General features: G+C 45.2%; 2 pseudogenes; one reads left to right on the forward strand and one right to left on the reverse strand.

Annotated features, from left to right (window-relative positions):
- Window positions 1-18,548: 18,548 nt before the first annotated feature.
- LOC113566959 lies at window positions 18,549-20,244 on the forward strand (annotated as a pseudogene).
- Window positions 20,245-20,413: 169 nt separating this feature from the next.
- On the reverse strand, window positions 20,414-21,713 carry LOC6604159 (annotated as a pseudogene).
- Between the last annotated feature and the right edge of the window lie 50,376 nt (window positions 21,714-72,089).

Consider the following 72,089-nt stretch of genomic DNA (forward strand, 5'->3'; position numbering starts at 1 on the left):
GTGGGAGTTTGGTGTGGGGGGCAGAACTTTGTGAGAGCTGGGTACCGAGCTGGATACCAAATTGGTTTTTGGAATTGTAGCGCCACTTGGCGTATAATAATTGTTATTAGGATCGTATTTTATGAAGTCTAGTGTAAGTTAGGCTAGGGCAAAGCAGGAGCGCAATATAAGCTCGCTCTCTCGCTCTTGGCGAATTCGCCCCGCTTTGCAACCGTAGGTAAGATAGGCGCAGAAGAAATTGTTTGAATATATGAAAAGAAGTCGAGAAAAATCTATGAAAACGAACGCACGCACTCCTTTTTTTTCGTCGTCGTAAAATACAAGTTTGCAGTCACACAAGTTTTTCGGTCTCTTTATTTTAGAAAAAATATTCTAAATTTTCATGGCGCCCCCGGGTGGACGTGCAAATTAAACGTATTAATTAAAAGTGGAAGACAAAAGTGACAGTGACACAGTGGAGAATAGATCAATAACCAAAATCTATTATACCTACATGTATGTACATGCATATGTGCTGCAGCTAAATTGCCAAATTGACCGCGACGTGTGTGCAAAGAATTCAACAAACAAAACTAAACGAGGGAGAACGTTGTGAGTTGCTGCGGACACCGCAACTCTACAGTTATACCCGATACTAAGTCAGTATGGCTCTCCTCCGGCAGACGCCGCTAATATTAAACGACACGACAAAGAATGCGTGCGAGAGAGACAGAAAATCAATCTGAGCGTGACGTCGGGCGCTGCGTAGCCACTGCAAATTGATTTGTTCCTTTTGGCTATAAAAATAATCTGATCTGATCCAGATTCAGCAACCGGATAGATATAGTCATTCTCTATGATTCTGCGTTTTTAGTTTTCTCGAATCTGCAATATTTTGGATGCAACAGATTTTCGTCCTTTGTGGGGGCGGATGGGGGTGAGGCGAAATTCTGAGATATACGTTTTATAGTGACATCTTAAAGGAGTGTGTGTACCAAATTTGGTTACTCTAGCCTTAATAGTCTCTGAGATTTGTGGTTGCCTCAGATTTTCATCCTTTGCCGTGGCGGAAGGGGGTGTGGCGAAATTTTGACACAAAACGGTCAAGGTCCGATATCACAGGAGTGTGGATACCAAATTTGGTTGCTCTAGCTCTTATGGGTTCTGAGATCCTTGAACTCATATTTTGCAATTAACAAAACCGACTATGAAACCTGTGTGTTAGAGTGAGACAGAGCGAGAAAGAGTGAAATTGTTTTCGTGATTCTGGCTGTAATAATTATACGATCTGGTTCAGATTTTGCACTCTAGAACATATAGTCATCTTCTACGATTCTGCGTTTTTAGTTTTCTCGTATCGTCGAAATTGTGGATGCCACAGATTTTCGCCCTTTGTGGGGGCGGAAGTGGGCGGGGCGAAGTTTTGAAATAATTTTGGAGCAGTGACATATCACAGAAGTCTGGATCCAAAACATCGTTGCTCTAGCTCTTATAGTCTTTGAGCATTAGGCGCTGAAGGGGACGGACAGACGGACAGACGGACGGACGGACAGACGGACAAACGGACGGACGGACAGACAGACATGGCTCAATCGACTCGGCTATTGATGCTGATCAAGAATATATATACCTTATGGGGTCGGAAACGATTCCTTCTGGACGTTACACACATACACTTTTACCACAAATCTAATATACCCCAATACTCATTTTGAGTATCGGGTATAACAATCTCCCGTCAAGGGTGGGAGTTTGGTGTGGGGGGCAGAACTTTGTGAGAGCTGGGTACCGAGCTGGATACCAAATTGGTTTTTGGAATTGTAGCGCCATTTGGCGTATAATAATTGTTATTAGGATCGTATTTTATGAAGTGTAAGTTAGGCTAGGGCAAAGCGGGAGCGCAATATAAGCTCGCTCTCTCGCTCTTGGCGAATTCGCCCCGCTTTGCAACCGTAGGTAAGATAGGCGCAGAAGAAATTGTTTGAATATATGAAAAGAAGTCGAGAAAAATCTATGAAAACGAACGCACGCACTCCTTTTTTTTCGTCGTCGTAAAATACAAGTTTGCAGTCACACAAGTTTTTCGGTCTCTTTATTTTAGAAAAAATATTCTAAATTTTCATGGCGCCCCCGGGTGGACGTGCAAATTAAACGTATTAATTAAAAGTGGAAGACAAAAGTGACAGTGACACAGTGGAGAATAGATCAATAACCAAAATCTATTATACCTACATGTATGTACATGCATATGTGCTGCAGCTAAATTGCCAAATTGACCGCGACGTGTGTGCAAAGAATTCAACAAACAAAACTAAACGAGGGAGAACGTTGTGAGTTGCTGCGGACACCGCAACTCTACAGTTATACCCGATACTAAGTCAGTATGGCTCTCCTCCGGCAGACGCCGCTAATATTAAACGACACGACAAAGAATGCGTGCGAGAGAGACAGAAAATCAATCTGAGCGTGACGTCGGGCGCTGCGTAGCCACTGCAAATTGATTTGTTCCTTTTGGCTATAAAAATAATCTGATCTGATCCAGATTCAGCAACCGGATAGATATAGTCATTCTCTATGATTCTGCGTTTTTAGTTTTCTCGAATCTGCAATATTTTGGATGCAACAGATTTTCGTCCTTTGTGGGGGCGGATGGGGGTGAGGCGAAATTCTGAGATATACGTTTTATAGTGACATCTTAAAGGAGTGTGTGTACCAAATTTGGTTACTCTAGCCTTAATAGTCTCTGAGATTTGTGGTTGCCTCAGATTTTCATCCTTTGCCGTGGCGGAAGGGGGTGTGGCGAAATTTTGACACAAAACGGTCAAGGTCCGATATCACAGGAGTGTGGATACCAAATTTGGTTGCTCTAGCTCTTATGGGTTCTGAGATCCTTGAACTCATATTTTGCAATTAACAAAACCGACTATGAAACCTGTGTGTTAGAGTGAGACAGAGCGAGAAAGAGTGAAATTGTTTTCGTGATTCTGGCTGTAATAATTATACGATCTGGTTCAGATTTTGCACTCTAGAACATATAGTCATCTTCTACGATTCTGCGTTTTTAGTTTTCTCGTATCGTCGAAATTGTGGATGCCACAGATTTTCGCCCTTTGTGGGGGCGGAAGTGGGCGGGGCGAAGTTTTGAAATAATTTTGGAGCAGTGACATATCACAGAAGTCTGGATCCAAAACATCGTTGCTCTAGCTCTTATAGTCTTTGAGCATTAGGCGCTGAAGGGGACGGACAGACGGACAGACGGACGGACGGACAGACGGACAAACGGACGGACGGACAGACAGACATGGCTCAATCGACTCGGCTATTGATGCTGATCAAGAATATATATACCTTATGGGGTCGGAAACGATTCCTTCTGGACGTTACACACATACACTTTTACCACAAATCTAATATACCCCAATACTCATTTTGAGTATCGGGTATAACAATCTCCCGTCAAGGGTGGGAGTTTGGTGTGGGGGGCAGAACTTTGTGAGAGCTGGGTACCGAGCTGGATACCAAATTGGTTTTTGGAATTGTAGCGCCATTTGGCGTATAATAATTGTTATTAGGATCGTATTTTATGAAGTCTAGTGTAAGTTAGGCTAGGGCAAAGCGGGAGCGCAATATAAGCTCGCTCTCTCGCTCTTGGCGAATTCGCCCCGCTTTGCAACCGTAGGTAAGATAGGCGCAGAAGAAATTGTTTGAATATATGAAAAGAAGTCGAGAAAAATCTATGAAAACGAACGCACGCACTCCTTTTTTTTCGTCGTCGTAAAATACAAGTTTTGCAGTCACACAAGTTTTTCGGTCTCTTTATTTTAGAAAAAATATTCTAAATTTTCATGGCGCCCCCGGGTGGACGTGCAAATTAAACGTATTAATTAAAAGTGGAAGACAAAAGTGACAGTGACACAGTGGAGAATAGATCAATAACCAAAATCTATTATACCTACATGTATGTACATGCATATGTGCTGCAGCTAAATTTCCAAATTGACCGCGACGTGTGTGCAAAGAATTCAACAAAATAAACTAAACGAGGGAGAACGTTGTGAGTTGCTGCGGACACCGCAACTCTACAGTTATACCCGATACTAAGTCAGTATGGCTCTCCTCCGGCAGACGCCGCTAATATTTAACGACACGACAAAGAGTGCGTGCGAGAGAGACAGAAAATCAATCTGAGCGTGACGTCGGGCGCTGCGTAGCCACTGCAAATTGATTTGTTCCTTTTGGCTATAAAAATAATCTGATCTGATCCAGATTCAGCAACCGGATAGATATAGTCAGATAGATAGAGCTCAGGGACTTGGCAGCCCCCTGTTCTAAGTATGCCTTATCCGGGCAACGTGGATCTCTGCCCGGACGGACCGTACCCCTTCTCTGCAGCTCGTGGGAATAAGAATGGAAGAATTGAAAAACAAACAAAATGAGTCTGGCACTCCCCAAATGCCAACAGGGAGCAATCCCAAACAGGGGAAGGCAGCGGCCCAAAGGCCTGGCCCGACCCGCAAATCAGCAGGGAAAACCTGCGCGGCGGAAGATGCTAGGGAGAGCCCAAAGGGGTCCCATCCCGGTGTCGGGGTGGGTGGTGAATTGGCTCCCAAAACCGATACCTTGGCAGAGTGGCTATGCAATCCTGCGGCTGCTCTGCCTGCTGGTAAAGTGGAGGGGGATGAGTCACCATCTACTAGTGTCAAAGCCAAATCCTTTACATATGCCGACAGAAGGAGTGCTGGCAACATACTCCGTCGGCAGAACGCAAGCCAGATGTCCAGCCCGACGGACAAATGGATTAAGAAGGTCGAGTGGGCCTCGAAGGTGCTGCCGAACTTTGGCAAGGAAGCACCGAAGAAGGAAGCCCCTCAGCAAAAAAGGCAGCGCTCGCAGGAGACTCCGGGGCCGACACCGAAGCGCTCCAGAGTGCTGCCTAACGCATCGTTCGCGCAGATTGCCAGAGAAAGGACGCTGATTGGCGTCCTGGACAAAGGCAGCGTGGACTCCCGGATCCCTCGGAACCAGTGGAAGTGGGTGGAAGCGGCACTGGCCGACCGCTGCTTCGAGCTGCTGGAAAAGCAGCCTGGACCCCCCCCCCGTCTGCAGAGACATGGGCTGGTACCAGGGCTGCATAAAAATCGTAGCCTGTGAAGATGAGCGCTCCGTACAGCTGTACAAAGCAGCGGTAGCGCAAGTCGGGGAAGTCTACCCAGGGGCGAAGCTCGTCGCTGTAGACTGGAGCGAAGTGCCCAGTAGACCAAGGGCGAGAGTCTGGGTGCCCGCCTCCATGAAGGAGCCGGAGCGCATCCTAAAAATGCTGCAAAGATGCAACCCCCACCTCCCAACAGCGGATTGGAAGGTGGTCAAAGTTGAGGCGACACAGGGCCCCACAAACCAGGCGGTGGTCGTCCTCAACAAAGAGTCGCTGGCCCCGATTGAGGCTGCCAAAGGCGAGCTCAATTTTGGGTTCAGCTCTGTGACCATAAAGGTCTACAAGTCGGATGCGGCGGCCGAGGCACGTCCTGTCGACAAGCCAGTCGAGCAGGACGCTGCCTCGGAGATCGAAGCACCCGACGATCACACAGAGATAGACCCAGAGGGCTACTCCACAGATGGCACGCTGAGATGCGACTTCGAGGCGATGTGTTGCCACGAGGAAGTCGAGGACGATCCGGATGCCGACATTACAGTGGTGGAGAACACTAAGGATGTCCCTGAGGCTCCTTCAGATCAATCTCCACCACTGTAAAGCAGCATCCGCTGCTCTTATACTCCGCCTCGAAGAGAGCGGAGCAGACGTAGCCCTGATCCAGGAACCTTGGATAGTGGGAGACAAGGTTTGTGGATTAGGGTCGAAGGAGTACAAGATAATTGTAGCTCAACATGAAGGTAAAACTCGCACCTGCATTCTCGCCAGAAAGCACCTTAATATCTTTCTGCTCCATAATTATAGCGATAGCGACAACACGGCGGTAAGCCTAGAGCTGGAAGGGACACATCTAAGGCTGATGTCGTCCTACATGGCCCATGAGGGAAACGATCCCCCCAACGACCTTGTTCGCAAACTAGCCAGCGACAGCGAGAGGTCGGACATAGACCTATTAATAGGTTGCGATGCCAACGCTCACCACACTCAATGGGGGAGCTCGAACACAAATGCAAGGGGTGAGTCACTTTTCAGCTTCATCCTTAACTCAAATCTATTTATTTGTAATCGGGGCAACGACCCCACTTTTATAATTAAAAATCGACAGGAGGTTATTGACATCACCCTAGTGTCTTCCAACCTGTTAGACATAGTCAAGAGTTGGCAAGTCCTTGATGACCACTCCTTCTCTGACCACAGATACATCGAGACCACACTATCCCTCGAGTGTCCGAAACCTAAGGACTATATTAATCCCAGGAAAGCCAACTGGGAAAAATATAGCTCAGCCCTGGAGGACTTACTCCCCTCCAAAGCACCATCATGCCCTGACACAAAAGACGACCTAGATCGCCTAGTGAACAGGTTCACAGAGGCATGCAACAAAGCCTTCGCGGCAGCATGCCCCTCTAGCAAACCTAGGGGGAAAAAGAAACCCCCCTGGTGGTCAAAGCAAATAGACATCCTACCTAAAAGCTGCAGGACCCTTTTCAACAGGGCCAAAAGCGCGAACGAGGAGAGCCACTGGGCAGACTATAAAATCAGTCTGTCACTATATAAAAAGGAAACAAGGAAAGCAAAAAGGGCCTCTTGGCAAAAATTTTGCTCGGAAATTGAGGAAACATCAGAGGCCGCAAGGCTTCGCAAGATTCTCTCAAAAACTAACCCCTCGGTGGGGTATCTTAAAAGGAATGACGGTACGTGGACTAACTCCAGTGAGGAGTCCCTGCACATTCTACTAGACACACATTTTCCAGGGTGCACAACCATCGAGACGGCACATCTTCCAGGAGAGGGACCGGTAACCTCGATGGATCACATCCTCACTAAACGTAACATAAGCTGGGCAATAAACAGCTTCAACCCGTTCAAATCGCCAGGCCCAGACCAGGTAATCCCGGCCCAACTTCAGAAGGCCGGGGATACGGCCATAAACTGGCTACAAGGTATCTTCAGGAAGATACTGGCTGTGGGTACAATGCCGCGAACATGGCTTAAGGCAAAGATAGTCTTCATTCCCAAAGCTGGGAAAGCCTCGCACTCAGCTGCAAAAGACTTTAGACCAATCAGCCTATCGTCCTTCCTCCTCAAAACCTTTGAGAGACTCGTCGGGCTGCAACTGAGGACAACTATACACCCTCAGTTGCTGTCAGACGCACAGCATGCCTACCGGAAAGGAAAATCCACGGAAACGGCTCTTCATGAAGTGATCTCTGCGGTAGAGAAATCTCTGCATCACAAAGAGTACTCACTCATAGCATTTCTCGACATTGAGGGAGCTTTTAACAACGTTGTACCGGGTGCCATTACAGAAGCCCTGACTGACCTGGGGGTGGACCGTCACTTGGTGATGCTCATTGATCAATTGCTCACATGCAGGACGGTGACATCATCGATGGGATCGTCCGCCCAGTCAAGGTATGTCAACAGAGGCACCCCGCAAGGTGGTGTCCTGTCTCCTCTTCTGTGGAACATAGCAGTCAACAAGATTCTATGGGACCTGGAGGGGGGGGGCTGCAAAGTCGTGGCCTATGCGGATGACGTTGCGATTATTTTCTCGGGGAAATACCCCCAAACACTGTGCGACTTAATGTCCACAAAGCTAGCGCAACTGTCGGACTGGACGAAATCGCGCGGTCTGGGAGTAAATCCCTCAAAAACGGAACTCGTGTTATTCACAAATAAATACAAGGTCCCGCCCCTCAACCCTCCAATACTACAAGGATGCAGGCTCTCCTTTAGCGACAGTGCCAGTTACTTAGGGTTGGTAATTGACAAGAAGCTTAACTGGAACCTGAATGTCAAAGACAGAGTGAAAAAGGCAATGACTGCACTCTATACATGCAAAAAAGCTATTGGGCTAAGATGGGGTATGATCCCAAGCATAGTCCAATGGATATATCAAGCTATAGTTAGACCAATACTACTCTACGGAGTTACGGTGTGGTGGCCAGCCCTATCAAAAAGGGCGATCACCAAGCAACTGGGCAAAGTCCAGCGGACTGCCGCCCTATGCATCAGCGGAGCTCTCCGCACCACCCCAAATGATGCGCTAAATGCCATCCTATGCCTACAGAGCCTTGAACTCGCAGGAAAGGAACGGGCAGAAGCAGCAGCAATACGTCTAAGAGACTCAGATCAATGGGTGACACAGTGCATAGGTCACTCAGCCATATTAAATAGCAGTACTGTCCCCTCAAAAACAGACTACCAAGTTCCAAGAGAGTATACAGACACTCCCTTCGACACAATCATCCCTCATAGAGACGAATGGCTCGAGGGACTCCCAGGCCCTGAAGGGGCCATAAGCATCTTCACAGATGGATCAAAGCTGGACGACAGAGTCGGAGGGGGAATCTACTCTGAACAGCTAAACATAAGGCATTCCTTCAGACTCCCAGATCATTGCAGTGTCTTTCAAGCGGAAGTCATAGCAATCAGGGAGGCACTAGACTGCCTACAAGCGGCTGCCGTCACGGCAACCAAGCTAAACATTTATAGCGACAGCCAAGCTGCGATCAAATCGCTAAGCGCGATTTCCTCGAACTCGGCCACCGTGGCAGACTGCCGCAAATCTCTACACGAGATGGCTCAGCAATTTGCTATTAGCCTAATTTGGGTCCCGGGCCACCGGGACATCGAGGGCAACTGTATAGCGGACGAGCTGGCCAGATCTGGCACTACAATCCCCCTTCTCCAAGACAAGGAGGATATCTGTATGCCAATGGCCACCTGTAAGCTCATCATAAGGGAGCAATACAAGCGACTAAAAAACGATATGTGGCAAACAGTGCCACGATGTCGCACAACTCGGCAAACATGGCCGACCATGGACATGAAGCGCACCTCCGAGCTCCTCAAGTTAAGCAGGAAAAGGTGCAGCGTAGTCACTCGTTCCCTCACGGGACACTGGCTAATAGGCACTCACGCTAACAGGCTGGGGGCCCCACATAACGATTTTTGTCGCAGCTGTAGAGACGAGGAAGAGGAGGAGACAGTGGAACATCTGTTCTGCTCCTACCCGGCTCTCAGCAGAAGAAGGCTACAACACCTGGGCTCAGCCTTTCTACACGACATCTCAGAGATGTCCAAACTATGTCCCAGAAGGATAGCGAACTTTGTGAGAGCATCTGGATGGGATAATTGCTGACAGGAAGTCTCACAACGCAGGAAGGAAATGATCCTATGCGGTATCACAACGGGCCGAAACCGGCCTAAGTGTGACGGGCTCCGAGCGAGCCCGGCAGCCGCCTCAACCTAACCTAACCTAACCTAGATATAGTCATTCTCTATGATTCTGCGTTTTTAGTTTTCTCGAATCTGCAATATTTTGGATGCAACAGATTTTCGTCCTTTGTGGGGGCGGATGGGGGTGAGGCGAAATTCTGAGATATACGTTTTATAGTGACATCTTAAAGGAGTGTGTGTACCAAATTTGGTTACTCTAGCCTTAATAGTCTCTGAGATTTGTGGTTGCCTCAGATTTTCGTCCTTTGCGGGGGCGGAAGTGGGCGGGGCAAAGTTTTGAAATATTTTTGGAGCAGTGACATATCACAGAAATCTGGATCCAAAACATCGTTGCTCCAGCTCTTATAGTCTTTTAGCATTGGGCGCTGAAGGGGACGGACAGACGGACGGACGGACAGACGGACAGACAGACATGGCTCAATCGACTCGGCTATTGATGCTGATCAAGAATATATACATATACTTTATGGGGTCGGAAACGTACCTTCTGGACGTTACACACATCCACTTTTACCACAAATCTAATACACCCCAATACTCATTTTGAGTATCGGGTATAACAATCTCCCGTCAAGGGTGGGAGTTTGGTGTGGGGGGCAGAACTTTGTGAGAGCTGGGTACCGAGCTGGATACCAAATTGGTTTTTGGAATTGTAGCGCCACTTGGCGTATAATAATTGTTATTAGGATCGTATTTTATGAAGTCTAGTGTAAGTTAGGCTAGGGCAAAGCAGGAGCGCAATATAAGCTCGCTCTCTCGCTCTTGGTGAATTCGCCCCGCTTTGCAACCGTAGGTAAGATAGGCGCAGAAGAAATTGTTTGAATATATGAGGAGAAGTCGAGAAAAATCTATGAAAACGAACGCACGCACTCCTTTTTTTTCGTCGTCGTAAAATACAAGTTTGCAGTCACACAAGTTTTTCGGTCTCTTTATTTTAGAAAAAATATTCTAAATTTTCATGGCGCCCCCGGGTGGACGTGCAAATTAAACGTATTAATTAAAAGTGGAAGACAAAAGTGACAGTGACACAGTGGAGAATAGATCAATAACCAAAATCTATTATACCTACATGTATGTACATGCATATGTGCTGCAGCTAAATTTCCAAATTGACCGGGACGTGTGTGCAAAGAATTCAACAAAATAAACTAAACGAGGGAGAACGTTGTGAGTTGCTGCGGACACCGCAACTCTACAGTTATACCCGAAACTAAGTCAATATGGCTCTCCTCCGGCAGACGCCGCTAATATTTAACGACACGACAAAGAGTGCGTGCGAGAGAGACAGAAAATCAATCTGAGCGTGACGTCGGGCGCTGCGTAGCCACTGCAAATTGATTTGTTCCTTTTGGCTATAAAAATAATCTGATCTGATCCAGATTCAGCAACCGGATAGATATAGTCATTCTCTATGATTCTGCGTTTTTAGTTTTCTCGAATCTGCAATATTTTGGATGCAACAGATTTTCGTCCTTTGTGGGGGCGGATGGGGGTGAGGCGAAATTCTGAGATATACGTTTTATAGTGACATCTTAAAGGAGTGTGTGCACCAAATTTGGTTACTCTAGCCTTAATAGTCTCTGAGACGGACAGACGGACGGACGGACAGACAGACATGGCTCAATCGACTCGGCTATTGATGCTGATCAAGAATATATATACCTTATGGGGTCGGAAACGATTCCTTCTGGACGTTACACACATACACTTTTACCACAAATCTAATATACCCCAATACTCATTTTGAGTATCGGGTATAACAATCTCCCGTCAAGGGTGGGAGTTTGGTGTGGGGGGCAGAACTTTGTGAGAGCTGGGTACCGAGCTGGATACCAAATTGGTTTTTGGAATTGTAGCGCCATTTGGCGTATAATAATTGTTATTAGGATCGTATTTTATGAAGTCTAGTGTAAGTTAGGCTAGGGCAAAGCGGGAGCGCAATATAAGCTCGCTCTCTCGCTCTTGGCGAATTCGCCCCGCTTTGCAACCGTAGGTAAGATAGGCGCAGAAGAAATTGTTTGAATATATGAAAAGGAGTCGAGAAAAATCCCTGAAATCGAACGCGAAGAAAAACTATTCTAAAATTTCATGGCGCCCCCGGGTGGACTCGCAATTTAAACGTATATATTAATTCAAGTGGAAAGGCAAAAAGTGACAGTGACACAGTGAAGATACATAAATAGCCAAAATCTATTGTACATACATACATACATGTACATGCATATGTGCTGCAGCTAAATTGCCAAAGTGACCGCGACGTGTGTGCAAATAACTAAACAAACCAAACTAAAAAAAAATCACCGCGTCGGTCGTGCAATACCCTGTCTGCAGCTACATATACAAGAGGAGAGTACAGCACCTGGAATTTCCTATCTTCCCAAGAGGTATTTGTGCAAAAAATTGAAAGCTCGAGTGAAGACGAAAGATTAAAAAACTCGCAATTATTGTCTTGTGCTGAAACAATTGCACATACGTACATCTAACCCTATTGGACGCAATAACTACACATATAACTCATTTGAACTGCAATCGCTGTCACCCCTTTCCCCTTACTCGTTTTCGTTGTGTCAAATATATGTAAAGTTGGGTCGTTGGCCAAGCACGCATACCAATACGCAGCTGCAGCGGTGAATTTTGTCGTCTCGCTTTCGCTCCTCACCGTTGCTTATCGTTGTTCTTTTGTTTGGCGCGCTTGATCCAAACCAAACACCAAGTGACGCGCTACCCTGTTTTCGTCGGGTATATTCGTTTGGTGTCAGTAGGATCCAACTATCAATTAAGACAAAGTCGTGCATCGCAAATCAATTTAGCGTCGATCGTTGTCGGTGCATACGTATACACAACATCCATTCTTCAGAACTACAGCGGTGAAATTTTTCGTTTTCGCTTGTCACCATTGCTGTTCGTTGCTATTCTTGTGTGGTTTTCGTGTACGCGCCAGCCAAGCGACGCTATACCCTAAATTTGTCGGGTATATTGGTTTTTCACCTCGTTTGGGTACAATTACCCATTATTTCATTGAGTGTCTCGGCATTTAATACGATTATTAGAAACGATCTTTCGCCTTCAGTTGCTTGTATTGAGAATCAATATGACCTCAAAAGCCAACAATATCGCCCTTGAAGAGCTGAAGAAAAAGCGCAGTTGCCGTGTCAAAGGCATTCGTTTATTAGCGGACCGTTTAGAAGCGGGGGATATTCCGCTGGTATTGACGGAGCTCGATTGCAGACTCGAAACGCTCATGCGTAGCATTGACACGGCACGCGAACTTCAAGAGAAGATTGAAGATATAGACATTGACGATGAATTTGGAGTCGAGTTGGAAGAACTCTCAATTGTCACAAAGGCAAAATTAATGTCTCTCATTTGCGCATTAAAGACAGCTGATGAGACAATACCGGCAGTACCAGCTTATGGTGGCCCATCTCGTGCTCGCCTTCCGAAGTTAGCTCTGCCGCAGTTCAGCGGCAACTTTTCGGACTTTAAAAACTTCATAGGTTTATTTGAGACTCTAGTTCACAATGACCAAAGCATTCCAATTATCGAAAAGTTCAACCATTTGCTTTCGTGTCTCTCCGGTGAAGCGTTGGGAACAGTTAGGGCTTTCCAAGTAACCGAGACCAACTACGAGAAAGCAATGGCTAGCTTAAAACGGGTCTACGATAATGATTGTCTGATCTTTAAAAATCACATTGATGCCCTATTTAGTCTTTCCAAAATGACCCAGCAATCAGCATCGTCCTTAAGGAACCTTATCGATACCGCCTCATCCATATATGGTTCGTTGTTGTCGATAGGCGATGATAAAAAGATCTCGAATGCGATGATTATTCATCTCATCTTGAGCAGAGTCGATCCGGTGACCAAAGAGAAATGGGAAGAACAGCTCGATTATGACAAACTGTCACTTTGGAAGGACTGTGAAAAGTTGCTTAATCGCAGACATCAGCATCTTTCGGCCGAAAATTCGGACAAACCAAAGCAGGAGCAGAAAGCTGTGCCAAGCAAGCTGCATAATCGGAGCTCATTCGCGTGTTCCACCGCGAATACCAAAAACCAACAATGCAGCTACTGCAAAGCGAAAGGCCATTTGTTGACAGAATGCAGTCCATTTGGTCGGCTAGCAGTAATGCAAAGGTTCGAATTCGCAAAAACTGCATCCTTGTGCATCAATTGTCTGCAGCCAGGCCACTCTGATGCAAAGCTAAGAAGTGTCGACTGTGTGGCTGCTCACACCATACCTTATTGCATAGGTACACAGTGGCGAATAAAAGTCTAGCGTTACCATCACCCCCAGAGAATTCTTCTCCTCCTCCTAATCAGAATCAACCTTCCACTTCGCATGCTCTCCATGCGACAGCTATGGATAGAGTTATTCTGGCTACGTCGATCGTAAGCGTCCGAACAAATAATGGTGAATATGTTTTGGCCCGAGCTCTGCTTGACTCGGGGTCTCAAACCAATTTTATAACTGAAGACTTAGCACAGCGCTTACAGATCCGTAGGGAAGGAGTCGTGTATCAACTTGCTTGGTATTGGTGAATCCAATTCACAAGTCAAGAAAAAGATACACACGGTGGTGAAGTCGCGAATTACTGGTAGTGAGTTTTCGGTTGATTTCTGGATTTTAAGGTCCATTTCGGGGTATCACCCTGATCAAACACTTAACGTGAGTGACTGGAAAATCCCGAAGAACTTACCACTTGCAGACCTATATTTCTTCAAGCCACAGAAGATAGATATGTTGATAGGTGCAGTAACATTTTTCGAACTTTTATCTGTTGGTCAGATTCGACAAGGTCCTGACTATCCAACTCTGCAGGAAACGCTTCTCGGCTGGATTGTGTTCGGCAGATACACTCCAAAGGTGACTGCCACCCAAGAAGCGAGGAATTGTTTGAGTTGTCGAGAAGAGTCAGTGATACACATCGAAAACACATTACAAAAGTTTTGGTCACTGGAAGAATTGCCGTCTTCTAAAAAGTCTTTATCTCCTGAACACAAGTTATGTGAAAAGCATTATAGAAGGACTATTCAGGTCGTGCCTTCACGTCGGTTTGAAGTAAGACTGCCGTTCAAATCAGATCCAAGTATCTTAGGCAACTCCTACGCCTAAACGGCGGTTTTTATCGCTTGAAAAAAGATTGTCTCGTGACCCCGAGTTACAGAAAATGTACTTGGAGTTCATGGAAGAGTACCTCTCCTTGGGTCACATGTCTACCACAGACAACACAATCCCGAAAACTCCACATTATTTGATTCCACATCAGTGTGTGTTGAGGCCCCAAAGCACGTCGACCAAGCTCCGCGTCGTTTTCGATGCGTCTTGTAAAACGTCCTCTCAGGTGGCCTTGAACGACATATTGATGGTCGGTCCTACGATAAAGGATGAGCTGTATTCGACATTGCTCCGATTCAGACTACAATCGTACCTCCGATTCAGAGGTACGCCTGGACAGCCGATGTCAAGAAGATGTATCGCCAAGTCTGGGTCGCTGATGCGGATAGACAATTCCAGCTCATAGTGTGAGAAGAGACCCATCTGAGTCCTTGAGAATATACCAGCTCAACACCGTAACATATGGGACTGGACCAGCCCCATTTTTGGCTATTCGGTGTTTGAAGAGGTTGAGTGAGTCTGCAAAACTCTCATTCCCTAAAGCTGCTGAAGTTATTGACTCCGACTTCTATGTCGATGACATGTTGACTGGTGCTGGTTGCGTAGAGGAGTTAAAGACAATTAAGTCTGATCTGGCTCAGGTTCTTCAAACCGCTGGGTTTGAATTGACTAAATGGTTTTCGAACTCACTTGAGGTCACCGCATCCGAGAGCACAGTTAAACCGATAACGATCTCGGACTCAGAGTCAACTAAGGCGTTAGGAATATCGTGGCTGCCACACGAAGACGTCTTTAAGTTCCAAATTGACACGTCAGTTATGGGTCTCCGAGCGACAAAACGGAACATATTATCGGTGACATCAAAGCTGTTTGACCCCCTTGGCTTGTTAAGTCCTTTAGTAATTAAGGGAAAGATCCTACTGCAGGAGCTTTGGCTTAACAAGCTAGGTTGGGATGAGTCAATTCCAATGAACTTGGAAACAGCATGGAACTTATTAAAAGAATCCTTGGGTCAGTTGGAGAAGATTACCATACCTCGATTTGTGCATACTGATCTCATGTCACCGATTCAAGTACATGCCTTTGCCGACGCATCCATGAGAGCTTATGGAGCCTGCGTCTATATCCGTAGAAAGACTGCAGAAGGTTTCGAGGTCTCCTTATTGACTGCAAAGTCGAAAGTAGCGCCACCCAAGACGAAAACGCTCCCAAGGCTTGAGTTATGTGCCGCTCACTTTCTAGCAGACCTTTGTCACCGAATCAAATCACTGCTCAAGGTTCCAATTGAGAACGTGATATTCTGGTCAGATTCAGAAGTTACTCTTCATTGGATCAGATCCCACCCTTCGTCGTTGTCAACATTCGTTGCGAACCGAGTAGCGGAGATTCAAGAGTGGTCAAGTGAAGCTACGTGGCGGCATGTGCCAACAAAACAGAACCCAGCAGACATAGTTTCGAGAGGTTGTGACGTAGAGGAAATCGTGCAGTCGATCTGGTTTGGTGGACCAGAGTTCTTAAAGTTTGAAGAAGAGAGCTGGCCCAGAAATCCACACTTCGAGCTTTCCGAAGAAGAGATACAGATGAAAGTCGGAAGAAATCGGTCACACTGACCGGCGCGGCCAAGTCAAATTACTTAGTGGATGTAATCGAGGGATACTCGTCACACCTCAAACTGCTAAGAGTGTTCGTTTTCGTGTTCCGCTTCATCCGAAAATGCAAAGACAAAAGTCTCAACTTTGGAAAAATTCCGTCATCCGTAGAATACGACGAGGCGTTTCTAAAAATAGTCGAAATAACACAGAAAAATGAGTCTCAAGAAGATATTGAAAGGGTTCGTAAAGGCACCAAGTTAGGCCCCAGTCTTCAGCGCTTGAATCCCTTCATCCATGAAGAGGCTGGGACATGGTGCTCTTTTTCGTTGTTGCGAGTTGGAAGGCGACTAGTTAACGCTCCTATGTCATATAATGCCAAGTTTCCCTTTTTATTGACAAAACGCTCGCAGTTTGTGCGACATACGTTCGCTATCTGCATCAAACGAGTTTTCATGCCGGCCCACGAGCACTCGTGAGTATCCTTAGACAACGCATTTGGATAGTGAATGCTCAGGCGGTCTGTAGGGCGACAGTTAGGTCATGTATTCGTTGCTTTAAATGCAAGCCGCTACTCCAGACCCAAATGATGGGCAACTTACCCGCAGACCGGCTCCGTGCTCTCCGCCCATTTTCAGTATGTGGCGTTGATTTTTGTGAACCAGTCTATACGACTCTGAAAATTCGTGGAAGGCCCCCTTATAAGTCCTACATAGCGTTATTTGTCTGTTTTGCGTCCAAGGCGGTTCATTTAGAAATTGTCTCCGATTTGACGACTAATTCCTTCTTGTTGGCATTCCAAAGGTTCGTCGGTCGTCGAGGATGTCCGCAACGCGTGAACTGCGACAACGCGACAAATTTCGTCGGAGCAAGTCGCCACTTCAGCGAACTGCGGAGGAAGATAGAGGCGGAAGCGGACGCGATACGCGAATTTGCGTCAAGAAGCGGGTGCGAGATTGCCTTCATACCGCCTCGAGCACCGCACATGGGCGGACTTTGGCAGGCCGGTGTGAAGTCTGCCAAGGGCCTACTCCTACGGGCAGTCGGAAGCGCTCTCCTCACCGCAGATTAGCTGGAGACCGTGCTGGTCGGGATCGAGGCGGTACTCAACTCGCGCCCGCTAGGACCCCTAAGTCCAGACCCAAGCGACTGAGACATGCTGACTCCTGGGCACCTGCTGGCAGGCGGGCCGCTCATCGCACCCCCAGCACCCAGGACCCCGGACCAGGAGGGTCTGAGCTGCTTAAAGCGATGGCGGCCAGGCAAATGTTCTGGCAGCGATGGTCCCGGGAGTATGTGCTGGGATTGCAAATAAGATTCAAGTGGCACCAGGAGGAACCAAACATCAAGGAAGGCGACCTCGTAATCGTCGCCGAGGACAACCTGCCCCCTCAACAGGGGCTCCTCGGAAGGGTGGTCGTTACAACCGCCGGGCAGGACCGAAGGGTCAGAGTGGTCGACCTAAGGACGAGCAGCGGAGCCACGTTCAGGAGGCCAATCCACAAGTTGGCTCTTCTGCCACTGGTTTGAAGCCTTCCAGGCCTTCAACGGGGCCGGTGTATAATACTTGTTATTAGGATCGCATTTTATGAAGTCTAGTGTAAGTTAGGCTAGGGCAAAGCGGGAGCGCAATAAAAGCTCGCTCTCTCGCTCTTGTCGAATTCGCCCCGCTTTGCCACCGTAGGTAAGATAGGCGCAGAAGAAATTGTTTGAATATATGAAGAGAAGTCGAGAAAAATCTATGAAAACGAACGCACGCACTCCTTTTTTTTTCGTCGTCGTAAAATACAAATTTGCAGTCACCCAAGTTTTTCGGTCTCTTTATTTTAGAAAAACTATTCTAAATTTTCAGGAATTAATGATGCAGTATCGAAACTTTAAAGGAATCATTTAGTCACGGCACTTTGTAACGGCGATGCCTTATTGTAAAATTAAACTTATTTTTCGCTGAAATATTTTAAAAGTTAGGCGTATGCCAAATAAATTGTATTCTCTAACGTTTTGATTTTAAAAACCTTTCTTTTTTATCACCCACTTATACAAAAAAGATTCTTTAACGAGCGGGAACGAAATTAACTCTGAATTATGCTCGCACTTGTCATGAGATAGGAGAGTGGAACTTTTCTCCCTCTCTCTCTTTCTTACACACAAGCCCGCCGTTCTGTCTCGCTTCCCTCCGCCAGAGCGAACACATTGCACGAGAAAGAGTGTGTGAGATGGATAGAGAGATCGAGAGAGAATGAGTAAGCGCGTGGAAGGCGATTTGGTCGTTATAATAACGATCCGATCTCATCCACATTTGACAGTCTAGTAAATATGGCGTTCTCTACGATTCTGCGTTAATTGTGAATGCCACAGATTTTTCGTCTTTGTGGGGGCGGACGGGTCCAGGTGTCTGGATATACAATTTGGTTGCTCTAGCTTTCATGGTCTCTGATATCTAGGTGCTCATCAAGGACGCTCATAGGACGAAAAGGCTTTACTGGCGTCCGCACCGCGGCCGGTTGGCGGTACAATGTCCAGAAGACTGCCGGCCGATTGCTAGAGGTCCTCCGCATGTCCGGACCCATGCCCAAGCGGGGCGAGGCTCGCCTTTTCTTCGCGATCGAGCCAGAGCGCATCCCCTATTACTCTGTGGCGGCTGTGGATGGCCTCGGCAAGGAGTGCCTCGGTTGCAATCCCTACGAGGTGCTCGACGAACAGAAGGAGGCGATCCGTCGCTCCGTGTCCGCCGCCTGCCGTATCCTGGCCGAGCTGGACACCGACAGAATCGAAGTTGAAAACTGCGGCCACGCCGAGTCCGCCGCCGAGGGGGCCGCATTGGGCATCTGGCTCTACCAGGAGCTGCGTAACCCACAGAACAGGATTCCAGTGCCGTCGCTGGACTTATACGCAAGAAAAGACGAGGTCTGCGACCTCGAAGGATGGCGCATTGGTCTGCAGAAGGCAGCCGCCCAGAACCTGACGAGACAGCTGCAGGAGATGCCCTCCAACCTCCTCACACCCACAGCTTTTGCGCAGAATGTCGTCGAGGTGCTGTGCAAATCCGGTGTCAATGTGGAGGTCAAGGTCGAGGGCTGGGCCGAGAGCCAGTCAATGCACGCCTTCCTGGCTGTGGGCAAGGCCTCGTGCGAGCCACCCATCTTCCTGGAGCTGAGTTACTACGGCACCTGTGCCGAGGAGCGCCCCATTGTGCTGGTGGGCCAAGGCGTGACTTACGATGCTGGAGGATTGTGCCTGAAAGAGAAACATGAGCTCTTCAATATGCGTGGCGACATGACCGGGGCCGCCGTTGTGGTGGCCTGTTGTCGAGCTGTGGCTGGCCTGCGTTTACCGGTAAGTACTCAGGACAGAAATGATATCTCCTTGAATAATAATGCTGTTCTTAGGTCAACATTCGCGGCCTGATACCTCTTTGTGAAAACGTAGTGGGCTGCAATTCGGTCCGTACTGGGGACATGGTCAAGTCCATGAACGGCAAGACCATCGACATCCAGTGCACCGATCACGAGGATGTACTGGTCCTGGCAGACGCCCTGCTGTATGCGCAAAACTTCTGTCCCAAGTGCATCATTGACGTCGACACCTGCTCGGGCTACATGCGCCAGGCCCTGGATGAGTCGGCTGCGGGGGTCTTTACCAACTCGGAGATCCTGTGGCAGCAGATCAAGCACGCCAGCATGCATACCGGAGATCGTGTGTGGCGCTTCCCATTGTGGGAATATTACAGCAAGGCCGTGCGTGCCGGGGGACGCAGCGATGTGCAGAACTATGGCATTGACGGAGGTGGACGTCCCTGCAAGGCCGCTGCCTTTCTCCGTGAGTTTGTGCCCTGTGGCCAGTGGATGTATATTGTGAGTATTGTGGGGCGCTTTGTTGGGGCGCAAATCTTATGGACTTTCTCCCTCAAAGGATGCCACAAATGTTATGGTGACAAAGGGCTTCGAATACGAGTATCTGCGCAAGGGAATGGCCGGCCGCCCGACCCGAACACTGGTGGAGTTTATTGCTCAGACGATTTGCAAGGATACGGCCCCACGTTTGGCCAAGTAATCAATCTCTAACGGGAATCCAATGTTATATATATTTTTTACTGTGTTTTTTGACGATGCCACACACGAACACAAAATTACACTTGAGCTATGATCACTCTATTTTACATATGTTTTCGCATATAAAACAGAGAAACAGCGCTAGTGTTCGATCTTTTGTTGGGTCCTGGGCTTCCAACTATTGAACATGATAACTAGACACTGTGGATTATTGCTTTGTCAGACTCTACCCGGAATCGGGTATTATATGTAATATCTGTGGTATCACTAAAAGTGAGTGCTACGCCAGGGAGACTGCATGAGTAATCACAACGTTTATGTCAATGGGTGGATAGTTTTGCAGCAGCTTCACATTCGAGGCAAAGTCGTTCTCTAAAATTGCTTCCCTTTGGATTCTATAAATCAGTAAATACATCAGTAAATGCAAATGAATCAGTTCAAAGTCAGCGCATGCTTACTATATCATGGTTCAGCAGATTTTGATGAGAAAATTAAAGCGCTGCTCGTCCGAGAATACCTAATCCCAAATTCGCAGCACATCGGGCAGTGGAAACTCCTGCGAGAGCAGGAGGGTGAGCCACCTGAAGCTGTAGTACTGCGGAGGCAGCTCTTGGCTCTTCAGATGCTATATCTTTAGTCTTCAGCATGTTAGATAGCAGGCCCATCATGAACTTTATACCACCCTCCGCATCGTCCAGAGTCTTGAAGAAGAAGTCGCGTATCTCGCTCATTAGAGCCGTGAAGCAGAAGAAACAGTCTGCCTCCGCGTGGGCGCGGTACGAGAGATCCGGATCCGAGGCCATCACATAGTAGATGGGTCCGACAATCTCATTCATGCCCTGTACGTAACCCAGGCCAGGACGTTCGCCGAGCTGAGCACCGTGGGCACTACCCGTTTGTGAAGCCGGCGCCCGTGCTCGCCTTTACTGTGCACCACAATGTCACAGGGATACTCTGTGGGCTGCTGAAAGAACGAGATGTCGGGACACAGGCGCCTCACATCTTTGCCGATCTGCAGCAGAAATTTGTTGTCATTGAAGAATGTGTTCCAGGCGCTTTCTGGCCCCTCGCTAAGCGGATGATCTTGTAGGCCAACGCCCCTTGAATCAACAGCGACGTCCCCGTCCCCGTCGCCTTCTCCAGCTCCATTGCAGCTGTGTCCCGGGGGGAGTACCAATTCCTCAATGAACTGCTGGTACAGGGCTCGCTTCTGGGCCAGCGTGGTCGTCCAACTGCTGCGTCTTGGTCCCAAGTAGCCCAACAGCAGTTTCCAGCTGAGTGCACGGAAGCTTTGTACATCGGGCACACCTGTGGATTGGATTGGATTCATGTCCATGAATTACTACGCCTATCAGAAGTGTGATATCCCACCATTAAACGTCAGTCTGCGCAGCTCCTTTAGGTCAACCACATCCTGGGCCAGCGCATCATCGAACTCTTTTACACTGAAAGATACAGGGGGGGATAACAATCTTTTGTTCTTAATTCCCGAAAACACGTCACATTTTTGTGTCGTCCATACCGCGCCTTGAAAATGGACATGCTTTGGCTGTATGCGGGCGAGGATCTCGGTATGCTCCATGCAGGGACAGTCGCTTTGCAATGATGTGGACTGGACTTATATTATTGCTTTGTTGTCATCCAGCCAGCTGCATTATTTGCTTTTTCCAATACAGTTTGAAGCAGAAACAATTTTGATATTCCGTCGAATATTTTTAGATATCTAGATCTCTCAGCCCTGCCCACATAATTTTATCCGATTAATGAATCAATTTTCTACTTAACTGTCTTGTTTTAAATACTTGACTTTAATTGTTTTTGCGTCAATTTTGGTTCCTCAACAACAATATATGTATGTAGCTGAAAACCCGAACTTAGCCCTCTTAAGCCCCCTCTATTTAAATAGTTCAAATACTGGAGGTAAATGACGGAAAATATTAACGATTGTCAATTCTTCTTGTAGACTCATGCCATCTTTCCTCTGAACTTAAAAAAAAAAACACTATATCTGTTCAGCCACAGACATGTAAATCGGAGTCGAGCATTACTACTCGCTGCTGCTACCAGATCAACAGCTAAGCTGGGATGGATTGTGGCAGGAAAAGTCAAATCTGCCCACAATTCCTCACCCATTTGTGCAACGGGAGTAAACGAGCTCATGGAAAGATTCTGCACTCTGGACAATCTAGAGACGGAAGACAAACCACGCACTCCAGTGGAAGCACGGTGTGAAGCTCATTTTATAGAAAATCTTCAGACAGCTTCAGACGGCCGTTTTATTGTAAAGCTCCTATTTTCCGAACACCCTTCAGCCCTGGGGGAGTCGTTGGAAACCGCAACAAAAAGATTCCTAGCGTTGGAGCGGCGAAGCTCAACAGAAACTTGGAAGAGTTATGTGGACTTCATGGAAGAGTATGAAGGACTAGGACATATGAAGATTGAGCCAGCATCAAAAGTTCCCAAAAGGCACTACTTCATTCCACATCATTGTGTACTCAAACCTGAGAGCACCACCACAAAGCTTCGGGTAGTATGCGATGCCTCATGCAAATCAACAAGAGGGAAATCTTTGAACGACATTCTGCAGGCTGGACCCACCGTTCAGAGCGAACTTATGTCCATTCTGCTACGATTTCGAATTCATAAGTACGTATTCACAGCGGACATAGAAAAGATGTACCGCCAAGTGTGGATGAATCCGGAGGATCAATTCCATCAGATGATAGTCTGGAGAAGCAATCCATCCGAAGAGATCAGGTACTATCGCCTAAAAACAGTAACATATGGGACAACAGCTGCTCCGTTCCTAGCAACGAAATGTCTGGATCATTTGGCAATACAATACAAAGACAGACTACCAGTAGGATCAACAACATTAAAAACAGATTTCTATGTTGACGACTGTCTAACTGGAGCAAACACGATTCCAGAGGCAATTCATGCTCGACAAGAACTAAATAAGATATTTCTACCGTCCGGATTCAAATTGCGCAAGTGGTGCTCCAACAATGAGCAACTTCTCCAAGGAATCCCCAAAGAGGATATTGTAACCGATGTAAAATTAGGAGAGACACTAGAGCACTACAGCGTGAAAACTCTGGGTCTCATCTGGATGCCGAAGAAGGATACATTGTGTGGACGAACACAGAAAAGCCAGGCTACACGCATCACCAAACGGGTGGTATGTTCCGAACTGGCCCAAATCTTTGACTCTTTGCACCGGTGGTAGTAAAGGCAAAAATCTTCATGCAACAACTTTGGGAGCTCAAACTGGATTGGGATAACGAATTACCATTACAACACCAAACCGAATGGAAAGAATACCGGGACGACTTACAAACATTGAACAAAATGCAAATTCCCCGGCATATCTACGATGGTAAAATTCCAGTTACCCAAGAACTCCATAAGTTTGTAGATGCATCAGAACGAGCATATGGCGCAGCAGTATATGTACGCGCTACATACAAAAACAACCAAGTGTCAGTAAGACTTCTCTGTTCGAAATCACGTGTGGCGCCGACAGCCAAACAATCACTACCACTGTTAGAACTTTGTGCTGCAGTGAGCTCACAAACCGAGTCCGACAGGATCTGCACATGGACATTACAACGGTTTCAGGATGGTTTTGGAGTGATTCCACCGTTGTTTTATCCTGGATAAACGCATCGTCATCAACATACCATACCTTTGTGGCAAATCGAATAGCCAAAATCCAGGCATTAACAAATCAGTCACAATGGCGTCACGACGTGTCATCGGCCAACAACGCAGCCGATGTCCTGTCGAGAGGAATCGCATTGTGGTGCTCAAGCATTAAGGGCAATCGCAAGACAACAATATTGGATTATCAATGACAAGACAATGGCTAGAAGCATCATCCAGGCAAAAGACCCGATAAGGCGTACATCGCCGTGTTTTGCTACTTTTCCACAAAGGCAGTACACCTGGAGCTGGTAAGCGACCTGACCACGGATGCATTCTTGGCCGCCCTGCGTCGATTCTTAAGCAGACGTGGGAAGTGCCAAACTATTCATTGCGACAATGCAACGAACTTTGTGGGTGCAAACAACCAGCTTAAAGAATTAGAAGACTCTATATTCAGCTCAAAGGCAAGTGCTCTGATCACGAATCATTGCAACAAAAAGCAAGTGGATTTTAAATTCATTCCTCCCAGGGCTCCATCGTTTGGCGGCCTCTGGGAAGCGGCGGTAAAATCAGCAAAAAAGCTGTTGATAACAACCACCAACACAGCCTCATTGACATTTGAAGAACTAAACACAGTGATACTCGAAATTGAAGCAATTCTCAAATCTCGACCCATCACTCCAATGTCAAATGATCCCACTGATACAACAGCGCTCACCCCAGGACACTTCTTGATTGGTGAACCATTGACAACGCCTCCTGACGTCAATACTGATCATCAAGGAAGAACATTGGTCAAGCGCTGGGAATTGGTATCGCGTCTAAAGCATTCATTCTGGAAACAATGGTCTACAGAATACCTCCAAGAATTGCAAGCTCGGCATAAATGGAAGACCGCTTCACCAAACGTACCTGAAGGATTATTAGTTTTGGTTAAGAAAGACAACCTTCCTGTAATGAAGTGGCCAATGGGTCGCATCATTAAGACATATCCTGGACAGGACAACCACGTACGAGTGGTTGACGTTAAGACAGCATTTGGCGTATACAAGCGCCCGATCACTCGTCTAGCGCCGCTCTTTCCAGAAGATGTGGCAATCAAACGTTCCCACAACGTGATCAGTGACACCACGGAGATTGATGAGCCACCCACACAGCGAACAACAAAATTGTCACCTACATTAACATCAACATTAGTGGTGCTGTTGCTCATGCTTCCATTAGCATTGTCACAGTCAATAAATGTGACACAATTCGCAAACAAGCCTGGAATATTCTATGAGAAACTTGGAACATCAAGAATAGCAACGTCTGAGTGGACCATGATCGTATACTATGACTATTGGAAGGATATGCAACTAATGTCTGCTGGAATTTCAGAGCTACGATACATGAGCCCTGAATTAAAAAATGTTCCGGCATGTAACTCCATAGTTCAACACTTTCAACATGTGCATTACGAGCTACAAGCAGGAAGCGTTTTAATGAAAAACTCTCGAAACGCAGATCGCCGCTGGACATCATAGGAAATGTAGCAAGCAGTCTTTTTGGTGTTCTCTACGCAAAACACGCAGAAGAGATGACTCAAGTAATTGAGAAAGTGAAAACCAATGAAGACTTTCTACTACATCTGCTCCAAAACCAAACATCAATTGTCGACGCGACAATAAACGTAGTCAGAAAAGACAATGTAACAACTGATAATCGCCTAAAAGTTTTGGAACAGCATATGGCTACTATCAACCGAGAAAGAGGGTCATATCACAGCGATCATCTGACTCAAGCGTACTTAGGACTAATACCACAATTAACCCTGCTCACAACAACTCTCCAACGAATGCAGTCCGACATATCTGATGTCCTAATCGGTATTCATCATCGGAGAATAAGCTCCACGCTGGTGTCTCCCGAGCAACTAATAGACCAACTAGACCAGAAACGGGATCATTTGCCACAAGATCAAATGCTGCCGGTCACAACGAAGGAGGGGATTCAACTATACAGAATCATGCGAGCCGAAGGAACCCCGACTGCAAAGCACGTCATCTTCAAGCTGACGCTACCGCTGGTCTCAACAGCTCAGCTCGAAGTTTTCAGCATCATCCCAATTCCGTTTTGGGATTCAACAAGCTGGAGTCTATTTGACCTCAGAACCACCATAGTAACGGTGAAAATCCACCGAGACCAGTTCATGGGCACTACCCAAGATGAATTCCGACGTTGTCTTAAAGTACACAACGAGGAGTTCATCTGCTTTGACCATCAGACGATCTTCAATGTGGACAATCGCTGTGAGTTTCAACTGTTTAACAATAAAACAGAAACACTGTGTCAGGTAACACACACAAAGGCTGACACGGTGTGGCTAAAAACTCAGCATCCAAATAAGTGGATCTTCGCAACGCATTCTACAACCAAACTTCAAGCAGTATGCAACGGAGTTCCGTCAACCATAACACTGGAAGGAACTGGTCTACTCTCCATGTCCCCTGGTTGTACTGCTCGCATTACTGAAGTAAGCATCAGCACCTTCAGCACCACAATCAGCGAAGTAAAATCGACTTACACTCGGTTTGATGACGTGAGCCCACCGGAGACATCACCCTCGCCACCAATGTGGCAACTGAAGAACCAGACATCAGACTTTCTTCAAGAACTTGATGATCTACGCCAGCAACTATCAACCATCAATCATCACGAGCTGCCACACCATCTCACCACCGTGCTGCACCATCAACTCGCTGCTTACGCAACCCTAGCAATATTAATTTTATTGATCATTGCCTTCATTTTCCGGGAGAAATATCAACTATGGAAACCAAGGCCATCAAATCCCGATCCAGCCATGTCATCACCCCCTATACCCCCTGCACGCCGGTTTGCCGTCGACTTGAGCGATGGTTGAAGACCAGTTCAACGGCCGGGAGAATGTTCAGCCACAGACATGTATTTAATGAATATTAGGAATATACAGTTCAATCTCATACACAAATACTCATAAATAAAATTGTTCATGTCATTTCATGTAACTGAATATGACGACACGAAAAATACATTAGCAACTAAGAATAGACAATAGCACTTGTAAACTCGAACCCACCAAGTACCTAAGTAAATACACTGAAATATAACCCCCGCACAGAGTAAGTGTACCCAATCTAAAAATACACTCACAAGGAGCCTGTGCGTTCCTTCCCATAGAATAAGAGTACCACTGCTAGCTATATAAGGAGATGCATTTGTTCAATAAAACTCAGTATCAGAAAAAGTACCATAGCTGCCTGTCACTCATCTTCCATCGCAATCATCAGGGGCTGTCGCCGTGTCTTCAGATCCTCCCTTGCGCACCGTAGGATACCCACTCCGCAGTCCAACTGGTTCAAGTTCTAGTTGCGACGACCAAACTGTAGACGGTTTATGTACCGAATGCAACCCAGCTTCCTACACACACACACACATTAACAATATCTTTCACCTGAACTGCGGTAACATTAATAAATTTTCATTATTTTCGGGGGAAAATTGAAATATCCCCTTGGCTTATAATAGGTTAATCGGAGGATCCAAGGATTGGAAACTATATTGCTATATTTTGATATTCCGTCGAATATTATTAGCTATATGGAACATTTAACCATGCGCACATAATTTTATCCGATTAATGAATCTATTTTCCACTTGACTTGCTGATTTTTATACCCGATACTCAAAATGAGTATTGGGGTATATTAGATTTGTGGTGAAAGTGGATGTGTGTAACGTCCAGAAGGAATCGTTTCCGACCCCATAAAGTATATATATTCTTGATCAGCATCAATAGCCGAGTCGATTGAGCCCTGTCTGTCTGTCCGTCTGTCCGTCCGTCCGTCCGTCCGTCCATCCGTCCGTCCGTCCGTCCGTCCCCTTCAGCGCCTAGTGCTCAAAGACTATAAGAGCTAGAGCAACCATGTTTTGGATCCAGACTTCTGTGATATGTCACTGCTACAAAAATATTTCAAAACTTCGCCCCGCCCACTTCCGCCCCCACAAAGGACGAAAATCTGTGCCATCCACAATTTCGACGATACGAGAAAACTAAAAACGCAGAATCGTAGAAGATGACTATATCTTCTAGAGTGCAAAATCTCAACCAGATCGTATAATTATTATAGCCTGAATCAAGAACACAATTTCATTCCTTCTCGCTCTGTCTCTCTCTCTAACACACACGTTTCATGGTCGGTTTTGTTAATTGCAAAATATGAGTTCAAGGATCTCAGAACCCATAAGAGCCAGAGCAACCAAATTTGGTATCCACACTCCTGTGATATCGGACCTTATCCGTTTCGTGTCCAAATTTTGCCACACCCCCTTCCGCCCCCGCAAAGGACGAAAATCTGGGGCAACCACAAATCTCAGAGACTATTAAGGCTAGAGTAACCAAATTTGGTACACACACTCCTTTAATATGTCACTATAAAACGTATATCTCATCCGCCCCCACAAAGGACGAAAATCTGTTGCATCCACAATATTGCAGATTCGAGAAAACTAAAAACGCAGAATCATAGAGAATGACTATATCTATCCGGTTGCTGAATTTGGATCAGATCAGATAATTTTTGTAGCCAAAAGGAATAAATCAATTTGCATTGGCTACGCAGCGCCCGACGTCACGCTCAGACTGATTTTCTGTCTCTCTCGCACGCATTCTTTGTCGTGTCGTTTAATATTAGCGGCGTCTGCCGGAGGAGAGCCATACTGACTTAGTATCGGGTATAACTGTAGAGTTGCGGGGTCATTCTCTATGATTCTGCGTTTTTAGTTTTCTCAAATCTACAATATTGTGGATGCAACAGATTTTCGTCCTTTGTGGGGGCGGATGGGGGTGGGGCGAAATTCTGAGATATACGTTTTATAGTGACATCTTAAAGGAGTGTATGTACCAAATTTGGTTACTCTAGCCTTAATAGTCTCTGAGATTTGTGGTTGCCTCAGATTTTCGTCCTTTGCGGGGGCGGAAGGGGGTGTGGCGAAATTCTGACACAAATCGGTCAAGGTCCGATATCACAGGAGTGTGGATACCAAATTTGGTTGCTCTAGCTCTTATGGGTTCTGAGATCCTTGAACTCATATTTTGCAATTGGCAAAACCGACTATGAAACCTGTGTGTTAGAGTGAGACAGAGCGAGAAAGAGTGAAATTGTTTTCGTGATTCTGGCTGTAATAATTATACGATCTGGTTCAGATTTTGCACTCTAGAACTTCTACGATTCTGCGTTTTTAGTTTTCTCGTATCGTCGAAATTGTGGATGCCACAGATTTTCGCCCTTTGTGGGGGCGGAAGTGGGCGGGGCAAAGTTTTGAAATATTTTTGGAGCAGTGACATATCACAGAAGTCTGGATCCAAAACATCGTTGCTCTAGCTCTTATAGTCTTTGAGCATTAGGCGCTGAAGGGGACGGACAGACGGACAGACGGACAGACGGACGGACGGACAGACGGACAGACGGACAGACGGACGGACGGACAGACAGACATGGCTCAATCGACTCGGCTATTGATGCTGATCAAGAATATATATACTTTATAGGGTCGGAAACGATTCCTTCTGGACGTTACACACATCCACTTTTACCACAAATCTAATATACCCCAATACTCATTTTGAGTATCGGGTATAAAAAACGAAAAATTAAAAAATTATAAAAAGCCGAGGCGGTCACACCAGCGTACCGCCATGGTGAGCCAAAACGCAATTTAATTAAAAATAAAAAAACATTTTTATGGTTGTTGGTTTAAGAAGATTAAAAACAAATTTTCTTTTTTTTTGTTGTTAGTGTATTTGTCGCTACGTTTCAATGCATTACAAAAATGCATGGAAAGCGAGCACTGCCAGCTTAAAGCAGAATTGGCAACGACGAGAACGAAAAGCTTCGAGCGTGGGGAACGCAAGCGTTGCGCTCTCTTATCAGCAGCGGCTGGCCGCTGCGCATGCCTTTTACGATTTTACGAATTCAGGCGCAAAAGAGAACAAGGAAATTGGGTCACTTACAGCTTCAATACAGTAAAAAACAATCTCCCGTCAAGGGTGGGAGTTTGGTGTGGGGGGCAGAACTTTGTGAGTGCTGTGTACCGAGCTGGATACCAAATTGGCTTTTGGAATTGTAGCGCCATTTGGCGTATAATAATTGTTATTAGGATCGTATTTTATGAAGTCTAGTGTAAGTTAGGCTAGGGCAAAGCAGGAGCGCAATATAAGCTCGCTCTCTCGCTCTTGGCGAATTCGCCCCGCTTTGCAACCGTAGGTAAGATAGGCGCAGAAGAATTGAAGAGAAGTCGAGAAAAATCTATGAAAACGAACGCACGCACTCCTTTTTTTAGTCGTCGTAAAATACAAGTTTTCAGTCACCAATATTAATTAAAAGTGGAAGACAAAAGTGACAGTGACACAGTGGAGAATAGATCAATAACCAAAATCTATTATACCTACATGTATGTACATGCATATGTGCTGCAGCTAAATTGCCAAATTGACCGCGACGTGTGTGCAAAGAATTCAACAAACAAAACTAAACGAGGGAGAACGTTGTGAGTTGCTGCGGACACCGCAACTCTACAGTTATACCCGATACTATGTCAGTATGGCTCTCCTTCGGCAGACGCCGCTAATATTAAACGACACGACAAAGAGTGCGTGCGAGAGAGACAGAAAATCAGTCTGAGCGTGACGTCGGTCGCTGCGTAGCCAGTGCAAATTGATTTGTTCCTTTTGGCTACAAAAATGATCTGATCTGATCCAAATTCAGCAACTGGATAGATATGGTCATTCTCTATGATTCTGCGTTTTTAGTTTTCTCGAATCTGCAATATTGTGGATGCAACTGATTCTCGTCCTTTGTGGGGGCGGAAGGGGGTGGGGCGAAATTCTGAGATATACGTTTTATAGTGAGATCTAACAAAAGTGCGGATACCAAATTTGGTTACTCTAGCCTTAATAGTCTCTGAGATTTGTGGATGCCCCAGATTTTCTTCCTTTGCGGGGGCGGAAGGGGGTGTGGCTAAATTTTGACACAAAACGGTCAAGGTCCGATATCACAGGAGTGTGGATACCAAATTTGGTTGCTCTAGCTCTTATGGGTTCTGAGATCCTTGAACTCATATTTTGCAATTGGCAAAACCGACCATGAAACCTATGTGTTAGAGAGAGACAGAGCGAGAAAGAATGAAATTGTTTTCTTGATTCTGGCTATAATAATTATACGATCTGGTTGAGATTTTACACTCTAGAACATATAGTCATCCTCTACGATTCTGCGTTTTTGGTTTTATCGTATCGTCGAAAAATGTGGATGCCACAGATTTTCGTCCTTTGTGGGGGCGGAAGTGGGCGGGGCGAAGTTTTGAAATAATTTTGGAGCAGTGACATATCACAGAAGTCTGGATCCAAAACATCGTTGCTCTAGCTCTTATAGTCTTTGAGCATTAGGCGCTGAAGGGGACGGACAGACGGACGGACGGACGGACGGACAGACGGACAGACAGACATGGCTCAATCGACTCGGCTATTGATGCTGATCAAGAATATATACATATAATTTATGGGGTCGGAAACGATTCCTTCTGGACGTTACACACATCCACTTTTACCACAAATCTAATATACCCCAATACTCATTTTGAGTATCGGGTATAAAAAATCACCGCGTCGGTCGTGCAATACCCTGTCTGCAGCTATATACAAAAGGAGATATATATACCATCTACCAAAGGAGATCCAAGTGGAGCATCCAGCATCAGAAGAGGAGAGTACAGCACCTGGAATTTCCAATCTTATCAAGAGGTATTTGTGCAAAAAATTGAAAGCTCGAGTGAAGACGAAAAGATTAAAAAACTCGCAATTATTGTCTTGTGCTGAAACAATTGCACCTCGCTTTCAATTCTTGGCACATACATACGTATGACATAGTAGAGCTAGATTGCATGCTGTAGTTAGAGTTGAGCATAGATATTAATACTTAATTAATATATACATATGTACATCTAACCCTGTTGGACGCAATAACTACACATATAACTCATTTTAACTGCAATCGCTGTCACCCCTTTCCCCTTACTCGTTTTCGTTGTGTCAAATATATGTAAAGTTGGGTCGTTGGCCAAGCACGCATACCAATACGCAGCTGCAGCGGTGAATTTTTTCGTCTCGCTTTCGCTCCTCACCGTTGCTTATCGTTGTTCTTTTGTTTGGCGCGCTTGATCCAAACCAAACACCAAGTGACGCGCTACCCTGTTTTCGTCGGGTATATTCGTTTGGTGAAGTCTCGAATCAACTTTCATAGAGATCGGTTGTGTCGCGCTTGTGCAAAGTTGTTTTCTTTATTCTGCTTTAGCGGAGCATTCTCTTGTGTGCTAAAAATAGCATACATCATAAATTCGGGTGCTGCTTCGTGCGGTGTCGGCAATTGGACAAAAACAAAAAACACATTTGTGAACGTTTTTACAACTTTATTCACTGCCCTTCGGGCAAGACATTCCCCTCAGTCTGCGCACAGCCGCACAAGAGGGGCAATAAAAACTTCGCTTATCAGCTACGGTATAATGAATGCGAATAGTTCATCTGACTCTCGGCTTAGAAATAAGCGGACTGATCATGAGAGAATGCTTCTAATATCAGGCAAATTACCTTGTGAGATTCGTGCTGAGTACCGTTCAGAGGCTGAACGCTCTACATGCACAGAAACCACAACAACAGTAACATTCACTAGTGCCACCAACAACACCACCTACACCATGGCAACTGCTACAATAAGCAGTATCTGCCCTGCACTAAGCTTTGATAGCCAAGAAAACTCCATATCCACATGCCTCCGAACGACTTCTGGATGCTCAAAAACGGAGAACGGGCAAAGGAAAAAACGATCAGACTTTGTCATCCTATCCTAAATCTAAACGAGGGAGCGGCGGCCGGGACATGGGCGTGTCCCCCACTACAAGCCAACAGGCAAACACCAACAACAGATTTGCCATTCTTGACACGAACATCCCAAGTGATAGTAATAATGAGGAAGTTCGGATGAATGTAGATGCAGACGCTGGAAATGACCAAATGGATGAACACTTTTATGAAGCAGTTAATACAGACCAGTGTCTTCAAGGTGAATCAGCGAGCTCTGGTAATCAGCTTAAAGGCCCTCCAAAACCACCGCAAATAGTTGTCAATATTAGCAACTTAAATGACTTATTTGATGTCATAAAGGACGTTGCAAATTTGAATAACGTTGTCGTCAAAGCTAACCAGGGGGAAACGGTCAGAATCCTCCCCAAAGACAGTGATACCTATAGAGCAATTGTGGATCGTTTCGATGCCATTGGAATAGAATTCCACACATACCAATTGCAGACTGAAAAGCCTCATAGAATTGTTGTAAGAGACCTACATCATAGCACCCTAAACAATGATATTACCGCCGGATTTAAAATGTTGGGCTTCGAGGTCCTTCACATCCATAATCCAAGCTCAAGGACTAACAAGGACGAAAAACTTAATATTTTTTTCATTAATATTAAGCCTTGTGCAAAAATTAACGAAATTTACCAAGTCAAGACCGTTTGCCGCCAAAAAATAAGGATTGAAAGGATGCGAAAATCCACAGAGATTGCTCAATGTCGTCGATGCCAGGATTTCGGCCACTCAGCCAAATACTGCCGCCGGCATCACAACTGTGCCAGATGCGGTGAAAATCACCAAACCTCACAATGCACACGCCCCCTAGATGCACAGCCAACCTGCATTCACTGCTCTGGAAGCCATATGGCCAGTTATAAAGGATGCCAATGGTATCAGGAGTTTCTAAGCCGATCAATGGGCTCCGCAAAGAAGGCAATTAATACACACAGGACGGGTCATGTCCCCTTAAATAATCAAGTGGCATATGCTTACTCTACCACACTTCCTGGAGACCAGCAACAGTTTCCTACCTTGCAGTCTAGTCACAAAAAGGGGGCTAATAGACCAACAATACAGAAGCACCAGCGAAATATTGTTCAGCACCAACCTTTGGTAGGCACTAGAAGTAATACAGGAGCCTCCTATGCTGCCGTAGCAAATGGTAATTCAAATGCAATACCTGCTACACCTGCTCAGCGTCGTGTTCATAGTCTACAAGCGCATCAGCCACAAGGATTGAATAACCAGCAACAAAATTCATATGAAGGCCAGGCACTGCTACAACAACAGCAGACACAATTTCAACAATGGCAACAACAGCAGCAGCAGCAGCAGTTTCTTATGTGGCTACAGCAACAGCAGCAAGAACAGCAGCAGCATAATAGTCAAGCCAATCAACGCCTTGAAAAACTCGAAAAAATGGTTTTTGAATTGGCCAACACGTTTAAGCAATGGGCTGGATCTAATCTTCAGCTCCAGAACAACGTTTCAGCATCTCAATGAACCCACTAAAGGTTCTCATCTGGAATGCTAACGGCATTTCACGGAAAGCAAAAGAGGTTGAGCTCTTCGCGCACAAGAATAGCGTTGACATTCTTCTTTTGACGGAGATCAGAATTAAAAGAGGGGCAGCTGTTAAAATACATGGATATGCCTTCTATCCAGCCTTCAAGCCATCGCGGAATAATAATAGCGTTGATGGAGTTGCGGTTTTAGTTAAGACTTCGCTTCGTCATTTTCCACAAAGGGTCATTGAGACACGCAGCATGCAAATGTCAGCAGTAAAAGTAGCCACAGGACTGGGCGATGTGGAGTTCAGCGCCATTTACTGCCCTCCCAGAGTCAGGATTGAGGAAAGACATTACATCGATGCACTCCGTGCTTGCGGGCAAAGGTATTTGGTTGGTGGTGACTGGAATGCCCGACACTGGCTGTGGGGAGACACTTACAATTCCCCTAGGGGGCGAGAGCTAGCGGAAGCCATCTCTTCTACTGGAGCTAAGATCCTTGCAACTTGGTCACCAACCAGGTACCCATATGTACTCAATCACACGCCGTCCTGCATAGACTTCGCAGTACATCATGGTATTCCGGATTCTTGAGCAACAATAAGTCAGAGCTGGGATCTGGACTCCGACCATCTGGCCTTAGTCATCAGCATTAAAACAGATGGCATTATAGAAAATCCAAGCCCTCATCTAGTCACCAAGCACACTGATCTGCTCGCATTTAGGCAACATTTGGAGAGGTCGATTCAACTGAACGTCTCGCTAAACTCTGAGGAAGATATCGAGATGGCTGTAGATAACATCACAGAGAGTATACACATGGCTGCTGCTGCCTCAACGCCCTCGCATCCTCCGACAAGCGCCGCCTATGGAATAGTTCTTACAAGAGAGGCCAGAGAGCTTTTGTCACAAAAAAGGAGACTTCGAAGACGCGCAATCCGATCTCAAGACCCATGGGACCGAACTCTATGGAACCGGGCTGCCAAGCAACTTCGAAACACCCTGGGAGAACTTCGAAGCAACTTCTTTGAACAAAGGCTTGCTTCCATGGATTGGTGCAGCTTGGTGCAAAAGATGGAATTTAAAAGTCAACCCACTGAAGACCACCAATCCATGCTTCACCCTGAAAGCGCTCATAGACCACACCCCACCCATAAAGCTTGAAGGCGTAACTTTGGACCAACCAGAGCAAGCAAAGTATCTCGGTATCACCCTTGATAAGCGTCTTACTTTTGGTCCACACTTGAAAGCTACGGCTCGTAAATGTGGGCAAAGAATGCAGCAATTGCGGTGGCTGAATAACAGAAGAAGCACCATGTCACTGAGAGCCAAAAGAGCAGTTTATGTACACTGTGTAGCCCCGATCTGGCTCTACGGTGTGCAGATTTGGGGTATAGCTGCCAAATCGAACTATAAACGGATACAGGTCTTGCAGAATCGCGCCATGAGGCAAATAAAGAACTGCCCTTGGTACGTGCGCGGCTCCACCCTACATTGGGATTTGAATCTGCATACAGTAGAGGAGCAGATTGGAAGGCACACCAGCAGATACAGTGACAGGCTAATTAGACACCATAGTATGCTCGCCAGACATTACTACCTGCCAGGCCTTTGAGGCGGTTGAAGAGATTGGGTTTTGCCAAAACTATTGGCCAACTCTAAGTTTCCCTCCCAATATTATAATATTACTTTTTTTATTATTACTATATACTATACTATATTATATCTCTATAAGTCCTCTTGCATAAAGCAATAGGTTTGGTCTCCTTAATACTATTTACCTGGGTTGTTAAAATACGATATATGCAATGTACGGATTCAACGCTTAATAATAAAAAAAACGAGGGGGAACGTTGTGAGTTGCTGCGGACACCGCAACTCTACGGTTATACCCGATACTTAGTCAGTATGGCTTTCCTCCGGCAGACGCCGCTAATATTAAACGACACGACAAAGAGTGCGTGCGAGAGAGACAGAAAATCAGTTTGAGCGTGACGTCGGGCGCTGCGTAGCCACTGCAAATTGATTTGTTCCTTTTGGCTATAAAAATGATCTGATCTGATACAGATTCAGCAATCTGATAGATATGGTAATTCTCTATGATTCTGCGTTTTTAGTTTTTTCAAATCTGCAATATTGTGGATGCAACAGATTTTCGTCCTTTGTGGGGGCGGATGGGGGTGGGGCGAAATTCTGAGATATACGTTTTATAGTGAGATCTAACAGAAGTGCGGATACCAAATTTGGTTACTCTAGCCTTAATAGTCTCTGAGATTTGTGGTTGCCCCAGATTTTCGTCCTTTGCGGGGGCGGAAGGGGGTGTGGCGAAATTTGGACACGAAACGGTCAAGGTCCGATATCACGGGAGTGTGGATACCAAATTTGGTTGCTCTAGCTCTTATGGGTTCTGAGATCCTTGAACTCATATTTTGCAATTGGCAAAACCGACCATGAAACCTGTGTGTTAGAGTGAGACAGAGCGAGAAAGAGTGAAATTGTTTTCGTGATTCTGGCTGTAATAATTATACGATCTGGTTCAGATTTTGCACTCTAGAACATATAGTCATCTTCTACGATTCTGCGTTTTTAGTTTTCTCGTATCGTCGAAATTGTGGATGCCACAGATTTTCGCCCTTTGTGGGGGCGGAAGTGGGCGGGGCAAAGTTTTGAAATATTTTTGGAGCAGTGACATATCACAGAAGTCTGGATCCAAAACATCGTTGCTCTAGTTCTTATAGTCTTTGAGCATTAGGCGCTGAAGGGGACGGACAGACGGACAGACGGACGGACGGACAGACGGACAGACGGACGGACGGACAGACAGACATGGCTCAATCGACTCGGCTATTGATGCTGATCAAGAATATATATACTTTATAGGGTCGGAAACGATTCCTTCTGGACGTTACACACATCCACTTTTACCACAAATCTAATATACCCCAATACTCATTTTGAGTATCGGGTATAAAAAAAAAAAAAAAAATTCGTTTGGTGTCAGTAGGATCCAACTATCAATTAAGACAAAGTCGTGCCTCGCAAATCAATTTAGCGTCGATCGTTGTCGGTGCATACGTATACACAACATCCAATTACCCATTATTTCATTTCGCCTTCAGTTGCTTGTATTGAGAATCAATATGACCTCAAAAGCCAACAATATCGCCCTTGAAGAGCTGAAGAAAAAGCGCAGTTGCCGTGTCAAAGGCATTCGTTTATTAGCGGACCGTTTAGAAGCGGGGGATATTCCGCTGGTATTGACGGAGCTCGATTGCAGACTCGAAACGCTGATGCGTAGCATTGACACGGCACGCGAACTTCAAGAGAAGATTGAAGATATAGACATTGACGATGAATTTGGAGTCGAGTTGGAAGAACTCTCAATTGTCACAAAGGCAAAATTAATGTCTCTCATTTGCGCATTAAAGACAGCTGATGAGACAATACCGGCAGTACCAGCTTATGGTGGCCCATCTCGTGCTCGCCTTCCGAAGTTAGCTCTGCCGCAGTTCAGCGGCAACTTTTCGGACTTTAAAAACTTCATAGGTTTATTTGAGACTCTAGTTCACAATGACCAATGACCAAAGCGGTCGTTTGACCGCGTCTCGACTCATACTACATAAACTTTAAAATTTTAGAATCCCGTGACTCTACAGGGAGCTAACTCCGAAAACAACAATTTGCATATTCCGATCATAGCCGAAATGAAATGGCACAATCATACATAGGGCGTACTCGAAAGTACTAGGGGCTTTCGTCGGGGTGTTCCAAAAATATCGCGGGCGTGAGGTCTTGAGATGGAAGTCGACACACACAATTTTGTACCCACCCTTCCATGATTTCCAGTGGTGCGAAATGTTCTGGAAATCCCTAATATTCTCACCCTACCCCCTTACGTCACCATGTCACCAGGAAATTAGAAGTCTACTCCATATTCATGGCTGACAAAATTCAATATATTTCTTTGGACTTAATACTAGACATGTGGCTACATCATCAAAACCGAGCGAACAAGTGTTTCACTACCGGAAAGAACACAAGTCTTTAATTAACCAGTAGGCAAATCAAGGGAAAGAAATTAATGGAAATGGAAAAATATGAGGCTTAATCTATAAAGGAGAAAGAGAAACGTTTTAGATATTTATAGAGGTATGTATATATAAACGAGAGCGTATATGAATATAATATATGATATTAGAAATAAGGAAATTAAATATGTATAAAAAAAAAACGAAAAATTAAAAAATTATAGAAAGCCGAGAGGGTCATACCAGCGTACCGCCATGGTGAGCCAAAACGCAATTTAATTAAAAATAAAAAAACATTTTTATGGTTGTTGGTTTAAGGAGATTAAAAAAAAAATTTCTTTTTTTTTGTTAGTGTATTTGTCGGAAATGCATGGAAAGCGAGCACTGCAAGCTTAAAGCAGAATTGGCAACGACGAGAACGAAAAGCTTCGAGCGTGGCATGCTGCGCATGCCTTTTGCGATTTTACGAATTCAGGCGCAAAAGAGAACAAGGAAATTGGGTCACTTACAGCTTCAATACATTAAAAAGCAATCTCCCGTCAAGGGTGGGAGTTTGGTGTGGGGGGCAGAACTTTGTGAGAGCCGGGTACCGTGCTGGATACCAAATTGGTTTTTGGAATTGTAGCGCCATTTGGCGTATAATAACTGTTATTAGGATCGTATTTTATGAAGTCTAGTGTAAGTTAGGCTAGGGCAAAGCAGGAGCGCAATATAAGCTCGCTCTCTCGCTCTTGGCGAATTCGCCCCGCTTTGCAACCGTAGGTAAGATAGGCGCAGAAGAAATTGTTTGAATATATGAAGAGAAGTCGAGAAAAATCTATGAAAACGCGTCTATTAACACTCCAAGTTCCCCATTCTCCCGTTCGCGGGGTATTTTCGGACCCAACAGCAGCAGCAGTCGGAGCTGCAGGTCCCACCCCAAAGGTTCCGGCGACAAGAATGGACCCAATGCGATGCATGTAGGTTGAAGCATGTAGGTTGAAAATTCAGAGGACGGTGGGATGTAAGAGCACGATATAAATAGATTTATCGAGGAGAGTCGAAGCTTAACTACTATAATTTCAATATTGTAATGAGCTTCGACAGAAAAAAGTTGGGATGTTATGTCAGAACGGACGATCCGATCTATAAATGGTAAATTTGTCAATAAGGATTTCAGAATCAGAGATTGAGGGATGAAGCCAGGTTTCGGAGAAAGCGATAATGTCGGCCTCAAAAGTTGCACTATCAGTATGTAACTTGTTGAGCTTGCTGCCCAAGCCACGAACGTTCTGATAGGCAATCTTTAACGTACTAGGGGAAGCTAGTTTTTTGCTACAGAAGATGTAGCAGACGGAGTTGCAGATGGAACAGATGGAGTTGGAAGAATACCTACTCGATGATCCGGGCTGGTGGGACGATTTGTAAAGAGGTGACAAATCGTATGCACCGGCCAGAAAGAGGGGTCGAGCAAACTATTAACATGCTTATCAGGGACGAGAATTTTAAAAGAGGAGATGTTTCGCTTGACCTTGAAGTTAAATTTGGTACCTACGAGACCCGCAGAACTATCTATGTTGAGTTTAGACAATATAAAGTTTCGGACCATGACCTCCGAGCCGATGCCATGAGTCGAGAGACGAAAATAGGTTTTGAAGGAGCAACCGCAGTAAGAACAGATAGAGGGGTCACAGAATTATTTGTTGAGACGGGAGCAGTGGACGTAGAGGTGTTAGTTGGGAAAGCAGTAGTTATGGGAGTTGAGGTTGCCGCTTCAAGTAGGACCACGGAAGCGCTTGCGACGGCTTCCTCGATGACATTCGGGCCGACGTCCTGGTCAGACACGGGCGCGAGAGAGACTGCAGATGAGGCCACCGTCGTAGTCGGTGCAATGTAACCATTATAACAAAGGTCCATGGCGTCAGAATTTATAAGTGACGGTGATCGATATTGGGGTGCAGGTGATCCCGGGACTGGAAGAGAAACGACCGGATTAGAGATTGGCAAATAATTGGTAACCTTCTTTCGCTTTGGCGACTCAGTCAAAATTTTTAGATTTTTGAAATGAGACTCCATTGCAAGAAACTTATCCTGTAGCATTTTGAATCCTGAGTTGAGCGCAGCGAATTCAGTGTGAGTCTGTCTCATAAAAACCCGCATGTCGTTCTCAATAGCTCTGCAGTCCCAACAGGTCCAGTTGAGACCGCAGCGAGTCTTTATGAGGTCGACTACGCGTCCTCCAATTTGCCCAAAGTCGGCGCAAACAGTGTGTGCCATGTTATCACACAACAAGCAGAAGGTGAATGTTTGCCGTGTGGCAGCTGAGCGGCAGCGTTTATCACAACAAATACTCATGTAGCGCCATTTGGCGTATAATAATTGTTATTAGGATCGTAATTTATGAAGTCTAGTGTAGGTTAGGCTAGGGCAAAGCGGGAGCGCAATAAAAGCTCGCTCTCTCGCTCTTGGCGAATTCGCCCCGCTTTGCAACCGTAGGTAAGATAGGCGCAGAAGTAATTGTTTGAATATATGAAGAGAAGTCGAGAAAAATCTATGAAAACGAACGCACGCACTCCTTTTTTTTCGTCGTCGTAAAATACAAGTTTGCAGTCATCCAAGTTTTTCGGTCTCTTTATTTTAGAAAATCTATTCTAAATTTTCATGGCGCCCCCGGGTGGACGTGCAAATTAAACGTATTAATTAAAAGTGGAAGACAAAAGTGACGGTGACACAGTGGAGAATAGATCAATAACCAAAATCTATTATACCTACATGTATGTACATGCATATGTGCTGCAGCTAAATTGCCAAATTGACCGCGACGTGTGTGCAAAGAATTCAACAAACAAAACTAAACGAGGGAGAACGTTGTGAGTGGCTGCGGACACCGCAACTCTACAGTTATACCCGATACTATGTCAGTATGGCTCTCCTCCGGCAGACGCCGCTAATATTAAACGACACGACAAAGAGTGCGTGCGAGAGAGACAGAAAATCAGTCTGAGCGTGACGTCGGTCGCTGCGTACTACCCTGTTTTCGTCGGGTATATTCGTTTGGTGTCAGTAGGATCCAATCATCAATTAAGACAAAGTCGTGCCTCGCAAATCAATTTAGCGTCGATCGTTGTCGGATCGTATACACAACATCCATTCTTCAGAACTACAGCGGTGAAATTTTTCGTTTTCGCTTGTCACCATTGCTGTTCGTTGCTATTCTTGTGTGGTTTTCGTGTACGCGCCAGCCAAGCGACACTATACCCTAAATTTGTCGGGTATATTGGTTTTTCACCTCGTTTGGGTACAATTACCCATTATTTCATTGAGTGTCTCGGCATTTAATACGATTATTAGAAACGATCTTTCGCCTTCAGTTGCTTGTATTGAGAATCAATATGACCTCAAAAGCCAACAATATCGCCCTTGAAGAGCTGAAGAAAAAGCGCAGTTGCCGTGTCAAAGGCATTCGTTTATTAGCGGACCGTTTAGAAGCGGTGATATTCCGCTGGTATTGACGGAGCTCGATTGCAGACTCGAAACGCTGATGCGTAGCATTGACACGGCACGCGAACTTCAAGAGAAGATTGAAGATATAGACATTGACGATGAATTTGGAGTCGAGTTGGAAGAACTCTCAATTGTCACAAAGGCAAAATTAATGTCTCTCATTTGCGCATTAAAGACAGCTGATGAGACAATACCGGCAGTACCAGCTTATGGTGGCCCATCTCGTGCTCGCCTTCCGAAGTTAGCTCTGCCGCAGTTCAGCGGCAACTTTTCGGACTTTAAAAACTTCATAGGTTTATTTGAGACTCTAGTTCACAATGACCAATGACCAAAGCGGTCGTTTGACCGCGTCTCGACTCATACTACATAAACTTTAAAATTTTAGAATCCCGTGACTCTACAGGGAGCTAACTCCGAAAACAACAATTTGCATATTCCGATCATAGCCGAAATGGAATGGCACAATCATACATAGGGCGTACTCGAAAGTACTAGGGGCTTTCGTCGGGGTGTTCCAAAAATATCGCGGGCGTGAGGTCTTGAGATGGAAGTCGACACACACAATTTTGTACCCACCCTTCCATGATTTCCAGTGGTGCGAAATGTTCTGGAAATCCCTAATATTCTCACCCTACCCCCTTACGTCACCATGTCACCAGGAAATTAGAAGTCTACTCCATATTCATGGCTGACAAAATTCAATATATTTCTTTGGACTTAATACTAGACATGTGGCTACATCATCAAAACCGAGCGAACAAGTGTTTCACTACCGGAAAGAACACAAGTCTTTAATTAACCAGTAGGCAAATCAAGGGAAAGAAATTAATGGAAATGGAAAAATATGAGGCTTAATCTATAAAGGAGAAAGAGAAACGTTTTAGATATTTATAGAGGTATGTATATATAAACGAGAGCGTATATGAATATAATATATGATATTAGAAATAAGGAAATTAAATATGTATAAAAAAAAAACGAAAAATTAAAAAATTATAGAAAGCCGAGAGGGTCATACCAGCGTACCGCCATGGTGAGCCAAAACGCAATTTAATTAAAAATAAAAAAACATTTTTATGGTTGTTGGTTTAAGGAGATTAAAAAAAAAATTTCTTTTTTTTTGTTAGTGTATTTGTCGGAAATGCATGGAAAGCGAGCACTGCAAGCTTAAAGCAGAATTGGCAACGACGAGAACGAAAAGCTTCGAGCGTGGCATGCTGCGCATGCCTTTTACGATTTTACGAATTCAGGCGCAAAAGAGAACAAGGAAATTGGGTCACTTACAGCTTCAATACATTAAAAAGCAATCTCCCGTCAAGGGTGGGAGTTTGGTGTGGGGGGCAGAACTTTGTGAGAGCCGGGTACCGTGCTGGATACCAAATTGGTTTTTGGAATTGTAGCGCCATTTGGCGTATAATAACTGTTATTAGGATCGTATTTTATGAAGTCTAGTGTAAGTTAGGCTAGGGCAAAGCAGGAGCGCAATATAAGCTCGCTCTCTCGCTCTTGGCGAATTCGCCCCGCTTTGCAACCGTAGGTAAGATAGGCGCAGAAGAAATTGTTTGAATATATGAAGAGAAGTCGAGAAAAATCTATGAAAACGCGTCTATTAACACTCCACGTTCCCCATTCTCCCGTTCGCGGGGTATTTTCGGACCCAACAGCAGCAGCAGTCGGAGCTGCAGGTCCCACCCCAAAGGTTCCGGCGACAAGAATGGACCCAATGCGATGCATGTAGGTTGAAGCATGTAGGTTGAAAATTCAGAGGACGGTGGGATGTAAGAGCACGATATAAATAGATTTATCGAGGAGAGTCGAAGCTTAACTACTATAATTTCAATATTGTAATGAGCTTCGACAGAAAAAAGTTGGGATGTTATGTCAGAACGGACGATCCGATCTATAAATGGTAAATTTGTCAATAAGGATTTCAGAATCAGAGATTGAGGGATGAAGCCAGGTTTCGGAGAAAGCGATAATGTCGGCCTCAAAAGTTGCACTATCAGTATGTAACTTGTTGAGCTTGCTGCCCAAGCCACGAACGTTCTGATAGGCAATCTTTAACGTACTAGGGGAAGCTAGTTTTTTGCTACAGAAGATGTAGCAGACGGAGTTACAGATGGAACAGATGGAGTTGATCCGGGCTGGTGGGACGATTTGTAAAGAGGTGACAAATCGTATGCACCGGCCAGAAAGAGGGGTCGAGCAAACTATTAACATGCTTATCAGGGACGAGAATTTTAAAAGAGGAGATGTTTCGCTTGACCTTGAAGTTAAATTTGGTACCTACGAGACCCGCAGAACTATCTATGTTGAGTTTAGACAATATAAAGTTTCGGACCATGACCTCCGAGCCGATGCCATGAGTCTAGAGACGGAAATATGTTTTGAAGGAGCAACCGCAGTAAGAACAGATAGAGGGGTCACAGAATTATTTGTTGAGACGGGAGCAGTGGACGTAGAGGTGTTAGTTGGGAAAGCAGTAGTTATGGGAGTTGAGGTTGCCGCTTCAAGTAGGACCACGGAAGCGCTTGCGACGGCTTCCTCGATGACATTCGGGCCGACGTCCTGGTCAGACACGGGCGCGAGAGAGACTGCAGATGAGGCCACCGTCGTAGTCGGTGCAATGTAACCATTATAACAAAGGTCCATGGCGTCAGAATTTATAAGTGACGGTGATCGAGATTGGGGTGCAGGTGATCCCGGGACTGGAAGAGAAACGACCGGATTAGAGATTGGCAAATAATTGGTAACCTTCTTTCGCTTTGGCGACTCAGTCAAAATTTTTAGATTTTTGAAATGAGACTCCATTGCAAGAAACTTATCCTGTAGCATTTTGAATCCTGAGTTGAGCGCAGCGAATTCAGTATGAGTCTGTCTCATAAAAACCCGCATGTCGTTCTCAATAGCTCTGCAGTCCCAACAGGTCCAGTTGAGACCGCAGCGAGTCTTTATGAGGTCGACTACGCGTCCTCCAATTTGCCCAAAGTCGGCGCAAACAGTGTGTGCCATGTTATCACACAACAAGCAGAAGGTGAATGTTTGCCGTGTGGCAGCTGAGCGGCAGCGTTTATCACAACAAATACTCATGTAGCGCCATTTGGCGTATAATAATTGTTATTAGGATCGTAATTTATGAAGTCTAGTGTAAGTTAGGCTAGGGCAAAGCGGGAGCGCAATAAAAGCTCGCTCTCTCGCTCTTGGCGAATTCGCCCCGCTTTGCAACCGTAGGTAAGATAGGCGCAGAAGTAATTGTTTGAATATATGAAGAGAAGTCGAGAAAAATCTATGAAAACGAACGCACGCACTCCTTTTTTTTCGTCGTCGTAAAATACAAGTTTGCAGTCATCCAAGTTTTTCGGTCTCTTTATTTTAGAAAATCTATTCTAAATTTTCATGGCGCCCCCGGGTGGACGTGCAAATTAAACGTATTAATTAAAAGTGGAAGACAAAAGTGACAGTGACACAGTGGAGAATAGATCAATAACCAAAATCTATTATACCTACATGTATGTACATGCTGCAGCTAAATTGCCAAATTGACCGCGACGTGTGTGCAAAGAATTCAACAAACAAAACTAAACGAGGGAGAACGTTGTGAGTGGCTGCGGACACCGCAACTCTACAGTTATACCCGATACTATGTCAGTATGGCTCTCCTCCGGCAGACGCCGCTAATATTAAACGACACGACAAAGAGTGCGTGCGAGAGAGACAGAAAATCAGTCTGAGCGTGACGTCGGTCGCTGCGTACTACCCTGTTTTCGTCGGGTATATTCGTTTGGTGTCAGTAGGATCCAATCATCAATTAAGACAAAGTCGTGCCTCGCAAATCAATTTAGCGTCGATCGTTGTCGGATCGTATACACAACATCCATTCTTCAGAACTACAGCGGTGAAATTTTTCGTTTTCGCTTGTCACCATTGCTGTTCGTTGCTATTCTTGTGTGGTTTTCGTGTACGCGCCAGCCAAGCGACACTATACCCTAAATTTGTCGGGTATATTGGTTTTTCACCTCGTTTGGGTACAATTACCCATTATTTCATTGAGTGTCTCGGCATTTAATACGATTATTAGAAACGATCTTTCGCCTTCAGTTGCTTGTATTGAGAATCAATATGACCTCAAAAGCCAACAATATCGCCCTTGAAGAGCTGAAGAAAAAGCGCAGTTGCCGTGTCAAAGGCATTCGTTTATTAGCGGACCGTTTAGAAGCGGTGATATTCCGCTGGTATTGACGGAGCTCGATTGCAGACTCGAAACGCTGATGCGTAGCATTGACACGGCACGCGAACTTCAAGAGAAGATTGAAGATATAGACATTGACGATGAATTTGGAGTCGAGTTGGAAGAACTCTCAATTGTCACAAAGGCAAAATTAATGTCTCTCATTTGCGCATTAAAGACAGCTGATGAGACAATACCGGCAGTACCAGCTTATGGTGGCCCATCTCGTGCTCGCCTTCCGAAGTTAGCTCTGCCGCAGTTCAGCGGCAACTTTTCGGACTTTAAAAACTTCATAGGTTTATTTGAGACTCTAGTTCACAATGACCAAAGCATTCCAATTATCGAAAAGTTCAACCATTTGCTTTCGTGTCTCTCCGGTGAAGCGTTGGGAACAGTTAGGGCTTTCCAAGTAACCGAGACCAACTACGAGAAAGCAATGGCTAGCTTAAAACGGGTCTACGATAATGATTGTCTGATCTTTAAAAATCACATTGATGCCCTATTTAGTCTTCCCAAAATGACCCAGCAATCAGCATCGTCCTTAAGGAACCTTATCGATACCGCCTCATCCATATATGGTTCGTTGTTGTCGATAGACGATGATAAAAAGATCTCGAATGCGATGATTATTCATCTCGTCTTGAGCAGAGTCGATCCGGTGACCAAAGAGAAATGGGAAGAACAGCTCGATTATGACAAACTGCCACTTTGGACGGACTGTGAAAAGTTGCTTAATCGCAGACATCAGCATCTTTCGGCCGAAAATTCGGACAAACCAAAGCAGGAGCAGAAAGCTGTGCCAAGCAAGCCGCATAATCGGAGCTCATTCGCGTGTTCCACCGCGAATACCAAAAACCAACAATGCAGCTACTGCAATGGGAAAGGCCATTTGTTGACAGATTGCAGTCCATTTGGTCGGCTGGCAGTAATGCAAAGGTTCGAATTCGCAAAAACTGCATCCTTGTGCATCACTTGTCTGCAGCCAGGCCACTCTGTAGTACGATGCAAAGCTAAGAAGTGTCGAGTGTGTGGCTGCTCACACCATACCTTATTGCATAGGTACACAGTGGCGAATAAAAGTCTAGCGTTACCATCACCCCCAGAGAATTCTTCTCCTCCTCCCAATCAGAATCAACCTTCCACTTCGCATGCTCTCCATGCGACAGCTATGGATAGAGTTATTCTGGCTACGTCGATCGTAAGCGTCCGAACAAATAATGGTGAACATGTTTTGGCCCGAGCTCTGCTTGACTCGGGGTCTCAAACCAATTTTATAACTGAGGACTTAGCACAGCGCTTACAGATCCGTAGGGAGGAGTCGTGTATCAACTTGCTTGGTATTGGTGAATCCAATTCACAAGTCAAGAAAAAGATACACACGGTGGTGAAGTCGCGAATTACTGGTAGTGAGTTTTCGGTTGATTTCTGGATTTTAAGGTCCATTTCGGACCATATCACCCTGATCAAACACTTAACGTGAGTGACTGGAAAATCCCGAAGAACTTTCCACTTGCAGACCTATATTTCTTCAAGCCACAGAAGATAGATATGTTGATAGGTGCAGAAACATTTTTCGAACTTGTATCTGTTGGTCAGATTCGACAAGGTCCTGACTATCCAACTCTGCAGAAAACGCTTCTCGGCTGGATTGTGTCCGGCAGATACACTCCAAAGGTGACTGCCACCCAAGAAGCGAGGAATTGTTTGAGTTGTCGAGAAGAGTCAGTGATACACATCGAAAACACATTACAAAAGTTTTGGTCACTGGAAGAATTGCCGTCTTCTAAAAAGTCTTTATCTCCTGAACACAAGTTATGTGAAAAGCATTATAGAAGGACTATTCAGGTCGTGCCTTCACCTCGGTTTGAAGTAAGACTGCCGTTCAAATCAGATCCAAGTATCCTAGGCAACTCCTACGCCTAAACGGCGGTTTTTATCGCTTGAAAAAAGATTGTCTCGTGACCCCGAGTTACAGAAAATGTACTTGGAGTTCATGGAAGAGTACCTCTCCTTGGATCACATGTTGTAGCGTGCAGATGTGGGATAGCTGTCGTTTACCCATACTAGTATGAAGAGATTTCGTGTGCACCTCTAGCTATGCTCTGACTAAGCTCGCCGGATTGTCGGGGTTCGTTCTACTCTCTCCTATCATATACTGACACACACTCGCATAATGTTTTAGGTGCACATTTAAAAATTAAAAAAAAAGAAGAACCAAACATAAAACTAACAAAAGAATCCAGGTTTAACCGGAGCAAGGATTTGGTTATGGAACTAACAAGTTGGTTGTGGAAAGTGTGGACATACTTATCAAATGATGAGAAACTCCGGTGTTAGTGAGAATCTCTATCTTCTCTACCCTCCCAACCTATGCTATACAGGTAACCTGACCGTACAGACCCTTTAATAACGTTAAACAGTTATCATCCCACCACTTCGATCATGCCTTTCTGAGTACGGACTCCTGAATTTAGAACATATTATGGTTGTACTTCAAAATCAATATCATTATATATATATATTTCATTAAATCCCTAATCATCTAATTAAATTCTTGGAGGGGGTTTTCTTAACTTATAATTAAATTCATTTTTTTGCTGTGTCTCGATAGCTTAATATATGTGTAAAGAATTGAGAAGAAATATTAGGAAAAATAAAGATTTAAAAATGACCATCATATATGGGTAACAGATTCTAAAGGGGTGAGAGGTACCAATACATTATGGTTACGGATATATAAAGGTGATATCAATAGAAAAATATATGTAACACGCAGATTACTTCCCAGCTCAGTGCATATATGTACTTGTTCTTATTTACAAACTCACAGCGCTTTTGGTAGTGTTCGGGCGAAGCCCGAGTGTAAATTTTATACCATTGTTTTATTGCCTATCAATTCACTTTCTTTTCTATTTTGGTCATTATACTAAACTAACGTAACGTAAGCGTAGCTTTATCTATGCTCGCTCAGCAACATGCTCTCATTTAATCATCTATTCTTATCTATGCTCGCTCTTGTTATCTTTTCTTTCCTATGCCGTCGCTAAGCCGTCAGCAGCTGCGCCTGCTCTAGCAGTTACCGCTTGATATAGTTGGAGAACAGACCCTTTTTGTCCCCAATCTATTACTTTGGCTCGAGATCGGCTCGCTTGCCTCATCCAAGTGTGTCACTCTAATACTATTGTAAAAGGCTCTGGCATCTTCGGCCACCCTCAACACACAAAATACCTATAATAAAATTTATAACGTTTTCGGAAATTAATAATTTGTGAAATTATTGAACAATCATAGTCAGCGAAAAAGCTCGTTGTCTCAACATTTGGTGACCCCGACGTGATCGTCAGTAACAATTTGGAAATAAACAATTATAAACAGTGAAAATTATCCGCTAAACATAACTGTTCGAACGCGATGCGGTTAGTTCCCATTTCGTCGCGCGCTTGCTTACAAGCACTAATACAGCTACGTGCATTAGCGGCTTCGGGTTCGCTGCACTTGCGCTTGCATACCAAAAAAAATCAAACGGTTGGTTCTTCGATTCTTCTTTGTGCTTTGCTCGCTGCTGCCTGTCGAAAATGGATGAGTCTAATGACGTGCCGGAAAACAGGGTGTCTTTTTACAAACTAAAGGCACTCTCAATATACAACAAAGCCGTTTCACTTCGAGAGACGATATTGAATGATGAAAACAACCCAATCAGTGAAGATGCGCTAAGTGTTAATTTAAAATTCTTGGAAAAAATATCCGACTCATTTAATGTTACTCATTCTAATTTAGAAGAGCTTGATGTAAGCGAAATTGGCAGCGACTTAAGCAACAATTTTGAGGATTTGGCGATGGAAATCGAAGTTCGTATTCGCTCAGCACTCCGCAGGACTACCCAGAACATGCCGCATCACTCAACGATACGACCCGAGCTCAACGTTACTGCCTCCGGAAATGTACGGTCACGATATCATATTCCTGACATTAAACTTCCCACTTTCCGTGGAGGTTATACTGAGTGGGCAGACTTTTACTCGATGTTTAGCACAGTAATAGATCAGGAGCCCTTTCTATCAAAGATTGAGAAGTTCCAGCACCTGCGCTCATGTTTGGATGGACCTGCCCTGGAGGCTGTTCGCTCTTTGGAAGTATCGGAGAGCAATTATGATATTGCATTGGACATTTTAAACAATCGTTTCAATAATAAACGTTTAATCTTTCAGGCACACGTCGCTGAGATTCTGAGGCATGAGAAGGTTGAAGATGGGTCAACTACAAAGCTACGTACTTTATCGGACAAGCTTCATTCTCACATGAGAGCGCTTAGATCGATGGGTACCATGGAGGAAATAGCTGGATGCATCATCGTTCACTCCACATACAAGTATCTCGACTCTGATACCAGGACCAAATGGGAGGAGCTGTCGCCCCCTAACGTCATACCAACATGGGACCATTTTTCGGCTTTTTTGGAGAGGAGATGTCAAGCCATGGAGACCATGGATCAAGCTATGTTGATTCAAATCCATAGCAGTCAGGTTGGAAAACGTAAACGAATCACTCATTCAAAACACAGTCTTGTTGCTACAAATACAATCGTATTGGAATGCGTGTTCTGTGATAATAAAGGGCATAACATTTACAGCTGCACTCGCTTTGGAAACCTTTCGCCATCTTTGCGTCTTAGAGAGGCAAGGAAGCTTAGAGTTTGCTTCAACTGTTTGAAGAAGGGACATCGGAATACCTCCTGCAGTTCAGGCTCTTGTCGCACATGCGGTGAAAAGCATCATACCCTTTTACATATCAACAATCCGCTGCCTACGTCAGTTAACACGGAACCTGCAAACGCTACTACGTCTCCTATTCAGACAGACTTATGCCCAGGCCCCAATCTTTCAAGTTCTCTTGTTGCCGCTTCATCACCATGCTCGCCTCCTGCTCAGAATCTTAGCTCAGACGTAGTGCTTCTAGCCACGACAGTCATTATGATAAAGAGTCGAGTTGGTGATCTTCTTCCTTGCCGGGCTCTTCTGGATTCAGGCTCTCAGATTAATTTAATAACCTCTCGCTTTGCTCAGAGGCTTCAGCTGAAACGAGCCAAAGGGTCGGTATCAGTATCGGGTATCGGCGCTGATTCTGCATTTCACACGGAAGGTTCAGTTAATTTGGTCATTCAATCCAGGACTTCCGATTACTTCACGAGTCTCACAGCTCTCGTTGCTCCACGTATTACAGGAAACCAGCCTGCTTCTTCATTTGATGTATCCAAATGGGAAATGCCATCCAATATCAGCCTTGCTGACCCACACTTTAACAAATCTCAGCGCATCGATGTACTTATTGGAGCCAGCTTATTTTACGACATTTTATGCGTTGGACAGATCAAATTGGAGAGGGGACTTCCTATAATACAAAAAACCCGTCTCGGCTGGGTTGTCACAGGTGGAGGTCAGTACTCCCGCAGCTCAGTGCTCCTAGCTGCCTCTAGTTCGACGGAATTGAGTCAAACGCCTACCGTTGGTTTGGATGAGCTAGTGCGAAGATTCTGGGAAGTGGAAAACTGCCACGGTCCCGCTACAGAAGCAACAAAGGAGGAAATTGCTTGCGAGGAACATTTCAAAAAACATTGCGGTCGGCTTCCAAGTGGCGAATATTGCGTTCAATTGCCTTTAAAGCTGAGTGACAGTCTTCTTGGAGATTCTTATCAACAAGCCTATCGCAGATTTCTCAATCTAGAGCGCAAGTTGGTTCGCAAACCGCTTCTCAAGGCCCAATACGCCGCATTTATAAAGGAATACGTCGATTTGAATCACATGTCCCCTGTCAAAAGTGACGCACTTAAACAATGCAAATTTTTTCTTCCTCAAAGAAATTTGTTGCATAGAGTCAAACTGCTGAATAAAGTTGATCCAAGTTGTGCGTAAGGAGACTGCGTCTTAAGAGAAGACAAAACCACCACAAAACTCCGAGTAGTTTTCGACGGATCCGCTTGTACATCTACAGGATATTCCCTCAACGATATATTGATGTCAGGCCCAACAATTCAGCCAAAGTTAGTTACGACTCTTCTTCGATTTCGTACCTTTCGTATAGCATTGACTGGTGACATTTGTAAAATGTATAGATGCGTCCGTGTCTCGCCCCAAGATAGTTTTCTGCAGTGCATACTGTGGCGTGACTCACCCCTCGAGGAGCTAAGGACATTCAAGCTGGATACCGTGACCTATGGAACGAAACCAGCAGCATTTCTGGCCGTCCGTTCTATGCACCAACTAGCGGCAGACGAGAGTTCGTCATATCCAATTGGCTCTGAAGTTGTGCTGCGGGACTTTTACGTGGATGATTTGCTAACGGGGGGAGATACTACAAATGAGGTGCTGGAAATAATTCGCCAGGTGTCAGGACTATTAGCCAAAGGAAATTTCAAGATCAGAAAATGGTGTTCCAACGATACATATGTACTCGATCAAACACCCCATGAAGATAGGGAAACATTTGTTAAATTTACTGATGGCAGCGATGTAACCAAGACGCTAGGTTTAGCATGGAATCCCACTTCGGATGAGCTATTATTTTCATTCTGTCCCAATCAAGTCCCTTCGAAACCAACTAAGCGAGTTGTATTGTCAACTATTGCACGATTTTATGATCCACTCGGACTTATAGGGCCAGTTATTACTAAAGCAAAAATATTTCTACAGCAGCTGTGGAAAGAAAAGCTTCATTGGGATGAAAGTCTGCCAGTCTCCTTACGCACAACTTGGATCAACTTTATTCAGCAGTTTGACTCTATGCAACAAATTTCTTTCCCGCGCCTATCTTTCCTTCGAAGCAGCAACCTTGAAATGCATGGATTTTGTGATGCCAGCATGAGTGCTTATGGAGCTTGCATCTACGCTGTTTCGCAAGGCGACAATGGAGTCAAGGCAAATCTTCTATCTTCCAGATCTCGTGTAGCGCCACTGAAGACTATCACAATACCCAAGTTGGAATTATGTGGTGCAGCGCTACTCGCTCAGCTTATGCATGAAGTGTCTTTGATGAACTTCAAGTGCTCTTATTATTGCTGGTGTGACTCCACAGTCGTTTTGGCTTGGATCAAGAATCAACCATCCAACTTCAATGTATTTGTCGCTAATAGACTTTCTGTTATTCAGGAACTCACATCTGGAATGTCTTGGCTGCACGTGCCAACTGATCTAAACCCTGCCGATATGCTTTCTCGAGGATCATTACCAGCTGAGCTCATCAATTCTCATCTTTGGAAGTATGGACCTACATACTTGACAGCCAGTAAGGATCAATGGCCAAGTACACCTGCTCTTCCAGAGCCGGTTTTGGAGGCACGAAAAACCATACTAATTACAAACTGCGCGTCAAGATATTTGGTGGAAGAATCAAAGTTTGTAAATTCCTTCCCCAAAATGCAACGAATTTTTGCGTATGTATGCAAATTCATTCATCGACGAAAGTCTGGAATAACTGTGGAGGACTTGCGTTTGGGAACCGAACTGCTTATTCGTCTTACTCAACAATCTCGTCTATCCACTGAAATAAGAGCCCTGGAAACGCGAAAGGACATCAAGGCTTCAAGCTCGATCGCCTCTCTTTCGCCATTTTTAGATATTGCGGTTTGCTTCGAGTTGGAGGGCGTCTTAAAAACTCTACCTTGGACTTTGAAGCACGGCATCCCATAATATTGCCCAAGAATCATTCCATCACTTCTGCTCTGATACGGCACTTACACGAAAAGCACCTTCACGCTGGACCCCAGTCGCTATTAGCCATCATTCGTCAAACGTACTGGCCAATCGGTGGCCGAAAGACCGTAGCACACGTAATCCAAAAGTGTGTCAGATGCTTTAGAGTGAAGCCTCGAACTCTCGAGCAAATAATGGCAGATCTTCCGGTGGACAGAGTCAGCGAATCTCGTGCATTTTTAGTTACCGGCGTGGACTATTGCGGTCCGTTCCTGTATAAATCAGAAGTTCGAAACCGGCCCCCACTAAAGTGCTACATGAGCATTTTTATATGCTTCTCCACCAAGGCGGTTCACATCGAGCTTGTGAAGGATCTTACAACATCTGCGTTCCTCTCTGCTCTTCGCCGTTTCATTTGCACCCGTGGAAGACCGATTCGTATTTGGTCAGATAATGCCACAAATTTTGTTGGAGCGCGGAACGAACTGGCGGAACTTAAGTCGCTATTCCTAAGCGACAGTCATCAAGAAGCCGTGCATCAAGCTTTTCTCAACGATTGCATCGATTGGCGTTTCATTCCTCCTAGATCGCCACATTTTGGAGGATTGTGGGAGGCGTCAGTCAAGCTTGCTAAGCATCATCTTCGACGTGCCCTCGGATCCTCGCTTCTTGGATTTGATGAGCTGCGCACTCTCGCGTGCAATATCTGTGCAATCATTAATTCAAGGCCATTGTTTCCTCTTTCAGAGAACCCTGCAGATCTCGATGTACTCACGCCCAGCCATTTTCTAGTTGGCGCCCCTATCACAACCTTCTTGGAGCCTGACTTGGTTCATTTAAACGTCGATCGCTTGGACCGTTGGCAGAAGGTCACACAGCTTCAGCAAATCTTTTGGTCTCGCTGGCGCCAATCGTATTTAACCAGTCTTCAAGAAAGAACGAAGTGGCGCACCCGGAATCCTGAGCTTCACGTCAATGATGTCGTTCTTGTTAAGGACGAGAACTTCCCTCCTCCGAAGTGGCCTCTAGCGAGAATCCTCGAGCTCATCCCAGGAGCTGATGGCGTATCTCGAGTCGCCTTGATCAGGATGGCTACAGGTGTTAGCCGAAGAGCACTTGCAAAACTATGTCTATTGCCTCTACGAGATGAGGTGAAAGGCATGGATCCTTCCACGGGGGGAGTATGTTCGGGCGAAGCCCGAGTGTAAATTTTATACCATTGTTTTATTGCCTATCAATTCACTTTCTTTTCTATTTTGGTCATTATACTAAACTAACGTAACGTAAGCGTAGCTTTATCTATGCTCGCTCAGCAACATGCTCTCATTTAATCATCTATTCTTATCTATGCTCGCTCTTGTTATCTTTTCTTTCCTATGCCGTCGCTAAGCCGTCAGCAGCTGCGCCTGCTCTAGCAGTTACCGCTTGATATAGTTGGAGAACAGACCCTTTTTGTCCCCAATCTATTACTTTGGCTCGAGATCGGCTCGCTTGCCTCATCCAAGTGTGTCACTCTAATACTATTGTAAAAGGCTCTGGCATCTTCGGCCACCCTCAACACACAAAATACCTATAATAAAATTTATAACGTTTTCGGAAATTAATAATTTGTGAAATTATTGAACAATCATAGTCAGCGAAAAAGCTCGTTGTCTCAACAGGTAGGCTAGCACCGTTTATTCCATCCGTGATCGTTGAGCTCAATGATGACGTTGGTGTATACTTCTAAGGAAAAGAAAATATATTTAATACGAGTGTATATGCACGTGAGCGTACTAGAGTGTACTGCTTTGTAATCTCAAGAAAAATTAATGTTGCTCTCATACCCATTAGATTCCAAAAACCATTATGTTGGCTGGGTTACATAACTAACTATAAAACTGTATACATCGTGTGACGAAAGAGAATGGTTTTTAGCCTGGCACATGAAATCTAGAGGAAAAAGGGGCGTGTGTTACATCAACGAGTAACTACGATCCTCTATTGACGTGGTCGAGAGACATGTCAGCCAGGCTGAGTAGGACTGCGCCTCCGGAAGAATCCAACAATAATGCAATCAATTCGAGTTCATTATTGGGTGTCGCTGGCGCAGCTAAATCAGTTGACGATGGGGTACATTAGCTCCTTAGCTTGACTTCAGGTTGCCGATCCGATTCGACGTCGGTTTACGGACTACACTTTCATTGGAGGCTCGATAACGGGTGACATCAATGACGCCAAAAATAAAGTTCCGGAGGCGCCTCTTGGTTTTCGCCGTGCATCCACACGGTTGTTGAGGCTTTCGAGAGACAACGCCAAGCTGCAGGTCTCGCTGTTCGGTGTTTTCCCGCGGGTTCACTACTTGTCTTTTCGATCCGCCCCACAACTCTCGTAGACCACAGCGTATATGCGCTCCTATGCAACTGACGGTCGCACGAGCAGTACCGTGGCTACGGGTCGCCGTCCTATAACACAAATTCTTATATATATATATTACCACGAACACTTTCCAAACTAATCACGGACATACCAGCTAGGTTTTTCTTTACACTGCTTTCCTGGGTAAATCTCCTGATTCTCGGTCTTAATTGAAACTCAACTCAAGAGGTATGGCGTAGATGCCAGAACTGTTCGTTGGCTAAATATATATATATATATATATATTGTGACGGCGCTTCGGCCGGGGTATGCTCGTCGCGCCGGGTTCCACAGAATTTTGTTTGATCTCTGGGTGTGGTAGCTGAAAGAGAGTCTCGTGGTTCAAGAATAAGGCAGGCTTGGACCGGTAATAAAAGAGATAGAGTTAGTTTTATTGTGCTTAATGGTACAAAGTTTGGTAGTTGCGCGGGTGTTTTTGCGGCGGGCTCGTCCTTCGGTTGGGCCGCACGTGGCGGATGGTTGCGTGCGGGGCCGGGGAGTCGTCTGGCCGGATCGATGGAGGTCGTCTGTGCTCCGCGGGGAAGGGTGTTGCGGAGGGTTACTGCGCTCCGAGGAGTGATTCTGTGGAGGAGGGTTAATGCGCTCCGAGAAGAATTAAAGGTTGCGGAGGGTTAATGCGCTCCGAGGAGAAGTAAATGTTGCGGAGGGTGAATGCGCTCCGAGGAGAATTAATGTTGCGGAGGGTTAATGCGCTCCGAGGAGAATTAATGTTGCGGAGGGTGAATGCGCTCCGAGGAGAAGAAATGTTGCGGAGGGTTAATGCGCTCCGAGGAGAATTAATGTTGCGGAGGGTTAATGCGCTCCGAGGAGAAGAAGGGAGGCGGAGGTTTAATGCACTCCGAGGAGGATGGGAGGATCGCTGGGTCTGCTGGTGGCTGCTGCTGATGCTTACCTCTCCACTGGCCGGAGCCGAACTGATGCTGATCGCTCTGGCGGAGCTCCTTTTATTCCCAAAACGCGGCTGATCTTACGGTCTGTCCCTAGCGCGTTGTGCTGCGGGGCCCTAACGCGTTTGCACGGGCCGGCTGATAGTGTGCCCGTTGGTGCGTGGGTTATGGCCACACTTGGTCCGGTCAGCTGGGGGTGTGCCCGTGGCTGGCTGTGCTACGGGCCCATTGGTGGGGCTCAGCTGTGGTTTGTTTGTTTGTATTGTTTGTTTATTTATATTTCTTTTATTCTGTGGCAGGTCTTCATGTATTTGTCGCTTATGTTCTACTTATCCTACTAATACTTATTTTCTAATCTTCCTGGCTTGTCTTGGTGATTCTATTGAGGTTGGTTTGGTGTTTGTGGCGCCGGCGCTTGGTTTTCCTGGCGCTGGGCGTCACACTCCCCCCTCCTTTCCCAGTGGAGCGTTGCCGCCTGACTTTGTTGGGAACCATGCGCTTATGCGGACATCTCCAGCTCGGCCGATCTTCACCCAACACGCCTCTTGTTTCTCGTTCCACATTTTGAATCGTCGTTGAGTGTGTTTTGGGCGGTCGAGGAGTTTTGCTTTGACTAGTTCGATCGCCGTTGTCGCTAGTTCAAATTTTTCTGGGATGGTGCCTCTATGGATGGGCCTCCGGGTTTCCGGTTCTGGTGTTGGCCGCTCGGGGTTTAGGTCCAGCACGTCCCGGTCGGACTCTTCGTCTTCCATTTGTTTGGACCAGGAAAGTTTCGGGCCTTGTTGTTCGCTGGTTTTTCGTGCCGTTTGTTCCTGTAGGTTGGCTTGGTTTGCCCAGCTGATCCTCTTTTTTGTTGGTATTACTTCCTTGTGCGTCGCTGTTTGTTCTCCTTGGGTCTCGCGTTGTCCTGCCGTGGTTTCCATTGTTATGTTCGTTTCTGCTTTCCTGTGCGCTGACACCTTTGTCCCCGATACTTTCATCCGTGAGCTTGGCGGGAGGGCGTCCGGTAGTAGTTTTGTCGCTCGGTTCTTGTGGCTGGCCCGTGCCATCCTCTCTTTGAATTTTCGGGCCGACATGTTGAATTTCTCTTCTTTATTTTCCATTTGTCTGAAAAGGTAGAGAGAGGGCATCGTTATTGTCTTTGCTTCCTCTATTTTTGCAGGTTTTAGTTGTGAGACGTGTGCCCTTAGTCTTTTGTTCGTTGTCGTATCTTGTAAGGTTATGATCACTGGGGAGGTTTGTTCGAGTACCTTACACGGGCCGGTGTATTTCGGTTCTAGTTTCGCTGTTGTCTTGTCGATCTTTTTCGATAGGCACCCACTACTACCCATACTAAGTCCCCTTTTTTTGGTTTCCATGCTCGCTTTCGCAAATTGTAATGTCTTGCTTGTTTTGCTGCTGCTTCTTCCATGTTTTGCCTGGCCATTGTTTCTGTTTGTTTCCGTTTGTCGGTGCTTTCTTGGTTTGTTCGATTGTTGTCTCTGCTTAGCCCTGGCCAAAAATATCGCAGCCTTATTCGGATTTTCGTGCGTCTGATCCCGAGATGTCCGGCTGTTGGGTTTGTGTGATTTTCGGTTAGTACCCTCTGTCGCTCTTGTTTTGGAACGCACAGTTTCCAGGGTTGGTCGTCTTCATCGTCTTGGCTTGGTATGTGTCGGTATAATCGGCCGTGTTTTATGGCATAATCCGTAGCTTCTTTTGGTGTCATCTCTACTTGGTTCCATTTGTTTTGATACCAAGCGCATTCTACGATTTCTGCTATTCGGGTTTCTTCGCGTGGTAAGCGGGAGAGTCCGTCCGCCACTGCGTTCAGCTTGCCTTTCCGATATCGTATTTCGAATGAGAACGGTTGCAGTCCCAATGCCCATCTTGCTACTCGTCCGGATGGGCTTTCGATGGAATTTAACCATTTGAGGGCTAGGTGATCCGTAACTACGATAAATTGGTAGCCTTCTAGGTACATCCTCATCTTGTGTATCCCCCAGTAGATGGCTAGGCATTCTTTTTCTGTTGCGGAGTATTTCGTTTCCTCGCTTTTGAGCTTGCGGCTTGCGTAGGAAATTACATGTTCTCCGTCTGCATCTTCCTGGGTCAACACTGCTCCTAGGCCGCAGTCGCTTGCGTCTGTTTGCAGTATGAATATTTTCCTGAAGTCCGGGCATGCTAATATTGGCGCTTCCGTTAGACACAGCTTTAGGTCTTGGAAGCTGTTCTCCTGTGCTTCGCCCCACTCAAATTTTTGCCCCTTTTTGAGAAGGTCTTGTAGCGCTTTTGCCCGTTCGGTGTACGCTGGTACGAATCTGCGGTACCAAGACGCCAGGCCCAAAAAACTATGCAGTTGTTTCAGTGTAGTTGGTGCGGTGAGTTCTTTAATGGCCGCCACTTTATCTGGGTCTGTGTGAATTCCTTCCTCGCTTACCATGTGTCCTAGGTATTTCAGTTTCTTTTGAAAAAAATGACATTTTGCTGCGTTAATGCGTAGGTTTGCTGTCCGTAGCCGTTCGAATACCGTTTTTAGTTTTTGCATGTGTTCCACTTTCGTCCGCCCAATTACGATTATGTCGTCTAGGTATGCGAAAGCGAATGGTTCCATGTCGGGTCCGATTACCGAGTCTAGGGCTCTTTGGAACGTAGCCGGTGCTGTTGTGAGTCCGAATGGCATGACCTTCCATTGGTACAATCCTCGCCCTGGAGCTGTAAAGGCTGTGTAGGGTCGGCTCTGTTTTTCCATTGGGATTTGCCAATACCCCGACTTTAAGTCGAGCGTGCTAATGTATTTAGCCTCTTTAAGCTGATTTAGAATAAAGTCCATCCGTGGTAGTGGGTATGCGTCCTTCTCTGTTTTTTCGTTTAACAGTCGGTAATCCACGCAGACCCTCCAATCTCCGGTTTTCTTTTTTATGAGAACAATCGGCGAGCTGTATGGGCTGTGTGATGGTTCTATTAGATCTTGCTTTATGAGCTCGTTGATCTCTTTGTTGATGATTTCCATTTGTGCTGGGTTTCTTGGGTAATACCTCTGTTTGACTGGTCTGTCATCTTTCAGGAATATCCGATGTTTCGTAACATTGCTCACCCCTTCCAGCGTGTTGGATTTTTGTACCTCCGTTTTAATCCATTTTTCGATTTCTTCGTCCGTCGGTTCTGTTACTGAGTTTCTTGCGTTTTCCTCCTTTCTGTTTGGGTTTGGTTCCCCGTTGAAGTTTACCGTGGCTTCTCCACACGTTATTGATGTGCCTGCATCCTTTAAAAATTCCATTCCTAGTATGGGGGTATCTGGGACCCCTGTCATGATTAGGAATGATTGGTTGGTCTCTTTTCCCCCTAGTTCTACCGTTAGTTGGATTCTCCGTGTTGTTCTCCGAGTGCTTCCATCCGCTAGCCGGATTAATCTGTTTTCCACTCCTTCGATACCTTCCTCTTTTAGTTTTTCGGCCGTCTTTTCGTTTATCATGCATCTTGTTGCCCCTGTATCGATGATTACATCCATCAGTTGTGATCCGATCCTGGCCCGTCCTAAAAGCTGGTTCTTGTTAAATATTAGTTGTGTGTTGTCCCGCTCCGCTGGTTTTGGGCCACAGGAGGTTCGCGGGTTGGTCCTGCGCCATGTGTGTTTTCCGGTTGTTTTCTGCAGCAGTCTATTGTGCGTACTCCTTGTTTGTTGCAGGTCCAGCAGTACAGTACGGGTTCCCTGTTGCATGTTCGGGCCTCGTGCCCATAGTTGCCACATCTTTGGCATTTCCTTTGTCGGTATTGGGTCCTTTGCCAAGCTGGCTGGTCGTTTTGTGGATAGTTCCATTGGCGCCCTGTAATTTTTGAGAGTCCGGTATCTGTCTCAATTTTTTCGAATTCCTCTGTGATGATCATGAATTCTGACAGCGTTTGGAATTCTCTCCTCTTCACGTATAATTTAAGCGGCAGCCGGCAGTTCTGGTATATTATTTCCAGTTTTTCCTGCTCTGTGTAGGTTCCGAACCTCATTAACTTCCTTATTTCTTGGATATAGTCTCGAACTGGTTCTGTTCCCTCTTGTTTTCGCTCTGCCACTTGTTTTGCCAGCTCCTCTTGGTATCTGGGGGATATGAAGTTCTCTTTTAGTCCGACCTTTGCATCCTCCCATGATGTGATTGGCGCTGGTTTTGTGTGCCACCAGTCTAGTGCGCTTTCTTCCAGGATTATCGGCATTGCGAATACGAGGTGGTCCGGTTCTACCCCGTAGGTTTCTGCTAATTCCTCCATCCTGCTCAGGAATTCTAGCAGCCCTCCTTTTCCTGTAAAGATCAGGTCCCACTTGCGTATTTTTTCTATTATCGCTACTGCTTCTGGCGATCCTTTCTTTATTTGTTTTGGAAATAGGGATTTCTTCCTGCCTGTCCTGGCTCTAGTTGTTCTTTGCTAGTTGTATTGTATACATATCTCGCATATGTATTGGGAGGTCTGTTCTCTCTGAAAATTGTAGTAGTTGTTTCTTTTGGGTTTCTAGTCCCTCCAGTTGCTCCAATCCGAATTCTTCGCAATAGTTTTGTAACTCCAGTTTCGTTGCTTGGTTTATCCATTGTTTTGGCATCTTGACTTTGAGATTATGTTTCTTATGCTACCACAACCTGCTCGGGCGCCACTGTGACGGCGCTTCGGCCGGGGTATGCTCGTCGCGCCGGGTTCCACAGAAATTTGTTTGATCTCTGGGTGTGGTAGCTGAAAGAGAGTCTCGTGGTTCAAGAACAAGGCAGGCTTGGATCGGTAATAAAAGAGATAGAGTTAGTTTTATTGTGCTTAATGGTACAAAGTTTGGTAGTTGCGCGGGTGTTTTTGCGGCGGGCTCGTCCTTCGGTTGGGCCGCACGTGGCGGATGGTTGCGTGCGGGGCCGGGGAGTCGTCTGGCCGGATCGATGGAGGTCGTCTGTGCTCCGCGGGGAAGGGTGTTGCGGAGGGTTACTGCGCTCCGAGGAGTGATTCTGTGGAGGAGGGTTAATGCGCTCCGAGAAGAATTAAAGGTTGCGGAGGGTTAATGCGCTCCGAGGGGAGGTAATGTTGCGGAGGGCGAATGCGCTCCGAGGCGAATTAAATGTTGCGGAGGGTTAATGCGCTCCGAGGAGAAGAAATGTTGCGGAGGGTTAATGCGCTCCGAGGAGAAGTAAATGTTGCGGAGGGTGAATGCGCTCCGAGGAGAAGAAATGTTGCGGAGGGTTAATGCGCTCCGAGGAGAAGTAAATGTTGCGGAGGGTGAATGCGCTCCGAGGAGAATTAATGTTGCGGAGGGTTAATGCGCTCCGAGGAGAATTAATGTTGCGGAGGGTTAATGCGCTCCGAGGAGAAGAAATGTTGCGGAGGGTTAATGCGCTCCGAGGAGAATTAATGTTGCGGAGGGTGAATGCGCTCCGAGGAGAATTAATGTTGCGGAGGGTTAATGCGCTCCGAGGAGAATTAATGTTGCGGAGGGTGAATGCGCTCCGAGGAGAATTAATGTTGCGGAGGGTTAATGCGCTCCGAGGAGAATTAATGTTGCGGAGGGTGAATGCGCTCCGAGGAGAAGAAATGTTGCGGAGGGTTAATGCGCTCCGAGGAGAATTAATGTTGCGGAGGGTTAATGCGCTCCGAGGAGAAGAAGGGAGGCGGAGGTTTAATGCACTCCGAGGAGGATGGGAGGATCGCTGGGTCTGCTGGTGGCTGCTGCTGATGCTTACCTCTCCACTGGCCGGAGCCGAACTGATGCTGATCGCTCTGGCGGAGCTCCTTTTATTCCCAAAACGCGGCTGATCTTACGGTCTGTCCCTAGCGCGTTGTGCTGCGGGGCCCTAACGCGTTTGCACGGGCCGGCTGATAGTGTGCCCGTTGGTGCGTGGGTTATGGCCACACTTGGTCCGGTCAGCTGGGGGTGTGCCCGTGGCTGGCTGTGCTACGGGCCCATTGGTGGGGCTCAGCTGTGGTTTGTTTGTTTGTATTGTTTGTTTATTTATATTTCTTTTATTCTGTGGCAGGTCCTCATGTATTTGTCGCTTATGTTCTACTTATCCTACTAATACTTATTTTCTAATCTTCCTGGCTTGTCTTGGTGATTCTATTGAGGTTGGTTTGGTGTTTGTGGCGCCGGCGCTTGGTTTTCCTGGCGCTGGGCGTCACAATATAGTGACATATCTATAGTCCATGCTCCGCATACCCTTGTCTATGTCTATTACCCTGCACCCACAATACTATAAACAATCCGACACTACTATAAACAATCCGACACTCTCAGCTCCGAAACCCCATAAACAATCTCACGATCGAAATGGACCACGCGTAGCCGATTGCAGGCAATGTAAACAAACACCCTAAGCTAGAAGTGGAACATAAAACAATAGATGCCGCACTAGAATCCAGCCGCACTAAAATCCAGCCGCACTAGAATCACGCCACTCTTCAGAGATCAATTACTAATCGATTCTCAAGAACCACGCCATCGTAGCTGACCAATCAGAGTCCCTATTCTCAGCCACCCCCAAGTAATGCAACACCGATCATACGCAGCGGAAGTCTTTCATCAAAAGCCGCCTTTCCCACATATCGATCGAGTCACGTACTCCATCTCCGAAGCCGAAGTCGAAGCCAACGCCTCCGAATCCAAATCCGAATCCCAAGCCGAGCATCATGATATAAATAGTCTACATTTGGGAAGGCAAAGCAGTTCTGTTCAAGACAAACGTCAATCGCGACAACTTCGGAGAATTCAACAAAAGTTAATTCCATTCAAGACACCGGACATCAGTCATCGTCGGCGAAATAACTAATCAATGTGCACTAAGTTTAAGTGAAAGAATAAAATCTTTTTTTAAAACGCTAACTGCAGTGTCGCATATTTAACTGGCGCAGTCGGTAGGATCTCAGTTAAAAGTGAACCCTTTTTTTAAGACGATCAATTGGCGTAGTGACAGTTACAGTGCGTAAGAACCTACAGTGATCAGAGAAAAAGTAACGCTAATACTAAAAAGATCCGCCAAAGAATCTACACACGATTCAAACTCAATTAATATTAGAAAAAACCAATAAATAAAAAGAAATCAACATGCCGCTGACAGAAATACACCTGAACCAAGCCTTGAAGTCAATCAGGCAAATTCCACCATACGACGGATGCCAAGAACGTCTAAGTTCGTTCATAAGCAGAATTGAGTACATCTCCGGATTGTACCCAACAGAAGACCTACGACAACAAAGCATCATGTACGGAGCCACTGAGGGTCAACTGTGCGGACGAGCACAACTTTTATCACAGAGCCTTCAACCCAACACCTGGAGTGATCTAAAGGAAGCCCTAATCAGCAAATTCAACAACCACACTCCATACGAGACGCTACTACAACAATTACACGATACCGAAATTCAATGGGAGTATTCGTCAGTTCATAGAGGAACTAGAAATTAAGTCCAATGTTATAATAAGCAAAACTAAATCTGGAAACTAGCGCAGAAAATAAGATAATCTTTAAAAACGCTCTAGAAAATGCCACCAGACATACCATAGAAGATGCTCTACCCAATAGACTGTTCATTATCTTAGCAAAGAAGGACATTTCTACTATGGCTAAACTAGAAAAATCAGCTCAAGAGTTAGGAATCTACGAAAATTTCGTAAATGATAACAAGAATCACGAACACTCAAGAAACGGAAATAACAATCGTAGGAACGTTGGAACTTATTACCCTCGCTATAGTAGTAACGATTATAACAATCAAAACCCAAGTACTTCCAGAAATAATCATGGAACGAATCGAAATAATTCAGGAAATAATGCAGTAAATAATAAAGGATTATTTAATGAATTTAGAAATTCCTTAAACCAGGGCAGAGCACAGAATCCCACTAACTATCAAATTAACCAGACTCAGGCAGGTAGCAGTGCACCGAATCAGCCAGTCAAACGATTTAGGGAAAGCCAAAGTGGATATATGAAAATGGATGTAAATTTTCAGCAGAGTGCCTCGGAAGAAATCGAGGAGGACCATATATAGAAATAATTGTAAATAATAAAAAGTTAAGAGGTATCGCGGACTCGGGATCGTCGATAAATATAATAAAAGAAAACTATACAGATTCCAAAGTCGATAGCGACAACCTCACCGTCCATACCATCAAAGGACCCGTCCGTCTGACTCAGAGCATTACACGTAATGCAACCGAAAACTGTCCGACAAAACAAAAAATGTTATATTCATAATTTTTCTGAAAATTATGACATACTCTTAGGCAGAGAATATTTGATGGCCATCAAAGCCGTCATCGATTACCGAAACGAAACGGTAACGTTAGGAGAAAGGTCATACCCAATCATCCAAAGTGGAGAAGCAATTGCCGACGGCAAGACCGCACACAAAGGTGATAAGTCATCTTCGAAGGAAGATATAACTACACCCAAGTGCCTTGACCCATCTCCTGAAGGAGAGCAATACTTCGCTTCCGCATTAGAGAATGAATTAAGGGAATGTAACCAGCTAAGGTTGGAATATTTAAATGACGAAGAAAAGGAGAAACTAAAGAAAGTTCTCTATGAATTTAAGGACGTGCAGTATAAAGAAGGTGACATTTTGACCTTCACTAGTACTATAAAGCACGAAATTAAAACCCACCGCGAAGATCCGGTATATCGTCGACCATATAAATATGCTCAAATACACGATCAGGAAGTGACCCAACAAATAAAAGATATCATTAGACAGGGAATCATTCGTAAGTCGAATTCTCCCTATTGTGCACCCATTGCTATGATACCGAAGACGATAGATGCTTCAGGAAAGCAGATATATCGTATGGTAGTAGATTATAGAAGTCTAAACGAGGTGACAATCAAGGACAAATTTCCTACACCCAAAATGGACGAAATCCTAGATAAACTAGGTAGGTACCAATATTTTACAACAATCGATTTAGCTAAGGGATTCCATCAAATTCCCATGGAACCTAGCTCGATCCCAAAAACAGCTTTCTCCACGAAGCATGGTCATTACGAGTTCACTCGTATGCCTTTTGGGCTAACCACTGCCCCCGCCACATTCCAAAGATGCATGAACAATCTGTTAGAAGATTTAATTTTCAAAGATTGCCTTGTGTATCTAGACGACATCATTATCTATTCCACATCATTGGAAGAACATTTGTTGTCTCTTAAAAGGGTCTTTGGAAAGTTGAGAGATGCAAACCTCAAACTTCAAATGGATAAGTGTGAATTCCTTAAGAAAGAAACGGAATTCCTCGGCCATGTAGTAACAACTAACGGCATAGTTCCTAATCCAAAGAAAATATCCGCCATAATAAACTTCCCAATACCCAATACAACCACAAAAATAAAATCATTCATAGGTTTATGTGGATTTTATAGGAAATTCATTCCCAATTTTGCTAATATAGCAAAACCAATGACACTCAAATTAAAGAAACGAGCAGTCATAGACCCATCCGAGGAAAAATACGTCGAGGCCTTCGAAAAGTTGAAAATACTTATCACCTCAGACCCCATCCTCGCATTCCCAGATTTCAACAAAATGTTCACGGTAACAACCGATGCAAGTAACATTGCATTAGGAGCAGTGTTGTCGCAAGACCACAAACCAATTTGCTATGCAAGTAGAACCTTAAACGAACATGAAATCAATTATTCAGCAATAGAAAGGGAATTACTAGCTATAGTTTGGGCAACTAAGTATTTCAGATCATACCTGTTTGGTAGAACGTTTGAGATATTAAGTGATCACAAACCCTTGATTTGGTTGAATAACCTCAAGGAGCCAAATATGAAGCTACAACGATGGATCAAATTAAATGAATTTGACTTCAAAATAAAATATTTACCAGGAAAGGAGAACCATGTAGCCGATGCGCTATCAAGAGTAAAGATTAACGAAAACCTACTCGGGGAAACCATTAATAGTGATTGTGCAACGGTCCATAGCGCGCAAGAAGATAATACAAAATAGTCTTTGAGCATTAGGCTCTGAAGGGGACGGACAGACGGACAGACGGACGGACAGACGGACAGACAGACATGGCTCAATCGACTCGGCTATTGATGCTGATCAAGAATATATATACTTTATGGGGTCGGAAACGATTCCTTCTGGACGTTACACACATCCACTTTTACCACAAATCTAATATACCCCAATACTCATTTTGAGTATCGGGTATAACAATTGCCCAACGGGCATATATCAAAGATATTTCGCACGCCATTCCGGAATTTAATGGACAGAAACTCCATTTACAAAGATTCATTACGGCAGTCAAATTGGTCAATCTAACGAAAGGACCATACGAAAATTTAGCTATAGGAGTAATTAAATCAAAAGTAATAGGAACTACATTGTATAAAATACAAGATGAAACCACCATTAGCGCAATAATAAAGAAATTGCAAGACACTATTGTCGGAGAGTCATCAGATGTTATAAAGGCTAAAATGGCAAAAGTATGCCAAAAAGGCAAAACAGCCGCCCAATTCACAACAGAGATTGATGATATGAGAAAACTTCTAGAAGCATCATACATTGATGAGGGTTTGCCAGCGGAACACGCCGATAAGTTCAGCTGCAAAGAGGCTGTTCGGGCGAAGCCCGAGTGTAAATTTTATACCATTGTTTTATTGCCTATCAATTCAATTTCTTTTCTATTTTGGTCATTATACTAAACTAACGTAACGTAAGCGTAGCTTTATCTATGCTCGCTCAGCAACATGCTCTCATTTAATCATCTATTCTTATCTATGCTCGCTGTTGTTATCTTTTCTTTCCTATGCCGTCGCTAAGCCGTCAGCAGCTGCGCCTGCTCTAGCAGTTACCGCTTGATATAGTTGGAGAGCAGACCCTTTTTGTCCCCAATCTATTACTTTGGCTCGAGATCGGCTCGCTTGCCTCATCCAAGTGTGTCACTCTAATACTATTGTAAAAGGCTCTGGCATCTTCGGCCACCCTCAACACACAAAATACCTATAATAAAATTTATAACGTTTTCGGAAATTAATAATTTGTGAAATTATTGAACAATCATAGTCAGCGAAAAAGCTCGTTGTCTCAACATTTGGTGACCCCGACGTGATCGTCAGTAACAATTTGGAAATAAACAATTATAAACAGTGAAAATTATCCGCTAAACATAACTGTTCGAACGCGAAGCGGTTAGTTCCCATTTCGTCGCGCGCTTGCTTACAAGCACTAATACAGCTACGTGCATTAGCGGCTTCGGGTTCGCTGCACTTGCGCTTGCATACCAAAAAAAATCAAACGGTTGGTTCTTCGATTCTTCTTTGTGCTTTGCTCGCTGCTGCCTGTCGAAAATGGATGAGTCTAATGACGTGCCGGAAAACAGGGTGTCTTTTTACAAACTAAAGGCACTCTCAATATACAACAAAGCCGTTTCACTTCGAGAGACGATATTGAATGATGAAAACAACCCAATCAGTGAAGATGCGCTAAGTGTTCATTTAAAATTCTTGGAAAAAATATCCGACTCATTTAATGTTACTCATTCTAATTTAGAAGAGCTTGATGTAAGCGAAATTGGCAGCGACTTAAGCAACAATTTTGAGGATTTGGCGATGGAAATCGAAGTTCGTATTCGCTCAGCACTCCGCAGGACTACCCAGAACATGCCGCATCACTCAACGATACGACCCGAGCTCAACGTTACTGCCTCCGGAAATGTACGGTCACGATATCATATTCCTGACATTAAACTTCCCACTTTCCGTGGAGGTTATACTGAGTGGGCAGACTTTTACTCGATGTTTAGCACAGTAATAGATCAGGAGCCCTTTCTATCAAAGATTGAGAAGTTCCAGCACCTGCGCTCATGTTTGGATGGACCTGCCCTGGAGGCTGTTCGCTCTTTGGAAGTATCGGAGAGCAATTATGATATTGCATTGCATCCCATTCCAAATGGGAGGAGCTGTCGCCCCCTAACGTCATACCAACATGGGACCATTTTTCGGCTTTTTTGGAGAGGAGATGTCAAGCCATGGAGACCATGGATCAAGCTATGTTGATTCAAATCCATAGCAGTCAGGTTGGAAAACATAAACGAATCACTCATTCAAAACACAGTCTTGTTGCTACAAATACAATCGTATTGGAATGCGTGTTCTGTGATAATAAAGGGCATAACATTTACAGCTGCACTCGCTTTGGAAACCTTTCGCCATCTTTGCGTCTTAGAGAGGCAAGGAAGCTTAGAGTTTGCTTCAACTGTTTGAAGAAGGGACATCGGAATACCTCCTGCAGTTCAGGCTCTTGTCGCACATGCGGTGAAAAGCATCATACCCTTTTACATATCAACAATCCGCTGCCTACGTCAGTTAACACGGAACCTGCAAACGCTACTACGTCTCCTATTCAGACAGACTTATGCCCAGGCCCCAATCTTTCAAGTTCTCTTGTTGCCGCTTCATCACCATGCTCGCCTCCTGCTCAGAATCTTAGCTCAGACGTAGTGCTTCTAGCCACGACAGTCATTATGATAAAGAGTCGAGTTGGTGATCTTCTTCCTTGCCGGGCTCTTCTGGATTCAGGCTCTCAGATTAATTTAATAACCTCTCGCTTTGCTCAGAGGCTTCAGCTGAAACGAGCCAAAGGGTCGGTATCAGTATCGGGTATCGGCGCTGATTCTGCATTTCACACGGAAGGTTCAGTTAATTTGGTCATTCAATCCAGGACTTCCGATTACTTCACGAGTCTCACAGCTCTCGTTGCTCCACGTATTACAGGAAACCAGCCTGCTTCTTCATTTGATGTATCCAAATGGGAAATGCCATCCAATATCAGCCTTGCTGACCCACACTTTAACAAATCTCAGCGCATCGATGTACTTATTGGAGCCAGCTTATTTTACGACATTTTATGCGTTGGACAGATCAAATTGGAGAGGGGACTTCCTATAATACAAAAAACCCGTCTCGGCTGGGTTGTCACAGGTGGAGGTCAGTACTCCCGCAGCTCAGTGCTCCTAGCTGCCTCTAGTTCGACGGAATTGAGTCAAACGCCTACCGTTGGTTTGGATGAGCTAGTGCGAAGGTTCTGGGAAGTGGAAAACTGCCACGGTCCCGCTACAGAAGCAACAAAGGAGGAAATTGCTTGCGAGGAACATTTCAAAAAACATTGCAGTCGGCTTCCAAGTGGCGAATATTGCGTTCAATTGCCTTTAAAGCTGAGTGACAGTCTTCTTGGAGATTCTTATCAACAAGCCTATCGCAGATTTCTCAATCTAGAGCGCAAGTTGGTTCGCAAACCGCTTCTCAAGGCCCAATACGTCGATTTGAATCACATGTCCCCTGTCAAAAGTGACGCACTTAAACAATGCAAATTTTTTCTTCCTCATCACTGCGTCTTAAGAGAAGACAAAACCACCACAAAACTCCGAGTAGTTTTCGACGGATCCGCTTGTACATCTACAGGATATTCCCTCAACGATATATTGATGTCAGGCCCAACAATTCAGCCAAAGTTAGTTACGACTCTTCTTCGATTTCGTACCTTTCGTATAGCATTGACTGGTGACATTTGTAAAATGTATAGATGCGTCCGTGTCTCGCCCCAAGATAGTTTTCTGCAGTGCATACTGTGGCGTGACTCACCCCTCGAGGAGCTAAGGACATTCAAGCTGGATACCGTGACCTATGGAACGAAACCAGCAGCATTTCTGGCCGTCCGTTCTATGCACCAACTAGCGGCAGACGAGAGTTCGTCATATCCAATTGGCTCTGAAGTTGTGCTGCGGGACTTTTACGTGGATGATTTGCTAACGGGGGGAGATACTACAAATGAGGTGCTGGAAATAATTCGCCAGGTGTCAGGACTATTAGCCAAAGGAAATTTCAAGATCAGAAAATGGTGTTCCAACGATACATATGTACTCGATCAAACACCCCATGAAGATAGGGAAACATTTGTTAAATTTACTGATGGCAGCGATGTAACCAAGACGCTAGGTTTAGCATGGAATCCCACTTCGGATGAGCTATTATTTTCATTCTGTCCCAATCAAGTCCCTTCGAAACCAACTAAGCGAGTTGTATTGTCAACTATTGCACGATTTTATGATCCACTCGGACTTATAGGGCCAGTTATTACTAAAGCAAAAATATTTCTACAGCAGCTGTGGAAAGAAAAGCTTCATTGGGATGAAAGTCTGCCAGTCTCCTTACGCACAACTTGGATCAACTTTATTCAGCAGTTTGACTCTATGCAACAAATTTCTTTCCCGCGCCTATCTTTCCTTCGAAGCAGCAACCTTGAAATGCATGGATTTTGTGATGCCAGCATGAGTGCTTATGGAGCTTGCATCTACGCTGTTTCGCAAGGCGACAATGGAGTCAAGGCAAATCTTCTATCTTCCAGATCTCGTGTAGCGCCACTGAAGACTATCACAATACCCAAGTTGGAATTATGTGGTGCAGCGCTACTCGCTCAGCTTATGCATGAAGTGTCTTTGATGAACTTCAAGTGCTCTTATTATTGCTGGTGTGACTCCACAGTCGTTTTGGCTTGGATCAAGAATCAACCATCCAACTTCAATGTATTTGTCGCTAATAGACTTTCTGTTATTCAGGAACTCACATCTGGAATGTCTTGGCTGCACGTGCCAACTGATCTAAACCCTGCCGATATGCTTTCTCGAGGATCATTACCAGCTGAGCTCATCAATTCTCATCTTTGGAAGTATGGACCTACATACTTGACAGCCAGTAAGGATCAATGGCCAAGTACACCTGCTCTTCCAGAGCCGGTTTTGGCGGCACGAAAAACCATACTAATTACAAACTGCGCGTCAAGATATTTGGTGGAAGAATCAAAGTTTGTAAATTCCTTCCCCAAAATGCAACGAATTTTTGCGTATGTATGCAAATTCATTCATCGACGAAAGTCTGGAATAACTGTGGAGGACTTGCGTTTGGGAACCGAACTGCTTATTCGTCTTACTCAGCAATCTCGTCTATCCACTGAAATAAGAGCCCTGGAAACGCGAAAGGACATCAAGGCTTCAAGCTCGATCGCCTCTCTTTCGCCATTTTTAGATGATTGCGGTTTGCTTCGAGTTGGAGGGCGTCTTAAAAACTCTACCTTGGACTTTGAAGCACGGCATCCCATAATATTGCCCAAGAATCATTCCATCACTTCTGCT

This window comes from Drosophila persimilis, unplaced genomic scaffold (assembly GCF_003286085.1).
Source record: "Drosophila persimilis strain 14011-0111.01,24,50 unplaced genomic scaffold, DperRS2 tig00001404-arrow-arrow-pilon, whole genome shotgun sequence".
Lineage (NCBI taxonomy): Eukaryota > Metazoa > Arthropoda > Insecta > Diptera > Drosophilidae > Drosophila > Drosophila persimilis.